The sequence below is a fragment of the Salvia hispanica genome, chromosome 6, assembly GCF_023119035.1.
Source record: "Salvia hispanica cultivar TCC Black 2014 chromosome 6, UniMelb_Shisp_WGS_1.0, whole genome shotgun sequence".
In the NCBI taxonomy this organism is placed as follows: Eukaryota; Viridiplantae; Streptophyta; class Magnoliopsida; order Lamiales; family Lamiaceae; genus Salvia; species Salvia hispanica.
Window position 1 is genome coordinate 1,122,745 of NC_062970.1, and position 68,457 is coordinate 1,191,201.

The 68,457-nt window shown below is 35.3% G+C and overlaps 7 protein-coding genes and 1 long non-coding RNA gene across 9 annotated transcripts; 5 read left to right on the top strand and 3 right to left on the bottom strand.

Moving 5' to 3' along the window:
- Window positions 1–999: 999 nt before the first annotated feature.
- Window positions 1,000–3,277, bottom strand: LOC125192020. The gene is made up of 3 exons (XM_048089472.1): window positions 3,142–3,277; window positions 1,857–2,055; window positions 1,000–1,454 (listed from the first exon to the last, which is right to left on the bottom strand). Exons 2-3 carry the CDS (start codon window positions 2,036–2,038, stop codon window positions 1,268–1,270), a joined length of 369 nt encoding a protein of 122 aa, XP_047945429.1. The 5' UTR covers window positions 2,039–2,055; window positions 3,142–3,277; the 3' UTR covers window positions 1,000–1,267.
- A 3,618-nt stretch (window positions 3,278–6,895) lies between these two features.
- Window positions 6,896–8,956, bottom strand: LOC125196753 (1-aminocyclopropane-1-carboxylate synthase 7-like). The gene is made up of 4 exons (XM_048095366.1): window positions 8,727–8,956; window positions 8,506–8,634; window positions 8,122–8,282; window positions 6,896–7,892 (listed from the first exon to the last, which is right to left on the bottom strand). Exons 1-4 carry the CDS (start codon window positions 8,916–8,918, stop codon window positions 7,034–7,036), a joined length of 1,341 nt encoding a protein of 446 aa, XP_047951323.1. The 5' UTR covers window positions 8,919–8,956; the 3' UTR covers window positions 6,896–7,033.
- Window positions 8,957–14,817: 5,861 nt separating this feature from the next.
- Window positions 14,818–22,735, top strand: LOC125197324 (xaa-Pro dipeptidase). The gene is made up of 16 exons (XM_048096058.1): window positions 14,818–15,016; window positions 15,095–15,144; window positions 16,330–16,390; window positions 16,859–16,954; window positions 17,043–17,192; window positions 17,644–17,775; window positions 18,865–18,992; window positions 19,127–19,169; window positions 19,388–19,471; window positions 20,349–20,390; window positions 20,839–20,909; window positions 21,683–21,736; window positions 21,823–21,928; window positions 22,041–22,109; window positions 22,233–22,376; window positions 22,456–22,735. The coding sequence occupies exons 1-16, from the start codon at window positions 14,879–14,881 to the stop codon at window positions 22,585–22,587; spliced, it is 1,500 nt and encodes a 499-aa protein (XP_047952015.1). The 5' UTR covers window positions 14,818–14,878; the 3' UTR covers window positions 22,588–22,735.
- An 854-nt stretch (window positions 22,736–23,589) lies between these two features.
- Window positions 23,590–26,225, top strand: LOC125196425 (protein arginine N-methyltransferase 1.1). The gene is made up of 9 exons (XM_048094938.1): window positions 23,590–23,955; window positions 24,042–24,052; window positions 24,158–24,313; window positions 24,569–24,632; window positions 24,735–24,877; window positions 25,028–25,115; window positions 25,208–25,323; window positions 25,463–25,613; window positions 25,863–26,225. The coding sequence occupies exons 1-9, from the start codon at window positions 23,715–23,717 to the stop codon at window positions 26,066–26,068; spliced, it is 1,176 nt and encodes a 391-aa protein (XP_047950895.1). The 5' UTR covers window positions 23,590–23,714; the 3' UTR covers window positions 26,069–26,225.
- A 601-nt stretch (window positions 26,226–26,826) lies between these two features.
- On the bottom strand, window positions 26,827–27,475 carry LOC125192858. Its single transcript, XR_007171484.1, has 3 exons — window positions 27,366–27,475; window positions 27,119–27,285; window positions 26,827–26,908 (listed from the first exon to the last, which is right to left on the bottom strand). It is a non-coding gene; the product is annotated as an uncharacterized LOC125192858 (long non-coding RNA).
- A 7,825-nt stretch (window positions 27,476–35,300) lies between these two features.
- LOC125195905 (probable disease resistance protein RXW24L) lies at window positions 35,301–37,137 on the top strand. Its single transcript, XM_048094188.1, has 2 exons — window positions 35,301–36,681; window positions 36,778–37,137. The coding sequence occupies exon 1, from the start codon at window positions 35,619–35,621 to the stop codon at window positions 36,600–36,602; it is 984 nt and encodes a 327-aa protein (XP_047950145.1). The 5' UTR covers window positions 35,301–35,618; the 3' UTR covers window positions 36,603–36,681; window positions 36,778–37,137.
- Window positions 37,138–38,044: 907 nt separating this feature from the next.
- Window positions 38,045–40,603, top strand: LOC125195907 (protein CutA, chloroplastic-like). Of its 2 annotated transcripts, none has more exons than XM_048094189.1 (6): window positions 38,045–38,288; window positions 38,381–38,496; window positions 39,020–39,082; window positions 39,854–39,885; window positions 40,034–40,128; window positions 40,381–40,603. In XM_048094189.1, the coding sequence occupies exons 1-6, from the start codon at window positions 38,059–38,061 to the stop codon at window positions 40,460–40,462; spliced, it is 618 nt and encodes a 205-aa protein (XP_047950146.1). In that variant the 5' UTR covers window positions 38,045–38,058; the 3' UTR covers window positions 40,463–40,603. The 2 variants fall into 2 exon arrangements, with proteins under 2 accessions (XP_047950146.1, XP_047950147.1); XM_048094190.1 differs by having other exon boundaries at window positions 38,045–38,252.
- A 2,649-nt stretch (window positions 40,604–43,252) lies between these two features.
- LOC125193371 (putative disease resistance protein At1g50180) lies at window positions 43,253–44,263 on the top strand. Its single transcript, XM_048091144.1, has one exon. The coding sequence runs from the start codon at window positions 43,253–43,255 to the stop codon at window positions 44,261–44,263; it is 1,011 nt and encodes a 336-aa protein (XP_047947101.1).
- Window positions 44,264–68,457: the final 24,194 nt, after the last annotated feature.

Sequence of the window (68,457 nt, forward strand, 5' to 3'; positions counted from 1 at the left end):
TTGGAGGGTGTGCTTCAAGAAAAACTATCTTCAAATATTGAAAAACTTGAAACTTTCAAAATTGTTGTCGAGAAATTACGAAAAAAAATCAGTATCATAGTATTATTTGTGGGAATTTTTTCATTCGTGGGAAAAAACAAACACGTGGTAAAGTTCGTGATATTATTTGCCAATTTTAAAGTTAGTGGGAAAAACCCAACTTTTTGAAAGTTTCGTGATATTAGATGCCAATATCCCTTCACAAATGAAAAAATTCATATTATTTTAATAGATTGAAAAACAATTTTGGAGGTTGTGTTCGAAACAAACTATCTTCAAAGATCGAAAAACTTGAAACTCTCAAAATTGTTGTCGAGAAATTACGAAAAAAATCCATATCATAATATTATTTGTGGGAATTTTTTCATTCGTAGGAAAAAACAAACACGGGATAAAATTCGTGATATTATTTGCCAATTTTAAAGTTCGTGGAAAAACTTTTTAAAAGTTCCATGATATTTAAACTATGAAAACATACAAAGGGAACAATTATTGGAAAAAATATACTAGTAAAATTTTGATTATTCTTGCTACTTTAAAATCAGCCGAAAAAATTATTAAATCTATTATTTGTCGTTGTAGAATTTAGCATACACTTTGATTTGGGTTAAATGTGGGACTATGATGTGATGAACCGAAATGTGAGTTTATATATTCATTTCAACCTTCATATTTACATCAAATACTTTTACAGAAACATATTAAAATATGATGTGAACACTTTAAAAATTTTCAACATACTATCATTTTTTTCCAGGCTAGGAAGAAGCAAAGAACTACAGCATTTGAAGTAAGGACAAACTTCATCGTTAGTTTCTCCTCCAACCAATAGATCTGGGATTTAAGTCACTATTTCCACAAAGTAAATGGAAAACCATTATTAATCCACTTAACTTGAATGTCAAACCGAAAAAGAGGTAGGAATGGAACCATTATTGAGGCAAAGATAGAGATTGGTGGTAATTTATGAAGGCAACACCAAAACTTTTATAAGGAGCTACATTCATCACAGTAACAATATCTAAATGAAGATAAAAACAATGTGAAGTTCAAAACCACTCCACTAAGAGAAAATTCAAATACCGATGTACTGATTATTGAGGCCTTCAATTTTAACACTGATTTATCAGCTTGCCAAACTCTCTTTGAAATAAAAAAACTTGCATGATGACAATCTGCCCGACCATGAGTACGCGAATCATTCCCACAATTATTACCCAGTCCGTTTTCAGGGATAGTAGCCGGTAAATGTGAATCCCCTTCCGACAATTTCACCGGCACAGAACCATGCAAAGCATTCAAGCCCGAACAGAGCAGCGATTCCAAGATCCTCAACCTTCATTTCCTGCCTGTGCTTCCACATATTCTTCACGTAGTCGATTTCCTTCCAGAAGGTCTCAGTGCGACCAGGAATGCTGCAATTGGTGTAACAGAGTAAATTAGGAATCCTTCTAGAAATAAAGGATGGAGCTTGAAATTTTTATAGCAACTCTAGACACATCAGATTCAACGAATATCTAAACAACATGTTCACCCAGAACAGAAGAATCATGCAAATGAGGTGCCTGATAAGAGCGTAAATCAATCATATAAGCAATCCAGTGAAACCGTCACACAATGTCCATCATCAGTTAGCTTTGTGATCTGTCTCAAGTATTTAGCTTGTCAATGGCAGGGCTGCATATTAATATTACTGATATTTATCAATTGCATAATGCATTGATAACAAGCTCAAGCAGATAGACCTCAGTAGACTGCAAATATTAAAACCAATGCTGATAGAAACTCATGCGAAATATAGGGAGACAAAAAGTAACCTGGCAAGACGAGTGTAGAACAGCTGCTTGGATAATTCGCTACATGTTTCAACAGTTGCTGGTTCTTTTACATATTGTTTGTTCTGCTCCATTAACTGCTTATAGTAGGTGGTGCCATGCTTGGACACATATTGTGTGGCTTGGCAAGCCTTGCTTTGCAATTGCTGTAGTCTCGCTGCCATTACACCCAAAGTCAGTCCTGCACATCAAACCAAAAAACAGCAGTTAGATAAAGCAAATGGAACTATCACTGCCATTAAACTAAAAGCTTCACAAAACTTGTGAAGGTCACCTAGAGATAAGAAAACAGAGCAATCATCTCGACATGTACAAATAAATTTAAGTGGCACTTAATTCCCTTCTGCTTTTCTCCTAATTAAATCTAAAGTTCTAAGCTCAACTTCACACACACACTACTTCTCAATTCTTATCCTTATTAAGCTGATACTCAACCCAAAATAAAAAAGCACAGCTTTTCAAAAATTTGTTTGGGAATGTCCATACATAAGATGAAAATCAACACAGGCAAAAAAAAGGCACGGATCACTCACCATCCAAACCAATAGATAGGAAGGCATTTTACTATTTTTAGAATAAAAACATAGTAGGTATATCAGTATATGACTATTACAAACAGTAAAAATACCAACAAAAATTATAAATTAAATGAAACCAACCAACCCACGCAGCAAGTAGCACATGATTACCATTTTCACTATCTGCATACTACGAATAACTTATCCATAACAAGACAGACAATGAAGGTATATCATTCGAACAAAAAAATAATCACAGATTTGAAAAATGAAGGCAAATTCAGAATAAAAACAACAATGAACTCAAACTCCAAATTATGCTCGCTTCACTTATTAACAATACATCCTTCACAATAATGCACATGAAAATAAAAGCATAAAAAACTAGAAATTCAGCTCATCAAGCAAAAATACGCAACACAATTGAAATTAAAATAATTTTCATAAAAATACCATAAAAAGGCTTCTACAGGAAAATGAAAGGATCTCAGTACGCTTGCATATCTACATACATTTCACAAACTTCCTTCCTAAACAAATAATAAACAAAATCAAATTCACGGCATCTGAGCATGGATCAGAGCAAAATATCATCACTGCACACCCACACAGTCTTAAACCCTAAACCAGATGATGAAAATCACAGATCTGAAAAGTACACCTAAAACCCTAGAGAAGAAAAATGGCGGCGAAATAAAGACAAGACGATCAACAGCTGGATGCACAATCAAGAGATAGGAAATATATACCTTCCGATCGGAAACTGAAAGGCGAGCTCCGGTTTCACAGACTCGCCGATAAGCTCTTGGGTAGTGAGAGAAAGGGGAGGTGAGGTCTGAGGTTGTAAATCAAGAGAAAAGTCTTCTTAAATAAATTCACCTTATATTTTTAACTGCTTCAGTGAAACAGTACTTCACTTCGAGTAATTACTGATCCAGCTTTCGGTAAAAATCTTGCTTTTGGGCTTTCAGTTTGGGCTTGAATTTGGGCTTTTCAGCTTGTTGGAAAATAAATCTTGCTCTTTGGATTTAGTTTGGGCTTGTGTTTGGGCTTTTTTGGGGTTTTGTCAACAATTTAAACTTTTGTTTTTTATTGAGTATTAAAAAATCCATCATTTTCAACGTTTTTCATAAAATGTCATAAAATTCGGTTACGAAAAAATCATACTCCCTCTGTTCCGCAGTAGTAGAGGCGTTTCTTTTCGTCACGAGATTTGAGAAAAATTGTGTTAAGTGGGTTAAATAAAGGAAGAATAAAGTAAAAAAGTGAAAAAGGTAGAGAGATGAAGAAAGAATAAATTAAGAGAGAGTAAAGTAAGATATAAGAAATGTGTTGACTTTTGCTATAAAAGGAAATGACTCAACTACTATGGAACGTACCAAAATGGCAAAATGACTCAACTACCGCGGAACGGAGGGAGTATGCAACTAGTTTGGATTAGTTTTATCAACACATGTCTATAAGACGATGCCATGCTCGTATAATGCAGGGGCGGAGCCGAGAATTTGTTATTAGAGGGACATTGGGTTTTTATAGTGAAAATTAGATGGGCAATTAGATAATTAGTTGCTATGTTAAAACAAATAGGTTATAGATGTAAATAGGAAATTGTTGTATTGTATTAAACTGGTTTCTCGGTCGCGATTGTTGTGCGTATAGATAGTATAGATTGTTGTTGTCTCACGCTGATATTGCTTTGTTATAGTAATCTGGTTTCTCGATCACGATTTTTGTGCGTATAGATAATAGATTGATGTTGTCTCGTGCTGATATTGCTTTGTTATACTTAGAGTAGTAATTTAGCTAAATCAATTTTTAACTTTGCAACCATGTTCTTTATATGAAAATTCATGATTATATATTTGAAATAGAAAATTTTAAACATCATCGTCAATCAGAAGCATGTACATTTTCAAAGTAATATTTTAAATGCTTAAAGTCACTAATTAAATTTTAAATACTAAATCTTCCTGTCTCCTTAAAAAAAATAATTTGCAATCCCTGGATTGAAAATTCTATGCTACACAGAGATTGCCTGAGAAAGTCAAATATATTGTACAATCATAAAATATTGTAACATCAAAAAGTAAACTTATTAATGACATACGTTCTTTTTGGTTCTCAAAGAAAAATATCAATTGTTGTCAATTTGGTCATAGCCATGAAAGAAACTTACATCCGTTGCCTTTTCTTATACTCACATCATGTGATTCATATTTAATTAATTAACATAATTGAACAATATGCAAAAGGAATAAATAAAACTTATAAACTATATATATTTCGTGCTAGTGAATTTAAAGGCAGTGAAGCTTTTGATTTTAATCGATATATTCACTACCAAATGAAATATTGATATTTACATATAATGACACAATACCCGATTTTCAAAGAGCTTTAAAGGGGTTTACTTTTTATTTTATTTTTAAATTGATAGTTAGGTATTTGTAGATTATAAAATAATATTTGACTTTGTAAGTACGCATTAGTAATATTATTAAATGGGATCGGGCGCGACCCTCTACACCTATAGTATATTTCTAAATAATTTATTAATAAAGTCAAAATAGTTAGTACATTATTATAAGGTAATTATAAATTAGTAATAAAGGTCTAATTTTACAGGCCAAATATTGATTGCTTGAAAATTTCAAAAAACAGTTTGACATGAATACATTGTCACTCTCACAAGCATATGCAGTAGAGAAATTTAATTCATGCACATTGCTCTCATGCATGAGTCATGACGCAGACATACATATGTTATTCGTCAAAACGAGAATAACAAAAACTATAGCTAAAATCATAGGTTATCAACCCATTGAGCAAGCTAGTTCTATTAATAAAATACAAATATAATTAAATATTGCAAAAAGGGATAAAATTACCTACCACGAACTAAATTATTAAGAATTAGTTAAAAAAAACTTAATTTATTATACAGTGGCGGATCCAGTTGAGAACAAGAAGCTATATGCTTATTACCCAATATACTATCATTAAAGATAAACAAATAAAGCTTGGTTATTAATTATTCATATAAAAAAATGAAAAGAGTGAGAAAGATGTTAAAGGAGTCCTAGAATAAAGAGAAGACAAAAAAAGAAAACATCAAAGAAAAAAAAAAAAAAGGATGTTGCCTCATTTTATCAACAACTTCTCATACTTTGTTGCGGATGAGTAAGAAAAAAACTACTACTGAACTACATAAGATCATTAATTACCGGTGTCAAAATGCAATGATCGATGCATGAAACGAAACATGTGGAGTTAGATATAGTAAAAAAATTCGATCATCGGCGTCGAAATGCAAAAACAGTGCGTCAGTCATTGTTGGCAATGGATGACATACGAAGAACGAAAGTAAACTCTGAGCCCTAATGGTTGAGGCATTGCTTCCACACTTTGTGATCATGAATTTTCATAACCTAATGGGGTCAATCAATCTCGATCTCATCTGAATCCGACATTAAACTTGGACCCACTATGGCCCTATCCATAGCCTTAAAGGCCTTTCATATCTATACATGCTCACAAATGGACCCCCCAACTATAAGAAAAAATTGAATGGTCCACACAAGTGGAGTTTGGTAGAACAAAACACGGCATCGATATGTATACTATAATATGTACGGCAATCCCCCAATAGTCAAACCCATATATAATAGTAATAAAATATTTTATTGATAAATAAAAATATGGACTATATGAAATTGGTGATGTAAATGTATTAACTTGCCAACTTGATTGACTGCTTCGAAGGGGTCAATTAAATTGGATGAGGAATTCAATTGTACAATGTTGTCTCATCTTCCACGCTATTAGAGGTGGTTGAACATATTGGTTACAATAGTGATTTATTGATTATCAATCCGTGTTGTGCAAGCTAGGCCTACATTATTTTACCTTAAAAATAATAATTTCAGTAAATATTAATCAATTTGTATCATGGGTAGACACTTTCTTTATGAGAAAAATAACGAGCCATGTACTATTTTTGATAATAAATTTAAACATCATATCATAAATTTGTATTTGACCTATACATGCACTCCATATATTTAATATTTAAAGAATAGAGTCAAAGTGTAGAATAAAAATTAAACTAGCTAGTCCCTACAATTGTTAGCTAACTACACTTTCCATTTCTATGAAACATGACACCTCCAAATCACATTATGCTTAGATAAGTGTTAGTACATAGTTTGTTGCTAGCTGAACGGGGTCTTAATTGTCTTATTGGGCCTAACCCGTCGTTTGTGTGCCTATTTGTATAGAAATAGGGCACATAACTCTGTAATCTGAAAACAATCTGAATACAATCCGTTCTACGAGTGAACCACGTAAATTCTGTGTCTCTTTACGTTTTCTGTTTCTCTCGATTACACAATCGTTCTATTTTGTCACAACAATAACTCATTGCAATAGAAGAAGAAATAAGAAAAGGTTTGTTTACATGCAAATATGCAATCAATTAAATTATCTCATTCAATGAATATTACTAATACAATGTAATTTTAAACACAAACCCATTCTTTGAACGGGCAAAAACTATTTCCATCAAAACACCTACATATACATGGATAAACAAAATCAAAATCAAAAGCTAAAAATAATCAATAATGATTCCCCATCTATCATTTACTGATTCCCCCTTCTTCTCTCGACAAAATCATGTATCCTGGCGAGCGCGACTTGCAGCGTCTGCTCGCTCATATTCGCGAAGCAGACTCTAAACCACCCGGGCTCCGCGCAATGGCACGAAACCCCGGGTGAAATATTAAGTTTGACTTCCCTCAAAATACACTCCCACAAAGCCAACTCCTCCCCAACGGTCCCCTCCTTCAAAAACGGGCTCAAATTCATCCAACAAAACAAGCCCGCATTCCCCTTCAAGCACTCGATCCCGGCCCGGCCCAGCCCGTCCACGATCATCCGGTACCGCCTCCGCAGCCTCTCCCGGTTCGTCTCGATGTACCCCGCCGTGAACTCCTCGTCGGAGAGCATCGTCGCCAGCAGCTGCTGCGTCTGCGACGAGATCAGCGTGAAGCTCGACATCCGCCTCGCCGTCGTCACGACGGCGTCGTTGTAGGAGTAGATCGTCCCGACTCGGAACCCGGGGAGGCCGAGGTCCTTCGAGAGGCTGTACACGATGTGGCACCTCTCGGAGCCCCGGCCGCCCCGGGCCTCGAGGACCTCCGCGACGCTGACGAACTCAGCGTCGGAGAAGGCGGAGCCCGAGTAGATCTCGTCGGAGACGAGGTGGATGTTTTTTAAGGACGCGAAGTCGAGCACGTGCTCGAGCACGGCGCGCTTCACGGTCGCGCCCAGCGGGTTGGAGGGGTTGGTGATGAGGACGCCCCGCACGCGGAGGCCCCTCGACTCCGCGTCCGAGTACGCGGAGTCGAGGGCGGCCGGGGTGATCTCGAAGGCGTTGGAGCTGTCGCAGTGGATGGGGACGATGTGGACGCCGGTTCGCCATCGCAAGTCTCTATCGAAGCTGCGGAATTAATGAAAAGAATTATTGGTTAGTTTCGATGTCACACTTAACTATGCTTCTCGTGGAATATATTTTATAGATATTTTACTACTATTAAATATTAAATTCAACTCGTATTATATTTAAAAATTTAATAAAAATAGAACTTCGTATACGCAAATTTCTTAAAATTTGTGTCAGAGACATTTAATAGTGGACGAACAGAGTAAGAATTTATAAATATAATTACCCTGGATAGTATGGAGTTGGGACGAGCAAGGCATCGCCGGGATCGGCCAAAATGAAGGTGAGAAGTTCGTTAGCGGCGGTTGCTCCCGCCGTGATCACGATTCTTTCCGGGTCGAATTTTGCCCGCCCGCCTCTTATTTTCCCCATGAAGCTCGCCATTGCCTGAAATTGCAGCATACGTTGGTCAGTGGCTGACGCAGAAAAATAGAAAGTCTTAACAATTAAGAAGGCTCCTAATTTATACTTCATCCGTCCATAAAAAATTAATACTACGGAATATTTCATTTCTTACAAATGAAGATCATAATACTTAACAATACTTCAGGTCAATTTTTTATGGACGGATAGAGTAATAAGAGAGGAAGACTAAGAGGGTGTTTGTTACCTTTCTAAAAGAAAGTAGACCATGATAATCTTGAAACAAAGCATTCTCTCTAAAACTAGAAACTCTCCCGCTGCTGGTGGCGTCGGAGGAATTCTTCTCAAGGTATTTCTCAAGAAGATCAAATGAAACCTAAAAAAACACAATTTGTCAGCAACAAACATTCTAGATTGTTCTAGAAACTCTCCACGACATATATACAACGTTGGACGGATCAAACTCACCTGATTTTCCGCGAGCCCCATCTGTATAACCCCGGAAGGGTTGGAAGATTCGTCGTAAGGATTCTCATCGTATGCCTTCCACCCGGCGAAGTAGGGCGAGTCCTCGCCGTGCGTGTTGGAAACCGCGATTTTCGATAGACGAACGGCGGCTGAGGAGGCGGAAGAAGGCTGCTTTAATGGTTTGATGGCCATTTTGTTAAAATCTAGGAAGGGATGAGAAAGATGAGAGAGCAACTGTTTAATTGAATGAAGCTTATTGAAGCCGATGTTTCCCATTTATAGAGGAATTTTTATGCCTTTGCTTACGTGGAATTATGTATATTCTTGACAAAAAAAATAAAATGTGGAAAGGGAGGCAATGATTGATTGAGATCAAAATTTGCCTTTTTACAAAAAATAATGGTATGATATTGTGTGAAAGACTGGCGACAACTGGTTGCTGACGTCATCTTTTTTTGCCAAAGCTAGGTTTATTATATGTATAAGTTATGTATCTAAATCTTCTCCACGAGATTCACATCAAATATGGTAGTTGAAATGGGGGTGGCTGCTCATTTTCTAACTCCTATTTTATTTTTATTTTATGTTTTAGTGTTTGACTGTGTGGCCAATAATGTGTTTGTGGGGTGATTAGAGGATTTAATTGAGAATTATTATGTGTTAATGCTACTTTAGGCATGTAGCATGTGTGCACTTAACAAGTATCTCTTTTTTGGAAAGAGAACACAAATTATATATGAAGGATTCACTTATGTTGAGCCAATGATGATCTATAGTGTGGGGTCACACAAAGTAAATATAGTTGTCGCTGGCAATGGATGACAGACGAAGAATGAAAGTGCGCTTGAATCCCGAATGGTTGGGCGGACCATGAAATCGGCAAAGCTCCGGCAATCGAATTTAATGGAGTTTTCCTACTTTACGGGCCACGACAGTGGGATTGGACGACCCTCGAACCCATCTGAATCTTCTATTGCGTTGAGTACAATTATATACTCTATGTGACTCATATACTTCATGTGTCATGTCACACACACATTAGTATGATATAGTACTTCATGTGAACATATATTGCAATATTTGATCATGATTGGGTGCAATATGTACAATTCTGTTAAGCCAACCCTACGTAATTGTGACTTGTATTTTTCAATTTATAGTATTTTCAGTTGAGGAGAATAAGGTTGTGTAAATTGAAATCCATACACCACTCTTTGTCTTTAACTCTTTAAGTATCTTCTTAAGCATGAGCTACATAAACCCTTGACCTATTTTTGGGTTTGAAAATATATGTAAAGCTACGAAATTCTTATCCCTTGAGAATGCTTCGAGAAGGTTTACCCAAAATGCAGCTATTAATATATTTTAGTGCATTATGAATAAAATCTTTGTAACATTTTAGAAAATTAAATCTTTGAAACATGTAAAGAAAAAAATAGCGAACTAATTAATATTATACCATTTTCTTTTGGTGCAAAAATACTAAAACAATATACTATAGTTTTTGCAAATGCACCCCAAGAATTAATGGCGTTAGCATCGACCGAAGCGTCATGATTATCAAGATTTTATGTATTATTATAAAGTTTAAACTATATATGTGTGTTTGTGAATGTATATTTTTTAAAAGTTCTCTAAATAATTTATGAATCACATATCTCTTGTGAAATGACATGTCTTATCCCTTACAACTACTATCAAGATGAATATCTTCCCAATATCTATGTATATATACCCATCAACCTAAATGAAGGCCACCAATTGAATTCTAACTAACAAGATGAATAATTGCAAGACAAAAAACTATAAACAGATCATATTCGAGAAGATCTAATAGTGGTTAAGTTTTTCATTCTAAACTGACATAGATATTTTTCCAAGATCATCAAGATTCCGATACTGATCTTCCAAACAAACCCAAAAAATAAATAAAATTAGAAGGTACTAGAATATATCCTTTCTCCCACAGTCTTCATTAATCATATATCTAAAATATATTGCAACAGAGTTAATTAGTTCTAACATCCTTAAAACCTTTTCTAACTATAATTGAAACATCCTCTAATTATTGGTAATCACAAGTTTAGTCAAATCCTATGTAAACTAATTAAATGAGGCTTGTATTTGATTCAAGAATTATTATTTCAATGATGAGAGAATAATGTATATCATCGACAAAATCCCATGTGCAGAATTGTCGTGAAATATTTGCCATTAAAATAAATATAGTACTACTACTACTCAACTTTTTTTGGAGGGAAAATAAATGCAATAACATGCTTTAACTAGATTGAAATTAAGTGATAATAGGTGTACATCGCCATATAATTTTATAAGTGCAATTATTTTATAACCATATGACAACGTGGATTAATTATAAGCCACCATTTCAATCTACTAGTGCTAATTATAAGCCAATTTGCCAAAAACTAAAAAGAGTTGAACATGACAATAATATAGGAGTACTATATATTTTTTTCCGGTAATATTTGAAGAAAGCATAAAATAAAATAAATGCAAGAATATTGAAAGAAGAAACAACAGACAAGCATCAGTACTATTAGTACAAGTTGAGAAAAATTAAATTAAACGTGCAAAAGAACTCTAAAAAGCCAAAGCATATTATTGATTTGAGATATTAAAATGGTTACTAGCTAGTAGTCCTATGACTTTTTATTTCTTGAGTTTGCGTTAAATTAATTGATAAATTGGGGAGAACTTATCTTGTATCCATATTGCAAGGCACAAATCTTCTTTGAAGATGCAAAGCCAAAGAACCTTTGCCACGTCGGAGAAAATTTTCATTCGAATATTTCATGATAAGATCGTTTAAAGATACATGAATATTTGGTAGATTTTGTTCCCTTAATACGAGATTTTTGCATGTTTTTTTGGCTCACAATGTTTAACACTATTTCTTTTATTTATAATAATTTATACTACTCCTTATTGAGCATTTTGTGCGATCGGAGTCGAAAAACTCCATTAATTGGTTTGCCGATCGACAATAACTTTGTCTTTTAGTCTCACGGTAGCTCCACGTCCGCTACAACCCTCCTAGTTTCTATGAATATTTTTTTTGGGTAGGAGAACAATATTTCAACAACAATCTTGAGTTTATTAATGTGCGGTTTAGAATTATATTAACCCAAATTTGATTACTTGTATCTTTTCTTAGGATTCATGTTGCTCACATCACTGAATATATATCTAAAAAAATGTCTAATACAATTAAGGATGCTAATTTACGTTTCTAAATCTACCATTCATCCACTAAAATGAGCCTTTATTTACTTTGGTATGTGTTTTAACTAATAAGTTAGCTAGTTCTCATTTTCTCCTAATAATATTGCTATTATTGTTCTCTATATCTATTCTACTTTATTAAAATTCGTGTTATTAATATCAGGATACAATTATGTACATTTATCAATTAAAAATTTGGGTGGCATGCTACTTTTCAAATTTAGAAAAATCGATTTGCACAAAAATGAATATTTAATTAATTAGATGTAATGTAATCAAGTATCCTTTCTTTCTCTTTGTATTATGTTCTGATATCTTAATTAGCTGACCTTAAAATGTAATCAGCACACACACACGCTTAAGTTGTCTTAATTAATAATTAAAATCGGTGAATAAAACAATTAAAACTACGAAGATAAACATTGACTTGCTCTCTTCAAACTACACTTAAATATCTAAATATAAAGTTAGGTAGTTATTATATTATTACTTATATTATTATATATCCTTCTCTAAACACTTGAAGTTTCCTTAATCCTTTTCATTTGATCTTAAATGACCTTGTGAGCCCCAAATTAGTCGAGTGTGCATACCATCACTATCGATAAATCAATTAATTAAAAACCGAATACTAATTCTCTTACATAAGCATATTAATTAACAATATTAAACTTGATTAAAAATCGAAGTATTTTCACAATGGAAGAAGCTTCCTAGTAAATACTTTGGTATATGAAGATATATGTGGGTGACAGTGCATGAAAGTACTAATTATTAATGCCCAGAAAATATTCCCTCAAAAAATAAATGCCTATTATTAATAATAGTCATAAAACAAATCAGTGACTAAACATGCGATGCTAGTTCCTCCACAGTAGCTTTGACTACTCATTTGATTGAAGATCTTATCAATTTAAAAATAATTGTAATTATATAACAAGATAATGTTTTCAAAATTTTTTCTTTGCTGTATATATTTTTGATTGTCTAATTTTTGTGGGACAAAAAGTATTATTCACATGCCTTTTTATGCTGAGAGTTTTAATACTATTTTAGTCATATTCTTGCATGTCACATATGATAAGAGCATCAACAATGATGAAGAATGTATATATCCAGCGTGTGCACCGCAGTCATGTGGTATTATAGGGGGGAGTCACATGTCGTAATGGCACACCAATAATCGTAAAGAATTTATACGCAAAAATTCAAGTAAAAATGATTAATCCCACTTATTTTTATAAACACAACTTTTTTCTATCTAATTTTTCTTTATATTTTTTTAAAAAAAACGAGCTAAGTCAAGATAAAAATTTAATTGTGGACAAATGAAGTATTCCATATAAGAGAAGTGTAATTAGAATTTCAAAACATGTCATGAATACATAAAATCCCAATTTGTTGGCGATGGATGACAGACACTATTCCATTATATGATTAACACTAGATACTTTAATTTTTTTTTCAATTTATTTCAAATAATCATTTCACATACCAACTTGTGATTTTATACATAAATATAATACATAAAATATATAATGATATTTGGCCTTTTGGTACTCACCTGCGGTTTTAACACATCACACGTACACGGTTCAAATATTTAATTTCAAATTTGTGTTTACATATGTAAGTTTTAAGGTCAACAATTTATTTTAAAATAAAAATGCACCAATAATCATTAATCCAGCTAGCTTCATGCAGTTCATAATGTAGGAAATCTAGCAAATTTATAATGCTTTGGAACTCACAAAGAAGTTCATAGTTTAATATAGAAGAGCAAAAAGATGGGAGAAGACTATCTAATAAAAAAACTATTAAAAGGTACATAGATAATTTATTTAGTTTTTTTAAGGTGATCAATATAATTATGCATATATTGTCTGTCGAAAGGGAATCATTATTTATCTGCACTGCAATCCTACTTGCTTTGTTAGTGTTGTCTTCGTTTTGAAACTTTTGTTAGATTTGTTGTTTGATTTGATATTGCCAATTTTTTGTTAGGAGTCAGCTCAAAATATCTCATTTTGATTGATTGTTTCTTTTATTTCTGATATGTAGTCGAGGCTTGATGATTGTGTTACTGTCTATTACATTTTACAAAAGGATATCTAGAGTTATTGTGGAATTATCTAAATATTTATCAGAAGAATCATGAATGAGGAAAGATAAATGTATATAATTGTATAAGTACATAATATTCTTAAATTTAATTGAATTTAACTAAAAATTAATTTTATTATTTGTTGGATGATTATGTAGTAATAGAAAATAAATAATATAGAAATTGGTCAAATTATAACATTATTTCGAAGCTTGATTTGAATTAATTATACAGTATTTAATGAAAAAATGTACTTTTTTTTATTAAATATACAAATATATAAGCTAAAATAAATATACAAATATATAAGCTAAAATTTTAATTTTTTTTGAAGTGCTGCGAAATAATCAGTATTTATGAATACAATTATGTACGTTTATCACTACTCATAATATCTAGATACTCCGCATATAAAATAAAATATTGTTGCTGTTGTGGTAACATTTTATACAAGGTTATTTATATTACTCCATTATGGAATTATCTAAACGTCTATACAAATTTCTAAACGATATTGTTGCTGTTGTGGTAACATTTTATGGAATTATCTAAACGATACAAATTTGAATGCAAAAATCAAAATTGACTTAAAAAGGATACGATTAAACAACGAATATTGTCCGCAAGGTATTTTTCATCAATTAATTCATGCATAATTTCCATTAAAATCATAGATATTGCATAATCATAATTATTTTTTGAAGATATGGAATTACTAATAAAAAATTTGTCAAAAATAAACTGACTTAGAGAAGAATGTTGCATAGCTGCTAAGAAACACTGAAACAAAAGGGGATCTCCGATGGGTTCTCCGTCGTCTCTTTCGCCGCCGGAGGTGCCGATGCAGCTACACGTAGCAAACCGCAACAAGCTCCTAGACTCATTCCGCGATCATCTCTCCATCTCCTCTCGCAATCTCCACGGCTTCATCCTTCTCCAGGTACTGCGACGTCTTCCTTCCCTATTTTATTCAGACTGCTACTCGTATCAGCTGATGACCTAACTTTCAATTTGATAGGGCGGCGAAGAGCAGAATCGCTACTGCACCGATCATATCGAATTGTTCAGGTACTTCGTTGGATTCCGGTTTTTTGTTGTATGTTTCTTATCCCCCATATGCGTTGATGTGGTAGCTAGTATATTGTGGAGAAGAAGTCTAGAGAAAGAGATGAATTGGCAAGTAATTTTACTATATTAGTACTCCAGTTATGCTGCGGTTCGACTCTCTTTCATAATATGCTCTTACAAATAATTAAAGCAGCAATATAAATGTTATCTACACTAAGGAACTAATCCCCAAACGTAGTCATGGAATCATGTTCTCACTCAAAGTAAACACACCCTCGTCGAAAGGGTTCTCTCAAAAAAGGAAAAGAAAAAATCATATCAGTTGAAGCAAGACATTTCAGCTAAAGTTATCGATCAATCTGGAAAAAAGGAAGAAACAATCATTTTTAAGATTCGTCCTACTAGGTGTTTGAAGCAGGGTGTATGTGAAGCATCAAGCTGTAAGTTGGTTTGATGCAGTTCCACAAAATTTTCTTTTTTAATCGAGATAGAAAATCTTAGTTCCTCACAGTCAGAGCAGAGAAGCAAGTCCTCAAGGCATATTTCAACCATCTTATTCATCTCTGAGAAGAACAGCACTGATGCTCACAGCATCCCTAGTAGTAACTGAGCACCAATCATATATTCATAGATAGCTCTAGAATGGAGTCATTTGGAAACTCCAGCTTGTGTTATACGGTGCTACTACCACACCATGTAGAACCCCATATCCTCATGATTTTCGATCAAGGTAGAATTGATTGATTCTTAGTTCCCAAATTGACAAATTTTCGGAGAAACATGAAGATTATGAGGAGGTTATGATCCAGATTGCTTAGATTCTTTTAATCCAGCCCGATTGACTGCCATACTCCTCTAGGACTTGCTTCACAAAAATCTAAGTGTTCAGTTGGTGTGAGGATTCTTTAGACCCTAAATCACTAACAAACTAGGGTGAGAATTATCCAGATCATACCCGTGTTTTCTCCACTTCAAATGAAGAACAACTGATCTATTTTGCAGCTACTTGCACTAACAAGCTTCAAAATCCTTTATGTGCATGCATGATTAATCATAAAGCCAAGTATTATGTCTGGTGCTTTAGGTCAACCTTTCTTTGTTTTCAATTAAACTATTACAGCAGGTGGCCGTTTTATGTATATCACAAATTCCTAATTCATAACCCTTAATCTTATTGATCACCAGGCAGGAGAGCTATTTTGCTTACTTGTTTGGAGTGCAAGAACCCGGGTTCTATGGAGCTATTGTAAGTTCATTTAAGCTTATCTTTTCAATTAAATATGAAATATCAGAAGTAATGGGTACATGGATGTCAAAACCACTGACTGAATATAACTGTATTGTGGTATAATGCTGTAGTATTTTCATCTTACTCCCTGAGCTGGTAGATTTTGCTACCCTCATGGATCTAAAGCATGAGCAGTTACCCGGGGAGATTAGTGTTATGTGATTGAATTATATTTTTGAAGTTGAAGTTGAAGTTGCTGCTTGCTTTGTTGTATTGCATATGCATGCAACATCTTTGTCATTTTTTCTGGTTCCTCTGTTTTACTTTGCTGGAAAAGCTTGCAAAATTGAGCTACTTTCATCTCTTTTATAGTTTGAGATGTGCAAAACTACCTTTTTGTCATGAATTGACTTTCTCTACATTTATTTAATATTGAATAAATATCTTGTGAAAAGTAAGCTTACTGCTCTGTATTTTGAAACGAAGGATATAGCAAGTGGAGACTCAATACTCTTTGCTCCAAGATTGCCTGCTGATTATGCAGTTTGGTTGGGAGAAATTAAGCCAACTTCATATTTCAAGGTGATTATACTCTAAGTATGCTCTTAATTCGAATGGTGAATATAATGAGGACTATTGGGTCTATAGCATTTATATTCGTCCTTTGCAGGAAAGCTACATGGTTAGCTCTGTATATTACACTGATGAGATTGCAAAAGTTCTGAATCAGCAATACCGAGGACCAGGAAAACCGTTGCTTTATCTCCTGCATGGGCTCAACACTGATAGTAACAACTTTTCCAAGCCAGCACATTTTGAGGTATTATCATTTTCATTGAAATAATTTTATAAGAAGAGTTCACTAACCTACATTAGTTTGGAACAAACTTCATTGTATATAAAAATGCTGTATTGCCTACAAACATACTTAAATCTGTGTATGTATTTTAAAGTTAATAATACTGCATCCTCTTTAAGAACGTTCAATCTAGATTTGAATGACATTCTCAAACATTGTGGCTCCTCATGAAACATTACATGTTTTTAAAACCTATATAAATATATGGTCATACGTGGACAAACATATACATATATATATGCATTGGAGTAGTTTAATTTGCTAAAAATGTGAAAACTCAGTACTGTTTAGTGCTACTAGGTATAATCATTAAGCTGTGCAAAGTTTGTGGAGAATAAAAAAATGTTAACAACCTTGCATGGTCACTACTATCTACATAGCAATTATTGACTTTAAGCTTATCTTTTCTCAGGGGATTGACAATTTTGAGACAGACCTAAATGCTTTACATCCTATTCTGACTGAATGCCGTGTCTTAAAGTCAGCCTTTGAGCTTGCTGTGATCCAGTTTGCCAATGATATCAGCTCTGAAGCTCATGTTGAGGTTTACAATCTTGAACCTTACACTCTTAAGCTTATTTATTTATTTCTATTTTTGTTTTATTGACTCACTAAAATATTATGTATTCTTCAACCTTGCACATTATGATTTGCATTCCTAACTGAGATCATAGTGAAGGAAGGCCTAGTCAAGTATTGGTGGCAATTTCCGAAAGAAACTTCGGTGCATGATTATATGTAAAATGGTCATTTACTCTCGGTCATCTTTTCTGTTTTTTAATGGGATGAGATTTAGAATAGCCTCCTAAAAGTGTATCTTGAATACAGGTAGTGATTTGTTGGAAATTTCTTGTCTTAGAAAATCATCATCATTGCCTAAAGCTCAACCAGGGAGAGATATAGGAATTTGGATTATTTATTGCATTTGAAGAAGCATCATTTTAATCACTATTAATTTGCATTTGATATCATGATACTGAGGAGAAGCATTTAACACATCTACTTGGTACATCAAAAATTTTATGCACTTCAATACATACTATTACATAATTTTTAACTATTAAGGAAAATTCTATTTCCCATCTAATGGCTGTATTGGACCTTTGTCATATGTTATTATTGGAGACAGTTGATTCACCTTTAAATCATCAATCCAGATATTTCCTCTCGTTGTTCCTTTTGCAATGGTTATTGAACTGCTTATTGTTTTGTCTTAATGAAAACCCAAATTTTAGCCTCCATGGCATTTCTCATCTGGTTGGGTGTTTGAACAGCTATGGTTTTGGCATTCCTTAAATGAAGATGTCCAAGTTCTGAATCTGCTGTTTTGAACTCATGAGAACATAAGTAATTTTTTCGATATTTATTTCATTATCTACTATATATTCATCTACGAAAGTAACTAAAACAAAAGTCTATATCCAATTTGATTTTGTTCGACTAATGGGTTTGGTAGTTATTTGTGATCTGAAGTGGGAAATGTGCTCAACATATAGTGATATAGGTAAGATAACAAAAGAACTGTTTCCTATCTTGTTACGATATGTGAAACAATACATTTTCATGTTTTTATGTTTAAATTGGTTCCTAATGGAGGAAGGTATTTGACTTAGTTTTACGTCATTTTATGTAGGTTATGAGGAAAACAAAAGTAGGTATGAAAGAATATCAATTAGAAAGTATGTTTCTTCATCACACATACATGTATGGTGGATGTAGACACTGTTCGTACACTTGTATATGTGCAACTGGCAGCAACAGGTATGCTTTCCTTATTTTTTGTATGATATTTATGTATAACAAGGATTGGTTTATGGTTTTAAATAAAAGTACCTTTCTTACTCAGTAGTGTATTGCTTGCGTTGTTAGCTTACATTTAGTTTTTCTTATTACAGTTCTGTGCTACACTATGGACATGCAGCAGCTCCCAACGACAGGGTATGTTAAGCTGGATGTTTAATTATACATCTGAAGCATTATGCACTGGATAATGATTTTGTTTGCATGTCATTGGTGACAAATTTTCTTCTGTTTTGTTGGGAGTTTAGTGAAAAAACATGTGAATAACAATACACAACTGACATTACATGATTGTTTCCGTGGGAGGTTGATTCTCATTTCTAAGGCCATACTTTTTTTGTTGTTTTCTTATTAAGATCTTTGAAGATGGAGATATGGCACTGCTTGACATGGGAGCTGAATACCATTTTTATGGTTCTGATATAACTTGTTCTTTTCCGGTGAGCATTGGTAGCCATATACACTGCATGCTATTGCGGATGTTCTTATATATATGCAAGTTAAACATAAAACAATGTGTTGAGTTTTGTGTGTAAATGTTGGATACTATCTAACTAATAATAATATAATACTAAAACATGTCAAAGTGAATGTCTTGTTTTCTTACAAACAACTGGGTATTATTATCCCAATTCGGGCATCACACGAAGTTCACGAACACCGCTTTAGTTCAATCTTTAGAAGTAAGAAGTTATGCCATGAACAGAATGTCTTTAACACACATCAGAATTTCTTTCTGAAACTGTAATTTTATCCACAATCAAGCTCTATATACACTTCTCAGTGTAGTACACACTACACATGTGATATGGTGGTTAAATAAATAAATATGCACACCATTATGCAACTTTTCAATATAGATAGATTCTGGTCCAGGTGACCCACATATACATTTTTATCAGTGTTACGATGTGGCATAAATATTCAGGGCAGAGTCAAAATCAATCTTTTTTCTTGCACATACTTGCTAGAAATGTATTTATTCCAATACAATGCCAGTTTTTTGGTACTTATCTTCTTGAATGTTTTCATGTATATAAACCAGTGCCATGAAGATTCTTGGTTGAAGTTTTCCTGCAAATTTGATTTTGAATATAACTTTTAACAGCATGCTGTATTCTCAATTGAAGGATCCTACTCATCTTTCTTTCGTCTCTTTTGTATTGTTCTGTGTCTTCACTTGTTAGTAGTCTTCACTCTATTAAAGCTGAAAGATCTATTTTTTTTATTAATAATTGTCTTTGAGAACCTCTTGTTTTTCCACAAGCTTGTTTATTTCTTGTTTAGTGATTTTTACAAATCTGATTGCACATGCAGGTCAACGGAAAGTTTACTGATGATCAATCACTTATATATAATGTGAGTACTGTTACTTATCCGTAGATTTATGTACAAAAATGCATAGAGAGTTCATGAATTCCTACACCGTGGAGGCTTTTAAAATTTCTACTTTAAGCATTTAATTAATATTCAAATGGCTTTTGGAGTCCTAACAACATGCATAGGCATGCCAACTACAAGAGTACAAGCTTTTGGATTTGTCATCTGTTCCTATAATTCACAAAAAGAGAGCATAAAAGCTGAGTGAAGAAGAGAATGATATTCTGCAGAGTGCAGTATGCTCGTTTTTTCATTTAGTCAAATGCCAATGATGATTTATTGTGCTGGAAAAGATTACTAAACACTTTGTTGTCACTGTTGGATATGTTCTAAAAGTCCTGTATAAGAAGAATATAGTCATACATTTTCTTCCAGAAAAATATTTGGCTGAAGCATAATAATCTTTTGCTTATTTCTTCATTTGCAGGCTGTTCTTCTTGCACATGATGCTGTCATATCCAATATGCGACCAGGAGTAAGCTGGGTTGATATGCACATGTAAGAAACTCAAGTTAGGCTGTCAGAGAAAAACCAAATCAAATTAGGATGACCAATGGTTTAATATCATTTCTTCTAGATATAAGGTATCGTATTTGTAGTAAAATTGAAAGGAGGACTTTGATTGGCAAGAAGATAATGTCAGCGATATCCGAAATAAAGTTGGAGAAGGCCACAAAAAGAATTACTAATTGCGCATGCAATAACTTCATAAAAGTGATATAGCTATGGACTGTGTTTACATGCGCCAAAATAAGGAAATGATGAAAATTGTGTGACTTCCAAGGAAGTGGCTATCTGGTTACTCCTTTGAATTTCATGATTTATTTAATTCCCTTTTCAAATTTACTAAAAGTTAACTCAATCCAGATACCATTTCTAGGTTAGCCAGAATATCTTGATACACCGTCTCTTCACTAGGTTTAGCATAAGGCAGTTTAATAAAAGGTCGATAATAGCACTTGGAACAGGATTGTTCCTGCTGGTTTTCTCCAGTCTCTCTACCAAAATCTTTTGAGATTCCCACTACCTCATACTGCTCTATATTCTCTAGAGAAGCTCATGGGAAGATGAAGGGAACAGATAATTGTGGAATGAACTTGTCTCTGTGTTTATCACCTGGTTTTGTGTATTCCTGAAAGAGTACTAGTTAAAAATATAAGTCTAGTCTTTTGTTTCTATGCGCCGACAGAATTAGCCTTACTATATAATAAATGGAGTTATACTTCTGCATTTTCTTTCAAGTTTGCATCAAACGTTTTCTTCATCTCCAGATTGGCTGAAAGAACTATTCTTGAGTCGTTGAAGAAAGGAAACCTCTTGTTGGGGTATGCGTGTTGTTCAACTTTTCCTTCATATTTTCTCATGTTGCTGGACTTGATTATGATCTCATCAAAATTGCCCGACTTTAAAGGGATGTGGATGCTATGGTTCAAGAACGGATAGGGGCTGTCTTTATACCTCACGGTCTGGGCCACCTTCTAGGAATTGATACTCATGATCCTGGCGGTTATCTAAAGGTGATCATGTTCACTACACGGACATACTTTTTATTGCTTGCAGGTGTTGGCAATTTCGAAACAATGACATGTTTGCAAGATTATTTACTCTATAGTTATTCATTTGTTACAGGGAGCCGAAAGACCGAAAGAACCTGGGTTGAAGTCTTTGCGCACCAGTCGAGAACTCCTTGAGGGAATGGTATGTATTGCTTTGCAGATGGGAAAATTTGAGTTTCTGACACTCTCAGCATCATTTTTATTGAGATTAGTATGTAGAGTATATATATGGTATTGCTAATTGCTCGGACATAAATTACTGCAGGTGATAACAGTAGAACCTGGGTGTTACTTCATTGATGCCTTGCTACTTCCTGCAATGGAAAATGCACAAACGTCTAAGTTTTTCAACCGTCACGAGATCAGCAGATTCAGAGGCTTTGGTGGGGTTCGAATTGAAAGCGATGTGGTAAAGTTGCATAAAGTATCTTTTTCTACTCAACCATTACTTCACATGTGCTGATGTATCTGCGGGAATATTTTTGCAGTACGTTAGCTGCGATGGTTGCGTGAACATGACCAAGTGTCCGCGGACTATAAAAGACATCGAGGCTGTGATGGCTGGCGCTCCTTGGCCAATTAACACCACAACCATTCCTTCTATCAGTTCAAGTACTTAATTAGCTTACTCCACCTACTGTTAACTTTTATATTTTCTACATATATATTTAGTGACAGTATTTCATATAGATAAAGATTTGGAGCATTCATGTGAAATGGTGTGTAATTCTTGAATTTATCAGACTCTGATCATATTTTGTTCCTGCAGTTTCTTAATCCTGCCAAACACAACTCTTTTTGTTAACTTAGAAGGATACCAGGATGTTATTCTTTTTTTGGTTGGACAATTATTTTGAAATAAAGATTTCCTACAAAAAGTCAAAAACCACTATAACTAAAATTTTAAAAAGTGAAAAATGCATTAAAGTTTTTCCATAAGAGAATGTGGGGAAAGATCAGCCTCCATAGGAGGCCCCGCCCGCAGGGGGAAGGATTTGGGGGGGGGGGAGGTCCTAAGGGGGGGGAGCGCACGGGGGGCCGGGGGGTCGGCCGTTTTTCGCAACGCCAAGGGCCCCCGGGTCCCCCACTAGTGGGCGTAATGAGGGGGACCCCCGGGAGGATAGCCGAGAATGATTTCCCCCTTGCGGTGGAAGTATAAGGATTTAAACCCTTCTCGGGAGTGTTTTTTGTTGCCGGGGGACTCCGAGAATTTTCCGGGCGCGACCCGGGTGGCCGAAAAAGGGCGGGGCCGAACTTTTCCCCGGGACACAACGGGTAGCTAGCCAAGTGCCCCCCACGACCCCCCGGGATGATGAAAAAGTTTCCATCCCCTTCATTTGTCGGTCGCCCCCCCGGGCCCGGACAAGCGGCAACGGGTGCGAGGGGGGGCCCTTTAGGGCCCCGCGAGGTCCAATCCTCCGCCCCCCCCCCACCCCCCCCCCAATTTAAAACCTTCAATAAATTTTAGCCGAAATTCAAAAATTGGTAAGCATAAATTTTTGTGAAAATTCGAAATAGTCCATGCCAACTCGACACCCACTAAAGGAAAAAGAGAAAAAAAGGAAAAAAGAAAGAAAAAGAAAGCAGATATTTTGAGGCGAGAATTGATTAAATAGAAGAGCACCATAAACCCTAATTCTCCATCCACTGAATTCCTCTCCCCCACTCTAAAACCCTACATCCCAATCCTCCGAAATCCCCTCGCCTCAAATCTTCCCCAACTCACAATTTTCGGATTATCGGAGCCATGGATGTAGGAAACAACGCTGATTCCAATGCCAGCGGGAGCTTGGCCGCCGCAGCCAACCAGCCGACGAAGATTAAGTTCCAATACGACGAGGACGAAGAAGCCGAAACAATCGAAGAAGTAGCCGCCGAGAGCTCGAATCTCGATGAGGATTCCACCATGTGCGATCGGGAGGAATCCTTGGCTACCGGGGATGATAAGACCAGCGCTGATTACTACTTCGATTCCTACTCGCATTTTGGTAATTATTTTGATTTTTTTTTGAATTTGAGGTATCAATTGATAGTTAAAGGACTAATCTTTGGTTGTTTTTGTAATTGTTTGCAGGCATCCATGAAGTGAGTACCGAAATTTGGAAGCAGAGCTGGAAGGCTGTCTCTTTATGTGTTTAAGATGACTTTTTCGATCTTTCAATCTGATTTTTGTAACTTTTTGTAATGCAGGAAATGTTGAAGGACGTGATTAGAACGAAAACATACCAAAATGTTATTTATAAGAATTCCTTCCTTTTCAAAGACAAAGTAGTTCTTGATGTAGGTGCTGGTACTGGAATATTATCACTATTTTGTGCCAAAGCTGGTGCTAAACACGTTTATGCGGTAATGGAGCTAATTTTATTTTATACTACTATATTGCAAGTCGATGCCTTTTTTGTTTAGTTGTTAATATTGGCTTGTATATCTACTGTTTGTAATGAGTTAATTGCAATGAAGATGATGAATCTGGATTCTTACACCCCTGTTAGAAAAATTCAACCTAATTGGTTAGCAGAGAAAAATAGGATAAATCGATGAAAATATGCATTTTGAACTTGCTTGAAAGTGTATATCTGATTGTGTGCATTTGTGTTTAAGGTTGAATGCTCCAGCATGGCGAGTACAGCTGAGGAGATTGTAAAGCTAAATGGATATTCAAATGGTAATTCTCGTTTTGGTGTATATTTTGTGAAATCCGTGTTATTATTCAGTTATACCTTCTGATGTCTTGGATTTTTGACACCAATCTATTTTGTCATTTCAGTTGTAACTGTTCTTAAGGGGAAAATTGAGGAGATTGAGCTTCCTGTTGCTCAAGTGGATGTTATCATTTCTGAGTGGATGGGATATTTTCTAGTATATGAGAACATGTTGGACTCGGTGCTTTATGCTCGTGACAAGTGGCTGGTAAGTTGTGTTTTAGTTTGATTTAAACAGCCTAATGATGTTGATGGATATTTTCCTGACATACAAAATATATGGCACAAAGAATACCATATTTATGTATTCTCACAAGCTCTTTACAATGTTTTATGTTTTGCTGCATTCTATTTGCAGGCCAAAGATGGAATTGTATTGCCTGACAAAGCCTCCCTTCATCTGACTGCAATTGAAGATGCCGACTACAAGGAAGACAAGATTGAATGTGAGCTTTAATCGTGTGTAATGCATGGTCCTTTTTGGGTTTCATTCTGCATGTAGTTCTCAACATTCTTCTGCATGTTCACTCTTTCGCAGTTTGGAATAATGTATACGGGTTTAACATGAGCTGCATCAGAAAGCAAGCCATAGCAGAGCCCCTTGTAGACACTGTAGAACAGAATCAGATTGTTACCAACTGCCAAATGCTCAAGGTTGGAACTTACCTTCTGACTTCCCTCGGTTTAATAATTGTTTAGGTCATTCTGTATCCTTTTAATAATTGTCGATCATTTAGGTCATGCTGTACATTGAGAGCTGCTTTCTTATATCATTGTTATTTCATGATTTCAGACCATGGACATTTCAAAGATGGATTCAGTAGATGCTTCTTTCACAGCTCCCTTTAAGCTTGTGGCTGAACGGGATGACTACATCCATGCTCTGGTTGCTTACTTTGATGTTTCTTTTACCAAATGCCATAAATTGATGGGCTTCTCTACAGGTAGGTGTTGTTACAAATCTACATTTCTAAAGCTTTTTGTGAATCCTAGTTTGCCATATTCTTACTACATCTGCTGTTTTTCATAGCTGAACTAAAGCAGTAATTCTGTGTGCTACTAGATAGTATTGTGCAGACTGTATCGTGCACACTTTTTTGGCTGCATTGTAGTTGTTTTTGGTTCATACTCAGAGCATAGATTGTTATCATTTTCACTTCTGCATCTGATCACAACTGTACTCTATTATATAGGACCAAAGTCCCGCGCCACTCACTGGAAACAGACGGTGTTATACCTAGAAGATGTGCTTAGCATTTGTGAAGGGGAGACATTGACGGGGACCATGACTGTGGCGCCTAACAAGAAGAATCCTCGTGACGTGGATATAACTGTTAAGTATTCACTAAATGGGAAGCACTGCCAGGTCTCAAGAACTCAACATTATAGAATGCGCTGATTTACGCGTTCCTTATGCCGGTGGAGGGGATTCAAATAGACTTCTGCTTGGTGTTCTACCGTATCTACTGTCATAGACAGAGCTTTCCATTTCTGATCACTATGTTATTTGTGTCACCAGCATGTAACATTATAGCAGTCTCTATTGTTTTCTTGAATTTTGTTATTTTTATTCAATTTTATTACCTTTGTCTCCAAACATAATTTAGTTGAAAGTTGAGTTTGATGGGTATCAAGATTACCTCTTCATTATCAGGTGATTTTATATAATGGGAAAAAAAGCGAATACAAGAAATACCTAATCTATCACGAAGAAGCCAACCAACTAATCAATTTACTTTCAAACATTCAACTTCTCTTGTTTCTAAAAATCATCATATCGTCTTATTACATTGTAACGTGGCTTTTGAAATTGCTAAATATTACATCAAAGAACAAGCATTAGGATTCTCATCACTAAACAATTGAGGTGCAAACACAAGTTGATGAATATCATTCAAATTTGCATCATTTTTGTCATTCTTGTTTAAATCGGTTTCCTTCAAAATCTCAGCATGCCTCCCACCTCTCTTGCTGATGAACTCCACGAGCTTCTTCGGGTCCATCGTTCCCTTCACAGTCACCTCGTTCTTCGCTACATCCGGACTCACGGTTTGCACACCTGCATATATCGTCCACAAAAAATGATGTTGGACGAGAGTCACGAGACGAGTCAAAGTTTAAGAAAGAAAAGATCGTTGATCGATGCCTAACCTTCCATTTTTAGGATGCAATGCTTCACTTCATTTGCACACCCCTCGCAGTGTATGTAAACTTTCAACACTACCTCGGACACCGTTGGCTGCGAAACAAATCATCAACTATTTTTTGAAATTTTTAAGTACTATACATCATGTTAATTTTATAAATATATTAGAGTTAAATTGTAAGGATAGTAAAGTTTTGAAATATAATCATGTAATAAAAATGGTGAGGGGCTATAGTACTCCCTTGAATTTTCATGTAATGATTTGTTTAATTTTTGTCCTATTTCAATAGCTAAACTTATTACCTCAGGTTTCTTTTCCTCTTCCTTCTTGTCTTGTTTTTGAGGAGAAATCAATTCAACATGTTTCCCACTTTTTATCCTCAATCTCTCACTAACTTTGATGGGATCTGCATTTGCCCCCTTCACTCTAACTTTGTGATTCTTGGCATCAATTTCCACCCCCTCCACATCTGCAGTATTATCAAATTAGTACTACATGTTATTTAATCCAAATTCTAGCTATATTTGTAATTAATTTGTAGCAACAAACCTTGAAATCCACGAAGATGGTTGAGCACTTCATTTGCGCAGCCTTCACAATGAATATAAACACCCAAAACTATTACCCCTTCCTGATTATTGTTGGCATTCTGATTATTGGTTGCTACACAAGTCATTTTTTAGTTGTTATATTATATATGCAGATTAATAGTGTAGCATATGATAGTTTATATATATGTGAGCTATGAGGTGTTACATGGAAAATTGGGAGTTATGCAATTCGAGTTAAAAATCTCTGCAATAATGATTGTATTATTACTATAATTTTGCAGGGTGTAAAGTAGAAAGTGATAATTAATCTTCCATTTTAAACAATTTATTACTCATTTGTGTAGTAAAATTAGATTCTATAATTTGATATACCTTAAGCTGTAAATGGGATGGAGATTGATGTATTGATGTTTTTCTAAACTAAGGGATCTTTTTCCCTTAAACACTGGTTAAAATAGTAAGACCATATACTAATAAATTCATACTATATAACAGTAACGGAAGCAAAAATTGTAACCCTCTAACAAAAATAGAAATAAAATTATTAATATGAATACAGCTATCGTCTCATATAAATCATAGAAATAATCATAGATACAATTGTCATCACTCATCGCATGCATGGTGAATTAATAAGCTATTTCTAATTCGATGGAATTATACGTAGTTGAATAATTCTTTAGTCCTTATTGGCATAGAATTGAATGAAGAAGTGAAAGCGAGGTGTTTTGTGTAGGGCTGATAATTTTTGGCACAACACGATAACTTGACACAGACCCGCATGGAATTAATGGGTTTGGGTCAAAGCTTATTGAGCTTCATGTCCTTATCGGATCGACCCGTTAAGGACACGGAATATTCGTGTCGTGTTCGTGTCGGGTTTGGGTTACCCATTAAGAAATAATATTATAATATTATTAATTTTTATTATTTTACAAATGATGTCTTTTTTTGTTAGATTTGTTGTATTTTGTTGCTATGAATCTATTGATGTTATTGTTCATCAAATCAAATTGTATAATCAGACTTTAGATTTTGAATTTGATTTTTCAATGACCAGATTCAAGATTTTTGTAACTTTTGTTAATCATGAGCAGTTGTTAACGGATTCTTGCCGTGTTATCAGATCGGGTAGCTATAGTGTCATGTCATGTACGTGTTGTTATCGTGTCGTGCTGACCCAAGGTGGTTCGTGTCGTGTTCGGGTTTGAGGGAGCATGTCGTGTTCGTGTTCAGGTTGGAGTTTTCTTAACGGGTCGTATTCGTGTTTGTCCTTATTGAGTCGTGTCGTTCACATGTTGACCCGATAACGACTTGCACGTCCCCTAATTAAGAGCTTATTAGTCTTTTATTTGTTCAATAAGATACTTTATTAGATAATCCATTTAACTAACCAACTCACAAACAATGAATTTTAGAAATTTTGAATTGAGGGTGTGAATTTTATGATAAGGGGCGGTTAATCGCCGGTTGCGGGGAATATGTAGTCGTTCGGGTGGTTCCGGGTTGCGGCGTGGTAAAAAAAAGGTCGAAAAACCGGTTTGTGTGGAAAACCCCGGTTTGTGTAAAAAAAGGCTTTTTTTGGGGAAAAAAAACCCCCGGTTCCGTTATAAGTTGATAGCGGGGTTCGCGAAAAGTAAAAGGGCTGGGGAACCCCGGTTTGGAAGGCCTCACTAAAAAGTTTAAAAAAAAAACCGGAATTTACCGGGAAACCGTAAAGTTGGGGGGGAAAGGTAGGTATCAACCCCGTTACGATTCCCCATTCGGGAACGGCGGTTTCGAACGGCGGTTTTTGACCCGTGCCCGTCTATTTGAATCATTTCTTTTTCTAATATCAGTAAAATAATCAAAGCCATTTTTCTAAAGACGTGGTCGTCTTTGAATTTAATAAGCTGCCCCACTTCACGTGACTTGAACATGGTATATTAAATTAATATTAGTCTCATTCTATATTTTCTCCTTTTCCAATTAATTGATCCTATCATTTAATTATAAAATTTTTTAAAAATTTAAAAAAAAATTGATCCTATCATTTAACTTATCACAAATTTTAAGCAATTTAATAAAAAAATGAGTGAAATGAATTAGGGGAAATTTGATTTTAAAAAGAAAAAAATATAAGGATTCAAATTTGGGGGATTGAAAAAAAAAATTGTTTCTCTGTCTCAGTATACAATTTTTGGCGAGTTTTAATGGGTTTTTTAAAGTAAGAGAAAGATTGATAGAGAAAGTATTTTAAGTGTTAATGAAGAATGAGTCTCATCTATAAATCTTTGTAGATAGTTTTTCTAAAATTAGAATATTTATAAGGCACGAAAAAGAAATGTCATCTTTTTGGGGAGGAGGGTATTGATGTGGAGGGGGGATATCAAAAGCCACAAAAAGATTACCCTCACCGATCACATTGTGAATGTGTTCTCATTTTATATCAAAAAACTTTCCAGCGGGGAGACTTACACACAGCTAGACTCTCATTTCAAGTCAACATGTTTGGCTCTCTGCATTCATGTGGAACTCTCTTGCATACATAACACAATATGTAATCTATAAAAGGGTGCTAACAAAGAAAAAAACAAAAAAAAGTAGTAGAATTAATGGCTGATGCTTTTGCGAATGTGTTTCGGGAAACCCTTCGGGATTTGGTGGCTGAAGAAACTGTTTCTGGTTAGTGTGAGGGGGAGGAAAGTGAAAGCAGATCTGAAAGCTCCATGCTTTGCTGATGGGGGCTGAAGGGGGGCATAATTCCCCAAACTCTAAAGCTCTACATTTCACAACTCAAAGATCTCCTTTCAAAGCTGAGAACCTGTTTGAAACTATGCGGTCAAATTGAATCCAAAAGGGGGAAAAAGGGGGGGAGGAGCCTCAAGGGGTAAATTCAAAAGGTACATTTGCATCTGTGTGAGTGCATCAGTTCACGAGGTTGGGAAAAGAGGCTCGCCCAAAAATCTGCCCTGGCCGACCTCACTAAAAAATTAGAGTCAGAGTTGGATCATCAAGGCTCATCATCTCATTCGAAGCGGAAGCTGAGCAGCGCGTCTGTTGGACAGATTTTGCTCATGAGGGACCATGATTTTGTGGGCATGGAAAGACATCGAGCTTTTGGTCTCCCGGGTGAAGGATGAAATGGGAAAAAGACATAGTGAAGATATATGGGGTGGGTGGTCTCGGAAAAATACACTTGCGAAAAGGTCTACAACCATACAGACCTCAATCACCGAGCATGGGTTTATCCCCCAAAAGTTTGAACATAAAAGGGCCCTTTTTGGCAAAAATTTTTAAACAAGCAAAGACATAAACGTTGATGTCTTGGAAGTTGAATTTGTCACAAAATTCTTTTTTTAAGGGAGGGAAAAGTCTGGTGGTGATAGATGATATGTGGGGAAAATGTTCACTGGGAGATCATAAAGCAAGCTTTTCCCTGAATTTTGTATTCTCACAACTCGTAATAGGATATTGCTAATCAACAATCCCAACCTCATAGGCTGGAATTTCTGACAGACGCGAAGGTTGGGCTTTACTTAAAAATGCTGATTTTTAGGTCAGTTTTACCCTGTTTTTAGTGTATAATTTTGTTAAAATTTAGGGCTTTCCATCTGAATTTGCATTTTTTTAATATATTTGGCTGGTTGATGTTTCATACTTATTTTTTAGAAATTTAGAGGGTCTAAAGTATGGGTGAACATTCAGTTTTTTTTTAATTTTTTTTACCAAATCAAGCCGTATAAAAAAATCAATTTTTTATAAAATTTAGAACCGAATCGAATAATAAAAAAACTGATCCAAACAAATAAAAGAGTAACTTTTTAGGGTAGAGAAATATTTAAAATATCAATTAATAATGTAATAAAGAGTGATACTGATTTATTTGAATCAATAAAACGAGGAAGACAAATATAAAATGTAATGCACTATTTAAATCGGTTACTTTTACGATCAACTTAATTTTGATTTTAAAAAATATCTGCTCTTAAACATACATAGTTTGATACTTAGAATAATCAAACCTTAGACCCCGTTTATCGGAGAGGAGTGGTGGACTTCCACATCATTAAGGAATTAAAAAAATTTAAAAATTGAAACTCATGGTCTCTGTCCCTCTTCGAACATGGTCCCTTTGAGAGGCAACCACGGACCACTGGTCTTTCTCCCATTTATTACATCAGCCAATGAGGTTGTGCCGAATGGCACAATCTCATTGGTTGATAAATGTAGAACAGTAAATTATAGATATATGCGGAGAAGTATTTAGACATAGTAGAGAATAGTCGTAGGTGTAGGTGTATATCATTAGTCGACATAGGCCACATATATATAGTACAAGGAATGCTAGGCTATGTCACATCTCCGATGTGGGACAGAATACATAATATACTTAACGAGTACTAATATTCTTAACACTCCCCTCAAGTTGGAACATCTATATCAATCATGTCCAGCTTGGTACAAAGATTCTCATAAATGTTTTCCTCGACAATTTAATGTAGACATCGGCAACAATAGCAGTAGTAGTTGAAACTATGCGAAGTCACAACTATATGCGTGATGCAATTGTAGCAAAAGTAGAGTGCAGAGCGAGTAGAAATGTAGAGTAGCGACTATAGTAAGCGAATAGCGAGATGCACGTAGTAGTCGTTGTAGAGTAGCAAGCTGAAGCGATAGTAGCCCTGTAGCGAAGAATACGATGCATGGTAGTAGTAATGAGATGTAGCAAAGTAGCAGCGTAGAGCGCAATAGTGCCGTAAGTGCGGAATGCGGGTAGTAGTTACGGTTAGCGAGTAGCGGCTACGGGCAGTAGTAGTTGACATGATAAAATATCATGGAGCAAGCTCTAAACTAATCGATCGAGTTCGTAACCTAATTTGGCGGAGCGTCGGTTGGATAAAGTAAAGCGACGGTAGCGGAAACCACTAATTTTGGCGAGAGAGAGAAGCATTTGTCAATAAAGCGAGTCTGTGCAATAAGGCAGAGTAATAGTAGAAACCCAAATTTGGGCAGAGTAGAGCAGCAACACCGTAAACCCCAGTTTGGGCAGAGTAGCGCGGTAGAGCAGAACAAAAAATAATTCGGGTAGAGTGACGGAAGAGCAGAGTGGGGATAGTAGAGCGGGCAGCAGCAGAAACCCTAATTTCTTTAAACCCTAATTTTCTAGAGACGGATTCGAATCCGCTCTGATACCATGTAGAACAGTAAATTATAGATATATGCGGAGAAGTATATAGACATAGTAGAGAATAGTCGTAGGTGTAGGTGTATATCATTAGTCAACATAGGCCACATATATATAGTACAAGAGACTAAGCTAGGCTATGTCACATCTCCGATGTGGGACAGAATACATAATATACTTAACACTACTAATATTCTTAACACTCCCCCTCAAGCTTGAAACATCTATATCAATCATGTCCAGCTTGGTACAAAGTTATACCAAATTTTATAATTGTTAATCATCCACAAATAGAGACCACATTTGCTATAATTTTGAATAACAAAATATTATCTTTTCTCCTCCCATAATCCTTCTTTGATACAATTTCATGGAGTATTTTTTTTAGCTTTCTTTGCTAGTTTAGCACTAATTATGTATTTTAAATTTCATTTTTTAATTATTGTAGTTTATATTTTATATTTGTTTATTTTATAATTTATAATTTTTTATTTATTGTGTTTTTATATAAATTTTATTATGCAATAATAAATATTTTATATGTTAATATTATTATTATAAAATAATATAAAAATAATTATATATTGGTGTGGTTAGATGGTCATTGATAAACCATAAAAAAATGTGTGGTTGGGTTGGATGAATATTAATGATGTGAATATGGAGATTAAAATTATTTAAATATTAAAAAAGTGGATGGTTGAATTGGGTTGAATGGTTGTTGATAAACATGGTCTTAGGTACTATGAGGAGTGAGCAAATTATTATAATTGAAATAAGCCTAATTAAACTAAATATAATATCATCAAAAGTGTATCCTAAAATTTGTCTCACTTTTGATTTCGACATGCGGATTTTAAGAAATATAATGGAAAGTGAGTTGAAAAAGTTAGTAAATTGTGGGTCGTACTTTTTTATATATTAGTTTTATAATAAAGTGTGAGTATGAATAATTCGTGGAATATGTGAGGTCCACTACAAAAAACGTTAAAAGTGAAATGAGACAAATTTTGGGGGACGGACGGAAATGGAAAAATGGGACAAAATTTAAAGTTGGCCGGAGGTAGTACAGATTAAAGGGAATATATAAATTAATAAAGATCTAATGAAACAAAATATATATTAAAGGGTAAATTATTATGATTGAAATATCTTAATTAAATTATTTATATAATTCAATAAAGTAATGGAGAGTGATACAGATTTATAATGACTCAAATAAAATGAGGAAAATATAAATAAAATCTAATGCACTACTTTTACATTTTATTCTTATTGTTATTTTGTTTCCTTCTAACATATATAATTATCTAAAGTGGCAGTTGTGGAGATATTAACAAAAATGCCACTGAAAGCAGTTTGGGCGGGAAAACAAGAGCCCATTAATTAGGAGTAAAATATTCTTATCATTTTGACAAATGCGGGATAGTGTAGGTGCAGGCCTATTACAGATGCGAGAATAAAAAATAAAATCAAAATTATATTTGCTTCAGAGAGTACATATCACAATAAAATTGACATATGCTCTCCATTTTCTTCTCCAGATTTATTCAAATATTCATTTAAGTAAATATTTTGAAATTACTTATAAACTTATATTTATAGTCCAGATATACAATGTTGAAATAACTTATAAACATATATTTATAGTCCAGATATACAATTTATAAATATATTTATACTAAAAAGATATAAAATTTGTTTTCTAATTTTTTTTTGTTTTTATCCATATTTTCCATTCTATAAATACACCATATTTTATATTCATTTCTCACGCCTTCCAATCTCTTTCCCCAACTCACTTCCTATCGAAGAAATTTTGTCATGTAACCATTGAAATTGTATTTTTTTAATATTGCGTATTGTATCTTTTCGGCTTTTTAATAAACGAAGTTTTCCATATTGTGGTCTTAAATTTATATCTAAGTTGTGTGAGTAATTTTTGTTTCTTCTCACAAATTACAAATGTACTTAAATTTTGTTTCGAATATGATATTTTTTTGGATTAGGACTAGAGAATCATTCTTCTTCTTTTTTTATAAAGTATATATAATGATAATTATTTTTCCGGCTTATGTACAATTTGTATTCATTAGCCAAAAATTCTTTAGTCTGTGCGTAACGCGTGTCCTACTAAGATTAACTTAAATATATGTCTCATCTTATTTTGTATATTGTGGCAGATGACCCGAAATTTAAAATCATTTGAAGATATTGGAAGAAAAATTGTATCAAAGTGTGAAGGATTACCACTATCAATTTGTGTTATTGGAGGGATTTTGCGCAATAAATTACACACCGAATGGATAGAGGTAAATCTGAACATGGAATCACATTTGAAGCATGGAAAAGGTGTTGGAAAATACGAAAGAGTAAATCAGGTGTTGGAGTTGAGCTACGATGCCTTACCTTATTACCTGAAACCATGCTTCCTCTATTTAGCATGTTTTCCTGAGGATCACAAGATTGATACAGAGAGACTGTATTTATTGTGGATGGCGGAAGGCTTCATTTCCTACCAAGATAAAGAAGCTAATGAGACTCTAAGAGATGTGGCTCAAAGATATCTAATAGAACTTGGAATGAGAATGGAGATTGGAATGGAATGAAGATAGGAATGAAATGCCAATTTCCTTGGATTTCCTTTGCATTTTCATCCATTCCCTCATTCATTCCATCACACCAAGCAAATGAATAGAATGGAAGTAGGAATCACATTCCATTCCACCATTCCATTCCATCATACCAAGCATGCCCTAAGAGATGTGGCTCAAAGATATCTAATAGAACTTGGTATGAGGTGTATGGTTCAACTGCATGAAGCTGACACCTACACTCCACTTAAGAAATTTGATTCGTGTGGGCTTCATGATTTAATGCATGATCTCTGTTCTTCTAAAGCTGAAAAGGAAGAGTTTCTGATGCGCATTGATGCTTCCAAATATCTGACCGACATTCTTTTACCAACTCGAATAGCCATCAGTTATGACCCCAGTAGTAACCCAAGTATAGATGGGTTAAAGGAAGTTAGAGGTCTTAGATCTTTTATTGTTCTCCAAAAACACTATTTATCCTTTACCAACCATGGGCTTCAAAGAGAGTATGGTTAACTTTAAGATGTCGCAATACTTGAGGATATTTGTGGTAGAAGGTTGTAAGTTTGAAGGGGGGAAATTACCAAGCAAGGTGGGTGAACTAATTCATTTGAGATACTTGAGTTTGAGGTATTCTAATGTGAGAGAACTACCAAAGTCTATATGCAGCCTGCCATACTTGCAGACCTTAGATTTGCGAGTATCAGTTGATATTAAATTGCCAAATGTGATATGGAAGATGAAAAGACTAAAGCATCTATTTCTCAATACTGAAATAGAAGTGATTGGAGGGGAGAAACTAAAACTAGGTGGGCTACAAGAGTTGGAGACGTTAGATGAGATCAGCAGTGAGACAACTTGCATTGCAGATATCCCTACATTGATTAGTCTACAGAAGATGCGTGTTGAAGTTCGTGATGTGGATGTGGATAACATGTCAATTGTATTGAAAAACAAAAACAGCCAATTACGTGAGAGTTACCTTTCAGTTGACTCATGTGATTTCAGTTCGGAGAATGGTAGAGAGGTTTTGAATCACTGGTTGATGTCTCCTTCGTTGGTTAGTTTGGTGATGCAGAAATGCATTATGAGTAGCAGTGTTCCATACTACAAACCAGAGATGTGTCAGAATTTAGAAATGTTGCACCTTATAAAATGCAAGGGTAAGGTAGATGTGAAGGACTTTGGCAAGTATCCCATGTTGCAACAGCTATACTTAGATGAAGTCGAGATGGAAGAAACATTAACTTGCTACTCAGATTCATTTCCACGACTCCGGAATCTTAGTTTATGTGAATTTGCACGATTTAAAGGTATGGGAAGCAGAAGAAGGAGCAATGCCAAAACTTACTTTCTTGGATATTCAGGAATGCCCCAATTTGGAGAAGCTTCCAGATGGTTTGAGATCCATCTCCACTCTTCGAGCCATGTCTATCTGGAATATGCCAAGAGAATTCATGGAGAGAGTAAATGAAGAAGATTATGGGCCATTTGTCAAGAAGGACATTGATATGGAGGATATCTACGAAGAATAAGCAGTGGTTGAAGCAAAGGTAATCAATTTGTGAGCATACATTCTATACATCATATACTATATAACTAAATGCTACTCCATATACGATCTTCACCTTGTGCTATTTCTTTTTCAGATGATAACAAAAGTTTGATTCCTAGTGAAGGCTCTCTACACTTGCTTATTCGCATTTATTGCATCAATTGATACTCCATAAAACTTTCTTGATTTTGTTTATGTACTCTCATATTAATAATAAGGCTCTCCAGCGCACCTCCCGACTCACCACGAGCCACCTACATCAGCTCCAACACATCCGCTCTATTTTGTGTCTTGTTATCGAGTCGGTTATTTATTTCCATCCGGGTTTTCTTTGTGGTTCTTTCCCGGATCAGATTACGAGAGTCGAACCACATAGGATTAGGTTTGTATTTCCATTATAAAAGAGTCTTGTTGTTTCCATGATTTCAATTGAGCAATAACAGCTTATCTTTTTAAAACTCTAAACTCTCTCTTATTCCTCCATGTGGTTTGTTTTGTTGTTGGTTGGATGTGTTTTTTTTAACCCACAAATACTGCCATTATGATCATATATACATTTTGTGGATGGATGAAGTAATATTTATTGACTTTTTGTTCTTTCAAGATAGATGTAAAACTGGGATCTGAAATAACCAAGAACGTATGATTCCTTGATGATTGTAGTTCATATGTGCATTATTTGTGCAATTTATTTTGCTTTTTCTATATAACATTGATGCATACATAATGAAAGTCCTAAGACTTTTGCTTTTATAGGCTCAATTATTAATAGTAGTAACATTTTGTGGAATTTGTTTATGTACTCATAATTTCCTGATGGTATTCCATGAATTATTTTTCTTGTACATTTTCCCAAATTTTACAAAAATATCATAAAAATACTTAAAATATGAAATAAAACCAATAAAAAGGGATTTGTTACATAAACTTATTTGTAAAGGGAACGAAACGGTTGTCATCTTCACAACCCCCAAAATGCCAAAATTATGGTCCCAAAACCAAAATCAAAGAAAAAAATATAAATAAACAGTTTTTAAGAAGAAAGAACCAGATTAGTCAAAAGAAAAGGCAAGGATTAATACAAATTTAAATGCAAAGGTAGAGCTGCTTCTATTTTATTTTTTTATTGGACTTATTAATTTGGGTCATATAAAACCAAAAACCCAAATCATACTATTTGGGAAAAACTTTGTCTTTAGCTAGGTAAAAAATTTGAGCCCAAATCCTACTAACCCAGCCCAACTTGTTTTTATTAATTTATGTAACTCATAATCTAAGGCTAATGCATATCATCTCCATCATAAAGATAATTACAGTTGAGTAAAATTATTTTTTCCAAACGAAATTATAGTAGGGGTCTAAATTGTGGGGGTAAATGGTTGTGGTATCAGGCAAAACTGAACTCCATAAAGACAAACCAAAATTGCAAATACTCATCATGGCTCTAAGACTCTCCTCCGTTGTCTCCTCCACAGTGGTCCGTAGGCGACTCCCTCTGGTGGGTGCCTTTTGTGTTCTTAGTTTCGGCCTTTCCAATCTCTGCGCCGTTTCTCTATCTTCCAGAACAGGGTGTGCTCAGTCTCTCCCGTTTGCCCCTCTATTCCGGTACTTGGATGATTGGATATTTGCATTACTTGTTCAATGGATTGTTTTTATCCAATCTAATGATTGACGTCCGTGTTACTTAATAATAACAGGACGAAATTCGGTAGTCAGTCTGAGAGTAAGAAATATCATAGTGTAAGGATGGAAGCAAGTAAGACGACTGTACCCAGCATTGTTGTCTATGTTACAGTTCCAAACAAGGAAGCAGGTTTGTTTCTGTTTCATAGTCTATTATGTTTAGTTTGTGCCTTTGTAGAACTTCAATTTGGTTATATATGTTGAGTTTATAGCTCTCTCACAGTTTTCTAGTGTTTTTCATTGCTTCTGTTGGTCAAGTTTAGAGTGATACATCTCGGGGAAACTAATGAATAATTTTTAAGTGATAGAAACTAAATGTTCATTTTGGAGAGTTCTACTTATCATAAATCCATAAAATATATATATTCAAGTGGAGTTTTATTAAATACACCCTATGTTACAGATAAAGGATAAGGATTTGTTTCCCTTAGGATAACACGAGGTTGTAAAGTGAGACAGTGGTAGTATAGGAGCAAAGTGCTTAAAACTATCTTTTTTCTTAAACTTGGAGGAAATATTTGTATTTAGTTAATGTATAAAGCTATTGACATCTAAAAAAGCTTACTACTATTTCATATCTTTGTGATGTAAAATCTGTATTGAGCCATCATAACTTTTAAAGGGAAACTTATAGGGTATTCATCTGTTTGCAGGGAAAAAATTGGCTGAAAGCATAGTCAAAGAGCGGCTCGCAGCGTGTGTTAACCGAATACCAGGTCAGATTTCTGCAATTTAGGAAATATGTAATACGGGGATACAGATGAAAGTGCACTCTCATTGTATTGAAGAATAGGTAGTCTCTCAAGGATTCTAATCTTGAGTTTAGATCTTAGCTTGCAGTAGATCATTAGTAGCTAAGCTGTTATGAGCATTTGATATTATAACTCTCAACTCCTACTTGTTGATTTGATAAACTATGACAGTCTTTACATGTTAAACTAGTCTTGGAATTGTTGCATTTTGGGGTAAATAGTTTTCAATACTTATCATTGCTTGATCTTCCAATAAAGACGAAAAAAGTGCTTCTCTCTTTTCTTATCTTTGATATGGTGTTCTAAAATCTGCTACCTATGCAATTTATTGTGTTTTCAAAGTTGTGTTTCTGAACCCCTTGTTAATTGAACAATCAATTTCATTAGGGATCTTCATAATTAGAGATGGTTCTTCGATATTTACCTATGGATGTTCATGTTCCCATTCGACATGCAATGCCTTCTCTTACGTGATACTTGGAGTCGGCAATTTCTGGCCCAACCCAAATATTTTACTCTTTTTTCGGGGAAAATAGTTTACATGGATAGGGCACCAAAATTGTGAGTCCCGAAAAGGACTCGGCATATCTGGCAGGCGCAGCCCCTTACTTGCAGTCGTTCCCGTGCACATTTAGTAAATGCATGGGCTGGTTTGGCCTTTGAAACACATAGCTGGATCTTTGGCTTGAACGTTTTCTGCCTCTACCAAAAAATAACCTTTTTTCCTCGATGCAGGTGTTGAATCAGTTTATGAGTGGAAAGGAGAGGTAAATGTGGTCATATTTCTATGTGTGTGTGTGTGTCTCAAGGATGGGTGGTTTGAGTGTACTATAAAGCCACTGGTACTGACTTTATGCAAAAGTTTGTTGTTGTTTTAGAGAATTTACGTCTTGGTTCTATTTGACATGCAAACAGATACAAACTGATTCTGAAGAGCTGCTTATAATCAAGACGAGGGAATCTCTTCTAGAGGCTTTAACTGAGCATGTCAAGGCAAATCATGAATATGAGTGAGTTGTTTACCTTGTGTTGCTTCTCAGATGATTTGGTCATTCAATTATTTAAACTGCTTGCAGTTTTACTTTTTATCTTTTATATGGATCTCGAAGATTTGTCTCTTAAAAGTGCAGTGATTTACCTGGCAGTACATGTTAGCTATTTGATAGAAATGACACTAGTTGAGACTTTAGCATAATTTTCATAAGCCACATCCCTATTTATAATTAGTATTCTTAATTTTTGTTTCCTTTGTTCTTCCACAGCGTGCCTGAGGTGATTTCCTTACCCATAACCGGTGGCAATCTCCAGTATTTGGAGTGGATTAAGAACAGTACTCGGGACTAAGATGACAGGCAGTCGCTCATACCGGTTTGGACTGCATTAAATAAGTCTTGCTTTGCATACTTAGCCTCAGATTACGCCTGTGCATGCTCTAAAACATGGATAAACTCGTATATGTGATGAACATGGTTAATATTAGTCCTATACATATAGTCGGAATATGAATTTAGTCCAAAACATTCACTTTTTGAAAATTGGGCCCTAAACGTTTGAAATCGTTATCGAAGTGGCGTGGGGTAGAAGTGTCTTGTTTAGTAGCCGACTAGCCGTTTGCAATTAAGCCAAAAATTCCGACACGAGGCTACATTGCTTAACAACCATTGGAATCATATCGGGGATGATTAAATGACTCGAAAAAAAAGTTTTGGTATCTAATTTAACTATGGTACCAGAAAATGAGGTCAGCACTTTTTTGATATCCGATAGAAAAATCGCATTTTAGGTACTTGTACAATGAAAAATCACAATTTGGATGCTTCTATCGACCACTTTGCTCTTATAGCCATTAAGAGCATATAAGTCTTTTACCTGGTCAATTTGGTCAATTTTTTATAACTTTTGTTAATCATGAGCAGTTGTTAACAGGTTCTTACCGTGTTATTAGGTCGTGTTGCTATAGTGTCGTGTCATGTACGTGTTGTTATTGTGTCATGTTGACCCAATGAGGTTCGTGTCATTAATGGGTTCGTGCCGTGTTTGGGTTTGAGGGTAGCAGGTTGTGTTCGTGTTCGGGTTGGGGTTTTTTTATCGGGTCGTATTCGTGTTTATCCTTATTGGGTCGTGTCGTTAATAGGTTGATCGGATAATGACCCAACACACACGATTTGCCACCCCTAAATAAGAGCTTATTAGTCTTTTATTTGTTCAATAAGATACTTTATTAGATAATCCATTTAACTAACCAACTCACAAACAATGAATTTTAGAATTTTTGAATAGAGGGCGTGAATTTTATGATATGCACTCGTTCATTTTTAGTCCGTCCCACAAGAATATACACTTTTCAATTTAGAAACTCTTTTTCTCTCAAATGAGGCTGGATTCATTCTCCACTAACAAAACTTTAATTTAAACAATGAATTTTAGAATTCTTGAATTGAGGAATCGAATTTTATGATAATATATACACAACACATTAAAAATATACTGTATAATATTCAAAATAGTAAAATAATTCATTATCAAACACAACTATATAACAAAACAAAAAAAAAATGCACAAATACTTCGGATTTTTTTTCCGGAAACGCATATTTAAGCTGTCGAGAACCCCCAAAAACAAAATGTAAAATAATGAAATTGCAACTTTTTTCCCACATAATAAAATCTCTTTTTTAAGCCCTTGAAATGAGAACGAAATTACAATCATACTGTAAAATATTTCGATCATAAGTCACCTGATCGAATTCTAAATCTGATACCAATGGATATGATCCTCGTTCTCAATTTGAGATGTGCACAAATATTTTAAATCACATGCATAGGAGTGAATTAATTTAAGAGAGTTCCGCGTTTTGTTCTACTCCATTTAAATAGAATATTCGCTTACAAGATCAGCGCAATTAATTGCGGAGGAATAAATTTGCAAAAATGAGTAGAATTTTCTTATATCAATATAACAATCAAAGCATCTTTCTAAAGACGTGGTCGTCGGTACATAAATATAATTGAAACAGCCATCGGCAAAGTACCTATCACTTCAATTTAATAAGCTGTCCCACTTCACGTGACTTGAACGTGGTATATCAAATTCATATTCTGTCTCATTCTATATTTTCTCCGTCCTCAATTAATTGACATCGTTTAACTTGGCACAAATTTTAAACAATTTAATAAAAAGGGAGTAAAATGAATTAGTGGAACATATAGTCCATTACAGAATTAATACTCTCTCCTAGAGATATCAATATAGCCCGCAACCCGTGGGCCGGCCCATATAGCCCGCCAAATTTGCAGGGTTAGGGCCGAAAATTTCTAGCCCGATAAAATTAAATATAATAATAGATATATAAATTAGAAACTTCAAATTCACTAAAAATATATATTTAAATTTCTAAAACATGCTTTAAAATTTCTTGATGTTTATGTTTTATTTTGCATAAATCTCAAATATTAGTATTTAATCATGTTTATGTTTGAGTTTAAGCATATATCTCAAATTTATCATAGTTAAATATTTTACTTTTTATAAATTTAACTAATTTTCACCGAATTATTTATTGATTGAAATTTATTTAATTTTATCTACAACTGACAGTCGGGCCGGCTAGCCCGAAACATGAGCTTTTAGGATTGAACTTTTATAACTCAAAAAATCACAAACATTAAATTAAGACCAATGGGACCCGCTAACCGAATAAGGGGCTCCAACCCGGTGGGCTATCAGCTCCACCGACATCCATACTCCCTCCATCTCATAGTAGATGTCACACTTTGTTTTAGTTTGTTTTTAAGTGTCAGTGTAGAATGAGCCTCGTCTACAAATCTTTGTAGGAAAAAGGAAATAGTGCATACTCTTCAGGGACGGATGGAGTATTGATGTGGACGGGGGAGTATCAATAAAGCCACAAAAAGATTATCCTCACCGATCACATTGTGAATGCTGCTATCCTCTCATTTTATATCAACAAACTTTCCAGCTTGGGGAGACTTACACACAGCTATACTCTCATTTCAAGTCAACATGTTTGGCTCTCTGCATTCATGTGGAACTCTCTTGCATAGATAACACAATATGTAATCTATCAAAAGAAGTGCTAACAAAGAAAGAAACAGAAAAAAGTAGTAGAATTAATGGCAGATGCTGTTGCGAATGTGTTTCTGGAAACCCTTCGTGATTTGGTGGCTGAAGAAACCAAGTTTTTGCTTGGTGTGGGCGGTGATGTTGACAAAGTCAAAGCAGATCTGAGAAGCATCCATGCCTTGTTGATGAGAGCTGACAGAGAGAGACGCGATTCTCCAACTCTAAAGCTTTACATTTCCCAACTCAAAGATCTTGCTTTCAAAGCTGAGAATCTGCTTGAAAAGTATGCCGTTGAAGTTCAATCCAAAAGAGGGTTGAGGAGCCTCAAGGACAAATTTCAAAGGTACATTTGCATCATGTGTGAGTGTTACAGTGTCCACGAAGTTGGGAAGGAGGCTTGCGACATTATACCTGCCCTCGACCAACTCGCTAAAGAGTTAAAGTCGGAGTTGGATCAACAAGGCTCATCATCTCATTCCAAGCAGGAAGCTGAGCAGCAGCGTCTGTTGAGACAGACGTATGCTCATGAGGTTGAGCATGATTTCGTGGGCATGGAGAAAGACATCAAGCTTTTGGTATCCAAGGTGAAGGATGAAACCAGAAGGAGACGAGTAGTGAAGATATATGGGATGGGTGGTCTCGGAAAAACTACTCTCGCCAGAAAGGTGTACAACCACACAGACCTCCAATCTTATGCTCGAGCATGGGTTTGCATCACCCAACAGTTTCAACCGAAGGCCGTTTTCGCTGATATTTTGAAACAACTTGATAGCAGCGTCAAACAGACTGATGGTATGGAAGATCGCGAGTTGGTGACAAGAATTCAAAGTTTATTGAAGGAGAGGAAATGTCTGGTGGTGATAGATGATATATGGGAAGATGTTCATTGGGAGATCATAAAGCAAGCTTTTCCGGTGAATTGTGATGTCATTCTCACAACTCGTAATGAGGATATTGCTAATCAACAATCCGAACCTCACAGGCTGGAATTTCTGACAAAGGACGAAGGTTGGACTTTACTTCAAAAAGTAGCAGATATTTCTCCAGGTCAGAAGTTTTAACTATCTGAATATTGCATTTTTGAATATGTTTGGCTGGTCGGTGTTTCATGCGTTATTTTGTTAGAAATTTAGAGGATAATTAGAAGTAGGGGTGAACATTCGGTTTTTGATTAAATTTTTTTTACCAAATCAAGACATATCAAAAAATTAATTTTTTATAAAATTTCTAATCGAATCAAAATTGATTGAATTCGTTGACTGACGTCATTGATTCCCTTGTTGATGTTGAAATTTGTGTTGAAATGGCGTTGAATCTTTGTTGATGTTGAATTTAAGTGCTGATTTATAATGACTCAAATAAAATGAAAGAAAATATAAACAAATCTAATGAACTATTTTGACATTTTTGTTAAAAATGTCAAATAAGACTGGAGTAGGACTAGAAATTTCTCTGGAAACTCTTAAATTTATTCTTATTGTTATTTTGTATCTTACTAAGATTAAATAAATATATATCCCATCTTATTTTTTATATTGTGGCAGATGACGGATTTAAAATCATTTAGAGATATTTGGAAGAAAAATTGTATCAAGTGGCGAAGGGTTACCACTATCACTTTGTGTTATTGGAGGATTTGCATGGCAAATTACACGAATGGATAGAGGTAAATCTGAACATGGAATCACATTTGAAGCATGGAAAAGGTGTTGGAAAATGGCAAGAAGAGTAAATCCAAGTGTGGAGTTGAGCTACGATGCTCTACCTTATTTACTTGAAACCATGCTTCCTCTATTTAGCATGTTTTCCGAGGATCTAAGATTAACACGAGAGAGATTGTATTTATTGTGGATGGCGTGAGGAGGAAGCTGTTCCACCACCAAGATAAAGCTAATGAGACTCTAAGAGATGTGGCTCAAGAATATCTAATAGAACTTGGTATGAGTTGTATGGTTCAGCACTAAACTGACACCTACCTCCACTCTGGCGGTTCGTGTGGGCTTCATGATTTAATGCATGATCTCTTTGTTCTTCTAAAACTTAGAAAATGAACAGTTTCACAGTCTTGATGATCAGCACAAATATCTAGCAACATTACTTTACCAACTTTCGAATAGCCATCCATCATAACCCTATATAGTAAATCAAGTATAGATAAGTTTAAAGGAAGCTAAAGGTCTCTAGAGAACTTTTTATTGTTCTTCAAAAAAGCTATCATTATAAACCAGCTGTTGGCTTAAGGAGGAAGTATATGGTTAACTTTAAGATGGCGCAATGAGATATTTGTGGCAGAAGGTTGTGAGTTTGAAAGAGAGGAATTACCAAACAAGGTAGAATCAGATAGTGTTTTAAGATACTTGAGTTTGAGGAGTTGTAATGTGAGAAGAGCTGCAAAGTCTATATGCAGTCTGCCATGCGCAAGACAACACTTGGGTTCTGAAGTATTATCTGAAGTTGCTATTAGATTACGCCAAATGTAGGTCAGGAAGATGAAAAGACTAAAGCATATATCTCAATAATAAAATAGAAGTGATTGGAGGGAGAAACTAAAACTAGGTGAGCTACAGAAGTTGGAGACGTTAGATGGAATCCAACAGTGAGACAACTTTTTGGTACAGATATCCCTACATTGATTAGTCTACGGAAGATAGATGTTTACAGTTTTTGATGTGGATAGCCTGTTCCACTCTCATTGAACAGCAAAAACAACAATTAATTTGAAGTTGGATTTCAATTTACTCATGTGATTTCAGTTCGGAGAAAGGTAGAGGTTTGAATCACGGGTTGATGTCTCCTTCGTTAGTTAGTTTGTATATACAGCATTTGCGTCTATGAGTAGCAGTTTCCATCTACAAACCAGAGATGTGTCAAAATTTAGTAAAGGATTTGCTTGAAGCATATGTGCAAGGGTAAGGTAGATGTGAAGGACTTTAGCAAGAAGTATCCTTTATGTTGCCAAGAGCTATGGTTAGATGAAGTGAGATGGAAAGCTGTTAACTTTCCTCAGATCATTTCACGACTCAGGACACTTTCTTTATGGAGATTTTGCACGATTTAAAGGTATGGGAAGTAGAAGAAGGAGCAATGCCAAAACTTACTGTCTTGACAATCTCTGCGTGCCCCAATTTAAAGGAATGGGAAGCAGAAGAAGGAGCAATGCCAAAACTACTTCTTGAATATCTCACAGGTGCCCCAATTTGGAGAAGCTTCCAGATGGTTTGAGATCCATCTCCACTTTTCGATACATGAGTATCAGTCATATGCCAAGAGAATTCATGGAGAGAGTAAGTGAAGAAGATTATGGGCCATTTGTCCATAAGGAAATTGATATGGATAAGGTCTCCAAAGAAATAAGCAGTGGTCGATAAAAGAGGGTTGAAGCAAAGGTAATCAATTTGTTAGCATATAACTAAATGCTACTCCATATATATACGATATTGACCTTGTGCTAATTCTTTTTCAGATGACAACAAAAGTTTGTTCCTGGTGAAGGCTCTCTACATTTGCTTATTCAATTCGCATTTATCGACTCAATTGATACTCCATAAAATTTTTTCTTGATTTTTTTTATGTACTCTCATTTTAATAATAAGGCTCTCCAGCGCACCTCCCGACTCACCACGACAACACCTGAGATCGGCTCCAACGCATCCAGTCTGTTTTATGTCTTGTTATAAAGTCGGTTATTTATTTCCACCCGGGGTTTTTTTAAAAAGAGTATTGTTGAACCACATAGGATTAGGTTTGTTTTTTCCATTATAAAAGAGTATTGTTGCTTCCATTATTATTTCAATTGAGCAATAACAACTTATTTTTTTCAAACTCGAAACTCTCACTTACTTATTCCTACATGTGTCCAGACTTGTATCTTATATCCTATTGATATACTACCAATTTGTTTTCTTGTTGGTTGGATAGTATACTTTTTGTGGATTGGTGAAGTTAATGTTTATTTGACTTTTGTTTTTTCAATATAGATGTTAAACAGATATCTGAAATATTGTAATTCATATGTGCATTACTTGTGCAATTTCTTGTGTATTTTCTGTATAACTTTAATGCATACATAATGAAATCTCTAGACTTTTGCTTTTATTGGCTCAATTATTAATAGTAACATTTTGTGGAATTTGTTAGTTGTTTATGGAGTAATGTTATGCTCAGCGTCCCAATTTAAGCGCCGTGTGGCGCCCCTCCTGGTCATATACTGATTATATTTGTTGAATTATTTTTCTGTACATTCATTGACATGAGTTTTTACTTTATTCACATTAAAAAATGCAATTTATTCAAGTGAGTTTATTACTTCATTCAGAAACGTTATTACTTCATTGGATAAGGTCTTTACTTCATTCCATTAGGACTTCAAATGCTTCTACACATACTTCATTCATATAATTTATTATATTATTCCATGTGTTTATCAGAGCCGTGGCGGTGGTGATAGATATTGTAGAGAGAAAGAACGGCACGCGACGGCGAAACCGCATTTACGTACTAGAATGAAGTAATAATCCTATTAGAATGAAGTAAAACCTCCTGGAATGAAGTAATATATTGCGGAATGAAGTTAAATCTTAGTAACGTGTTAGTATGACTTATTTACCTTCGGATGAATTAAAATAGACCGGTGATGAAGGAGAAAATAATTTATAAATTTGTGAATTTTATCCATAAAAAACTAGATCCAAAAGCCCTAATTTGGTATGGTTCGGTGGTTCGGTCTTTAAGAGTGAGTTTGTGGATAATGGGACTCTATCGAATCATATTGAAATTCAATACATATTGAAGTTTAAAACTATAAATATATACAAATCCATTTAATTCATTCATATATTTAGAAAATATATATATGAAACCCTAATAAGAACACTATTTATTTTATTGTGTCGAAGTTTTATTAATTTTTGTGTTATTTTTCAGTTTTGAAATTATATTTTTCGATATACAGGTATTCGATACGATAACGATATTTCGATATATCGTATCGATCTTACGATATATCAAAATATCGATACGATAACGATATTGATATTATCCATATCGAAAGTTCGATATATCGAAACTTTCGATACGATAACGATATGAAATTCTTTCATATCGATATTTTCGATACGAAACATGATACAGCATTTTTTGTTCCCGATATATCGTGTCGACCCACCTCTAGTCGAAACTATGTTCACATATAGAACTTGTGATCATTTACGTCAACTCTCATCTAGTACAATTATAATTATTACTCCCTTAGTCCTATAAAAACATACTGTATTTTTTATTTTCGCTCATTCTATAAAAATATACTAATACTACTTTAAATATCATTCTTCTCCTCTTTTTTATTTTACTAATTTTATTTTAATTCACTTACGCATCAATTATTCATATATTTTGTGAAATGGTGGGAGTATCATTTTCCCTACTAACATTAGAAGGTTGTGTCCATATGTATATATTCCCTTCTCTACGCTCTTTTGCTAAACTGCGACAAATCTAAATTCTTTGACGAAAATAAGGTACTGGCATTTTCGGATCATTCTCTCTTTCCGCTGTTTCTCCCTTATTTGGGCTATATTTCACCAGCAATTTCGTTTTGTTTGGGAATAATTGTTACTTGCAACTTGCACATCCCATTCTAGTTTCTACAGCAGTTTGTCTTCGATTTGCTCAAAAATAGCCTTTTGAATCATTCCCGATTAAGTTTGAGCTGATGATGCTGTTTTACATTCATTTCGATTATGATGAACCTCACATGATGTAGAAATTAAGCTTGGAATCTACTCCAATTTTCGAAGTGCTACTCCAATTTTCTGTTATTCTGTTGAGGCTAATCGTTTAGGGAGAGGAAGTAATTTGCAGTGGAATATACTATATGTATAGATGAGGATTAATCAAACATGAAGATCATCATGATTTGAGATCAAAGAAAACCAAAATACCTAATTGAAGATAGAACAGATAGAGAGAGTATTTGGGAAAATGAGATAATATTTTAAATTCCCAAAAACTGTGTTGTGCGTACAAAAGAGGCACTATTTAAAGTGAAGTTCAGGTGCACACTAACTAAGCAAACCTGATTATTCCCTTTGACAAACTAATCACTAAGCTATCAATTAATTACTTAAGTTTTTTTCACAAAACATGACAATCTATCTCTATGTGCTTGTGGTTCAGGGAAAAACCCGGGTTTAAACAGATGTCTTTTTGCTTGGTTTTAGGGTAAAAAGGGGAAAAAGTTTTTTTAAGCCCCGGGAAAATTTAAAAACCCAAACCCTTGAAAAAGGGAATTAATTGTTTTTGACGGGGGAAAATTGAAAAATCTTTAATTTCTGAGATGATTACATGTTGAAAGTTTGAAAAGTCAAAAATTGATTTGATGATTTTTAAAATGAATTATTTATTGATTATGGGGCCCAAATTAATTTTTTAAAGGAAATTAATTGGGAATGTTAGAGGAAAATTTCCCATAAATTTAGCCCCTAATTTTTTAAATTTTTTGAACCCTCCCCCTTTTTTGTAGGGATTTTTTTTTAGGATTTAAATTTAATCCTTGGGATATTTATTTGAATTAAGTTCTAAGAGAATTTTTTCCCTTGTTTAGTGATATAAAAATAAACCCCCTTTTTTCTAAGTGATTTTGAAAATCACTATTTTTGGGAAAAAAGGAAGGAATTTATTTTTTTTTTATTTGATCCCTTACTTGTTTTCCTTATCCTAAATTCATTTATTCTACCAAATTTTTCCACCTTTTTTGGGAATGTCTTAACCCTTACTTTATTCAGTTAATATTCCAAAAATAAACTTATTTATAAAGGCTAAAAATCCCCTACCTTATTTTATGGAGGTTTTTCCTTTTTTTTTTATTTTGCCCCAATAATATTTTTATTCATTGGAAAATTACTAAAACAAAACCATGGCTAATTACCTGGTTTTTTGAAAATTAGGAGATATTGCCATCTTCATTTTTTTAATTTTTTTCCCTACTTCAAATATTATATTATTTTATTTAGGGAAATGAGATCTTACCAAATTTCTATTTTTTACCAAAAAATCTTGTTTTTTATAAATAAAAAAACCCCCAAGCTTAGCCTAATTTTTGTCCCCCACCATTCCCCTCTCTCTCAAATTTTTTTTTCTCTTTTTCCAAATTTTTTTGCTATCTTTTGGAGAAGAAATTGAAGTTTTTATCAAGAATTCTTGAAGGCCAAGTCTCTTTTTTTTACCATTGTTTTTTTAAAAAGGTATTTTGTTTTATATAAGTTTTCTTGTTTTTTTAACTTTTCCCTTTTCTTTCTAACCGGAATGGTCTCCTTGAACCCCAAAAGCATCTTATTTTGAGTGGGAAAAGGGATAAAAGGGATGTGTAACTAGGGATCTGTGTGTGTGTAGATCGGGTGTGTGTGTGTGGCGTGGTTGTTTGTTGGAAAACTCTTGTGTAAACTGTTGATGATAGATCTAGAGTTGAGGTACTAAAGGGAAAAAATATATATGATAAGCATGACTTGAATTTTAAAGATTTATGATGATTAAGATAAAATCGATGGAAGAGGGGGAAATATTGAGACATCGGGGTTAAAGTCGTGATTGAATCGATTTGTGAATATGTGCATTTATTTAATGAAAAATTAAAAACCCCGGTTAAAATAAGGGAAAACGAAAAAAACGAAAACTAAACGGTCCAATTTCTTTTTTCTTAAACTCTTTTTTTTCTTGCAAAATATTGATTGGTGTTATAAGGGTGGTTTAAGCTGTTTCTTTTACATATTTGTTTTATTGTGATATTGTGCCCATTACCCAGTTTTTTGAGTTGCTCCATTGGGGGTAAAGGGTTTTGGATATGTTATACGGGTCCCGGGGGGTCGGGGGCAAACCTCCCAAATTTTTGTACCCCAAAGGGGGTCTTAGGTCCAAACTTAAAAAGGCCCTTGTGGGGAAAAATGTGGCCCTTTGTCGCACCATGGATATGATTGTGATTGTGGGGGAAAATGAGAGAAAATGGGAGATATTTGATTATTGGTTTTGAAAAATGTTTTGTGATACTTTGATAAATAGCTTTCCATGAAATGAGGGAACTTCCAAGAAATAAACAATATCCCGTCATGGATCGCCTGGTATCTGGACATGCTGCCCAATCTGCATCTGCAAAGATGCTCAAAGTCTGCTCTGAGTCCTTATTGCACATTAAGCCATGACCAGGACATCCCTTAAGATACCTCAACACTTTCAAGGCTGCCTTCCAATGATCCTCACACGGTTTTGATAGGAATTGACTGAGCTTGTGCACAGCAAAGGTGATGTCCGGCCTTGTTATACACAAGTACAAGAGTCTGCCAATCAACTTTCTATATTTTGAAGAGTCTTCCATAGGATTTCCAGCTTCTTGTCCCAATTTTTGGAGTGGATCCATCGGCACTGAGGATGGTTTGCATCCAAGTAATCCTATGTCCCTTAATAAATCCATAACATATTTCCTTTGTGAAACAAGAATCCCCTTTTGCTTCTTGCAATTTCCAGTCCAAGGAAGTATTTTGGGACTCCAAGATCTTTGAAACTGAAGTGGAGTGTCAGAAATTTCTTGAAACTTTCTGTCTTCTTTTCATCACTTGTTGCAACGAGGATGTCATCAACATATACCACAATACCAAAGAAGCTTGAGGAAGTCCTTTCAAAGAAGAAGGAATGGTCCGAGGCTGATTGTTGAAGCCCAAAGCCACTTAGAACTTGAGATAATTTCAGATACCACTGTCTTGATGCCTGTTTGAGGCCATAAAGAGACTTATTTAGCTTGCACACCAGTTTGACTCCAGGAATGCCCCCCTCAACAATAAGCCCAGGTGGTATATTCATGTATATTTCCTCTTCCAAGTCCCCATAGAGGAATGCGTTGTTAATGTCAAAATGTGACAGAAACCAGCCATTGATGGCAGCCAAAGCAAGTAAGAGTTTGACAGTAGAAAGTTTTGCAACGGGTGAGAATGTGTCAAGAAAATCCACACCTTCTAACTGTGTAAAGCCCTTGGCAACGAGCCTAGCTTTGTACCTCTCCACTGTTGCATCTGCAAGAAACTTTACTCTGAATATCCATTTGCAATCAATAGGAACCTTGCCCGGAGGAAGGGCAGTGATCAGCCATGTATTGCGCTTGATGAGAGTAGCTAGTTCTTCCTGAATAGCCAGTTGCCACTCAGGATAATTTGTGGCTTGAGAGAAAGATGTTGGTTCAGGTATAGCAGACATTAAGACAATGAATTTCAGATAGGTGGGGCAGAGATTTGATAGGGAGAAGTAAGTGGATATGGGGTATTTGGAAGTAGAGGAAACAGAGTTGCATATATAATCAGTGAGGTAAGTGGGTGGAGCTACTGTTCTGCCAGATCTGGTTGTGACAGTATTAGGAAGAGTAGAAAGATTATTATCTGTGGTGGCTGAAGGAATTGTATCTGCAGAGATGACAAGGATTGGTTGAGGGGAGGGTGGGGAGTCAGAGATGGAGGGTAAGTGAGGAGAAATAGGGAAGACAGAGGAAGTTAAATGAGAGAAGGGGAAGATATCTTCATGAAAAATGACATTTCTGGTGATGATTTCTTGCATACTGTCAATTTCAAGCACTTTGTAACCTTTGTAACCAGAGGGATATCCAAGAAAAATGCACTTGGATGCCCTCGGGGAAAATTTGTCCCTACCTCGGTTGAGAGTGGAGGCATAACACAAACAACCAAAAGCCCTTAGGTGAGAATAGGAAGGTGATTTGTTGAAGAGAATATGAAAAGGAGTAGTGTTGTTAGGAAGAACAGAGGATGAAGTTCGATTGATTAGGTAAGCTGCAGTAAGGATGCATTCCCCCCAAAAAGTGACAGGAAGATGAGACTGAAACAAGAGACTTCTAGCAACATTTAGCAAATGCTGATGTTTCCTCTCTACCCGAGCATTTTGTTGTGGAGTTTCTACACACGAATGTTGTGTAATTGTCCCAAAAGAAGTGAAGAGAGAGGGTAAATTTAGTTCAGGAGCATTGTCTGTGCGGATGGCTTTGATTTTGGTGGAAAATTGTGTGAGAACAGTGTTAAAGAACTGTGTGAGAATGGTTTTGACATCTGATTTTTGTTGCAGTAAGAAAGTCCAAACAAACCTAGACTTATCATCCACAATGGTCAAGAAATACTTGTACCCCTGTGATGTGCATGGAGAGAATGCCCCCAGACATCACAGTGTATGATATCAAATATGCTATCTGCTTGAGAGTCAGAATTAGGAAAAGACAAGTGTCTTTGTTTGGCAAGTGGACAAATATCACAATGAGATGGAGAAACATTAGATAAATGTAAAACATTAGAGATGGATTTCAATTTGTTAAGAGAAGGATGGCCAAGCCTTTTGTGCCACAAATCCACACTAACAACAGAATTAACAGAAACAAGGGACGAGGTAATGGGAGAAACAGAAATACCAGAATCCATATCAATGGAGTAAAGATTCCCAAGTCGGCTACCCTTCCCAATCAAAGTCCCCAGTGAAGGACTTTGGCAAGTATCCCATGTTGCAAGAGCTATACTTAGATAAAGTCGAGATGGAAGAAACATTAACTTTCCACTCAAATTCATTTCCACAACTCCAGACACTTTATTTAAGGAATTTGCACGATTTAAAGGTATGGGAGGTAGAAGAAGGAGCAATGCCAAAACTTACTTCCTTGAATATGTGTGGGTGCCCCGATTTAAAGAAGGTTCCAGATGGTTTGAGATTCTCCTCCTCTCTTCGAGCATCTCTATCTGGAATATGCCAAGAGAATTCATGGAGAGAGTAAATGAAGAAGATTATGGGCCATTTGTCGAGAAGGACATTGATATGGATCGTGTCTACAAAGAATAAGCAGTGGTCGATAAAAGAGGGTTGAAGCAAAGGTAATCAATTTGTGAGCATACATTCTATACATCATATGATAAAAGTTTGATTCCTAGTGAAGGCTCTCTACACTTGCTTATTCGCATTTATTGACTCAATTGATACTCCATAAAACTTTCTTGATTTTGTTTATGTACTTCATACATTAATAATAAGGCTCTCCAGCGCACCTCCCGACTCACCACGACCCACCTACATCAGCTCCAACACATCCGCTCTATGTTGTGTCTTGTTATCGAGTCGGTTATTTATTTCCATCCGGGTTTTCTTTGTGGTTCTTTCCCGGATCAGATTACGAGAGTCGAACCACATAGGATTAGGTTTGTTTTTCCATTATAAAAGACTCTTGTTGTTTCCGTTATTTCAATTGAGCAATAACAGCTTATCTTTTTAAAACTCTAAACTCTCTCTTATTCCTCCATGTGGTTTGTTTTGTTGTTGGTTGGATGTGTTTTTTGTGACAACAAATACTGCCATTGGTATATATACTTTTTGTGGATGGATGAAGTAATGTTTATTGACTTTTTTGTTCTTTCAAGATAGATGTTAAACAGGGATCAGAAATAACCAAGGGCGTATGATTCCTTGATTGTAGTTCTTATGTGCATTAATTGTGCAATATCTTTTGTTTTTTCAATATAGCTTTGATGCATACATAATGAAAGTCATAAGACTTTTGCTTTTATTGGCTCAATTAACATTTGTGGAATTTGTTTATGTACTCATAATATCCAGATGATATTCTCTGAATTATTTTTTCTTGCACATTATTCTCTGAATTATTTTTCTTGTACTGAATATAATTGGCTATTGATACATATACTTTTGGTTATGGATATAATAGTGTTGATTGATCTTTTTCTGATTTTATTGTTCTTGATTTTTTGTTGTAGTAATAATTGATTATTAGAGTATGAAGAATCGAACGGAAAGTCACGGCTATTGCAAACGAAGCTTTTCGGCTTGAACAATCCACGAACAACGAACCCAGACCCATAATATTTAATTGGATTGCGGATGATGCTACAAATGGAGATGGATATCCACTTATCCGTACATACTTCAAATCTCCAATTTGACAAAAATATCCTAAAAATACTTCTAAATATGAAATATCATATGAATAAGGACATTTGTTACGTAAGCTTATTTGTAATGAACACGATTGCACTAATTACCGAGACCTCTTTGTTCTTGTACAAGAGAGCTCAGCCAAACTCTCACCCACGCGGCTGATATGTCTATAGATTACAAGACAAAACCCTTACAACTATTACAATTACAGTAACTAGTTCTAGCTAGGGTTCTTGAGTAATCTTGACCTCTTGGTACACCTGCACACTCAAGTAGATTGTTAGACTAACAAAACAAGATCCCTAAGGATCTAATAGCAATCAACACAGAGAATCAAAGAAGAAACAGAATAGATCACATAATATGGCTCAGAGCCCGCCACATAGCCCAGATCTATTCAACTAGAACCAAAATCCAAGGGAGCAACGATGAATCGACTGGAGTCTACCCTCCCACCGTCACACCTTCACCAAACCGCCCCTCTTCACCGGATTAGGTCACTGGAACCACCTCAAGACAGAAACCCTAGTTCTCACACTACAAGCAACCGAAGCAGTTGCCTTTCCAAACAACCCAGAGATCAAGTATCCACACAAGAGCAGTGAATCATCTCTAGAACAACCGGAGAGGCAATCGGAAAGTAGAGAGAAGGAAGAGAGTCTCAGAGAGTAGAGAGAGAGAGTGTATCGAAGAATGAAGAGAGCAGAACCGGTTAGGCTCTCACATAAACAAACACACATCACAAACCCTTAATCCAACGGCTGTAGTGCACAATCCAGGTGAAGAGACACGTGGCAGCATCTGGAGTGAGAGGGAGATGCAGCTGGGCTTCTGGGTCAAGTCCACAAAGGATAAAGGCCCAGACACCAATTAAATCAGGCCCAAGCAATAATAGTCCACAAATATTCAACATACTCCACCTTGGACTCTTATTCTAGGAAACCAATCATGGGCTAAAGGCTTAGGCATTTTCATCATAGCCCACAAGGTTAGATCCTGACACCAGAGAGCATTAATGCTCATTAGTCAAGGAAATAACCAAAGCATTGCCTAACAAGATCACAAGTAGATCACCAGAGGTAAACCAACTAGTCTTGTAGGTCTTTCATGCCTAGTGATCTCAAAGAACCAAGGCTCACAGAGTCATCTAGGACTTATCCCCGGGACATGCACATGCTAACCACAATCAAAATGCAAAATCCTAATGCAAGTGAGTAATTTATCAACAGGTAAGCATTTAGTCCCCATATCAGCAGGGTTTTTGTCAGTGTGCACCTTTTGAAGAAAAACTTCACCTTTTTCAACTATATCTCTAATGTAATGAAATCTCACATCAATATGTTTTGTCCTATCATGGAAAACAGGGTTTTTACACAACTGGATAGCAGATTGAGAATCAGAAAACACAGTAGGAGATTCATTCACAAACTTAAGTTCAGAGAGAACTCCCTTTAACCAAATAGCTTCTTTCATTGCCTCAGTAATGGCAATATATTCTGACTCAGTAGTAGACAAGGCCACAATATGCTGCAGCTGTGATTTCCAACTAATACATGACCTGCAAACAGTAAACACATAGGAGGTAGTTGACTTCCTCTTATCTCTGTCATTAGCATAGTTGGAATCCACAAAACCAGTTAGTAAAACACCATCATCACATTTAGAGTAGCACAACCCATACTTGGCAGTGTGCTTAAGATATCTCAGAAGCCACTTCAAAGCCTCCCAATGATCAGAACCAGGATTTGCCATATATCTACTAAGGCAAGACACAGCATAGGCAATATCAGGCCTAGTGCTAACCATTAAGTACATCACTGATCCAATAGCATTAGCATAAGGGACTTTCTTCATGGCATCAATATCAAATTGAGACTTAGGGCACAAATCTTTACTCAACATAAAATGAGCAGCAAGGGGAACAGAAGCAGGCTTGGCATCAAACATGTTAAATTTCTTCAACACTTTATTCACATAAGGCTCCTGATGCAAAATAAGAGAATGATTCTTCCTATCTCTATCAATGCATATGCCAAGAATTTTCTGAGCATCCCCTAGATCTTTCATGTCAAAATTTTCACTCAAGGAAGATTGCACAGCCTTAATAGTTTTCAAACAAGGACCCATAATGAGCATATCATCCACATATAACAACAGAAACACAGGAACAGAGTCAAGATCTTTAATATACAAGCATGCATCAAAAGTACTTCTCACAAAACCTAACTTATGCATACAATTGTTGAACTTGATGTTCCACTGTCTAGGAGATTGCTTCAACCCATACAAGGCCTTTTTTAATAAACACACATGATTAGGGAACTTGGGATCAACAAAGCCTTCAGGCTGCTTCATGTAAATAGGTTTATCTAAGTCACCATGCAAGAAGGCAGTTTTAACATCCATCTGTTTTAATTCCCAGTTAAAGTGAGCACATAAGGCAAGCATTAATCTCACAGTAGTAAATTTAACAACAGGGGCAAAAATCTCTGTATAATCTACCCCCTCTTGTTGGGTAAAGCCTTTTGCCACTAGTCTAGCCTTGTACCTAAGGCCCTCCACTTCATTTTTCAATTTGTAAAGCCACCTGCAATCAACCACAGATATACCAGGAGGCAAAGGTACAAGAATCCAAGTATGATTAATAAGCAGAGAATACATTTCCTCCTTCATGGCTTTATGCCATTGTTCCCAAAACTTAGATTTGATAGCTTGCTTGAAAGATTGGGGTTCATCCCCATCAGATTCATGAACATTGAAAGCCAGACTAACAAGAGCAACCAGGCCTATATGGCCATCATACCTTACAGGTTTATTCACATTAGTTCTCCTAGTTCTATCTCTAGCAAGAACATAATTTTGCAAGTCAGGCACATCAATGGCATTCTGAATGCCAGCAGGGCTATTAATCACATTCTGCACAGGAGCAGGGGAAATGTTTCTGACAGGAGTAGCATGCACATTAACACCAGTATTATTGACATTTTGGGGAGGCATCTCATCAATCACATTTAGGTTTCCCTCATTGGGTGTATCATCAGGAGTGAAGACAGGGTAAGAGTTCCAGAAAGGTTGCTCCACCTCACTTGGAGTATCACTAGGATGCTCCACACCAGTGAGAGATTCTGTGGACTCCACCTCCATAAGAGGCTCATTGTCCACAGTAGCTGGAGTTGGGTTATCAGGTAACTTCAAGCAAGGGAACTCAATTTCATTAAACACAACATCCCTGCTAATTACCACTTTAAATCCAGGTTGATCTCTTAGCCAGATCCTATATCCTTTAACACCCTCAGGATACCCTAGAAAAACACCCTTTCTTGATCTAGGGTCAAGTTTATCAGTTTTTGTATGCACAAAAGCAGAACACCCAAACACTCTAAGATGAGAAATATCAAAAGTTTTTCCAGAGAAAACATATTCAGGGCATTTTCCAAATAGAGGAACAGAGGGAGACCTATTAATCAGATAAGTAGCAGTCAACAGACATTCACCCCAAAATTTTTTGGACAAACCAGATTTGGCAAGCATGCATCTCACTTTTTCAAGTAAAGTTCTGTTCATTCTTTCAGCAACCCCATTTTGCTGGGGAGTATAAGGCACAGTTTTATGTCTCTTAATCCCAAAAGCAGCACACAATTCATCAACATGTTTATTGCAGAATTCTAAACCATTATCTGTTCTGATAGCCTTAAGTTTCTTTCCAGTCTGAGTTTCAATAAAGGTTTTCCAAGAAACAATTTTAGTAAACACCTCATCCTTATGTCTCATAAGAAAACACCACACTTTCCTTGAAAAATCATCAATTATGGATAAGAAATACACAGCACCAGAATGAGTAGACACAGAAGCAGGTCCCCACACATCCATATGCACATATTCAAGGATATTCTTACTGACATTAGCAGGAACAGGGGTAGGGAAAGAAACTTTGTGCTGTTTTCCCAGCACACAGGTATCACAAAAAGGTAAATCACTATGCACCTCAGAATCAGATAAGATAGCATGCTTTTTTAGGAGATTAAGACCTTTTGCACTCATGTGGCCTAGCCTATTGTGCCAAAGCACAGTTTTATCAGTTTTTACAACATTAGCATAGGCTTTATCACAGGTTACAGGCACAGCATTGCAGACATATAACCCACATTTCTTTTTAGCTTTGAACAGACACATGGATCCTTTGCAAATTTTCATGCAGCCTTCCCCCCATTTTCCCCCCATACCCTCATTTTCAAGAGCAGTGCATGACATCAAGTTATAGCATAGATCAGGAACATATCTGACATCCTTCAAGTTGAGCACAAAACCATTATCTAACTTTAAACATACAGTGCCAATGCCAACAATCTCACATTTTTTGTCATCAGCCATGGACACAAAAGTATTAGTCACAGGTCTTAGCTCAGAGAAAATCTCTTTAAAAGGACTAACATGATAAGTACATCCAGAATCACAGAGCCAGTCATTTGAAGTAAAAGGGCAGGCAGGAGAGGCATTAATAAATTGCAGATCATGAACCATGAAGACAGAATCATTTACATTGTCATAAGTGGCCACATTCACAAGAGTTTCAACCTGGGAATTATTGTTGGTAAACTTGTTCTTCTTAGGCTTAGTGCATTCTTTCTTATAGTGACCAACATCCCCACAGTTAAAACACTTCCTATAGGTCCTAGGGTCTTTACTTCTTGACCTAGACCTATACTTCTTCTTCCCATTATTACCAGAACTAGAGCCACCACTAGATTCATTCCCCCCTCTAGATTTGGACCTACCTCTAACATTAAGAACTTTGTTATAGGCATTCTTATCAGCAGCTCTTTCCCTAAGTTCAAGTTCCTTAGATTTTAGGGAGCTAATAATCAATTCCAGAGGAGCAGAGTCCCTGCCATACTTAATGGCAGCTTTAACATCACTATAGGAGTCAGGAATGGCATTCATTAGGGCTATACTGGTATAAGCATCTATTGTGGTGTCACCAGATCTCTTAATGTCTTGAACAAGCTTCTGAAATCTATCTACATTATCATCTATATCCTTAGCAAGGTCAAGCTTAAACTTAAACAATTTTTCAAGCAAATACATCCTTGAGGACATAGAAGTTTCAGTAAACAGAGTATCAAGCAATTTCCACATTTCAGAAGCAGATTCAACATGATCAACCTTTCTTATCACAGAATCAGACAAGTTTAGCACAATAGTGGCCCTAGCTAACTCATTCATTTCATCCTTTTTATCCTGATCAGTATCCTCAGGTAAAGAGCCATCAACAACCTTGAAAACTTTTTGTTGAATCAAAATACACTTCATTTTCTGTTTCCAAATAGCAAAATCATTTTTACCATTATAAGGAACCAAACCAACAGGCTGAGACATTTTTGCAACAATTTTTACAAGAACACAGGAGGCAAGACTGAAACACACAAACTTACACACCTGAAAACACACAGACATTCACCAGCAAACACAAGAACAGGTACAGAGGCTTTCACACACAACAGAGAGGACCTCAAATCCTTGACTGTCACGAGCAACACTGGCCAAGGCTATCCCAGCTCGCAATCACTCACTTGTGGAGGGCGCAGGGGGTCACTTGGGCAGTATAGGTGCTTGGTGGTCAAGTAAAATGAGATCACACGATCACAGAGCACAAGAACCAGCGGAAGCAACACAGAAGAGACACAGAAAGCACAAAGAGACCTAAGTCTTTGCCAGAGACTATCTACCAGAAAACAAGATCCCAAGCCTATAGTGGCACTAAACAGAAAGTTAAAAGGAGAACAGGAGATCAAGCCAATTTACCAGAGCGAATCCCCTCTCGAAGGAGGATTCCACTTGCCCACCTCCTTAAGCGACTCGGCGTGCTAGACTAATCCCCCCGTGGCTCTGATACCACTGTAGGGATCAGATTAGTCTAGATTCACTAATTACCGAGACCTCTTTGTTCTTGTACAAGAGAGCTCAGCCAAACTCTCACCCACGCGGCTGATATGTCTATAGATTACAAGACAAAACCCTTACAACTATTACAATTACAGTAACTAGTTCTAGCTAGGGTTCTTGAGTAATCTTGACCTCTTGGTACACCTGCACACTCAAGTAGATTGTTAGACTAACAAAACAAGATCCCTAAGGATCTAATAGCAATCAACACAGAGAATCAAAGAAGAAACAGAATAGATCACATAATATGGCTCAGAGCCCGCCACATAGCCCAGATCTATTCAACTAGAACCAAAATCCAAGGGAGCAACGATGAATCGACTGGAGTCTACCCTCCCACCGTCACACCTTCACCAAACAGCCCCTCTTCACCGGATTAGGTCACTAGGACCACTTCAAGACTGAAACCCTAGTTCTCACTCTACAAGCAACCAAAGCAGTTGCCTTCCCAAACAACTTAGAGATCAGATATCCACACAAGAGCAGTGAATCATCTCTAGAACAACCGGAGAGGCAATCGGAAAGTAGAGAGAAGGAGGAGAGTCTCAGAGAGTAGAGAGAGAGAGAGTGTATCGAATGAATGAGAGAGCAGAACCGGTTAGGCTCTCACATAAACAAACACACATCACAAGCCCTTAATCCAACGGCTGTAGTGCATAATCCGGGTGAAGAGACACGTGGCAGCATCTGGAGAACGAGGGAGATGCAGCTGGGCTTCTGGGTCTAGACCACATAAGGATAAAGGCCCAGACACCAAATAAATCAGGCCCAAAGCAATAATAGTCCACAAATATTCAACGTAAGCTTATTTGTAATGAACACGATTGCATTTTCATAGCGATCAAATGCCAAAATTATGGTCCAAATCCAAAATCAAGTAGCTAACAAATCTAAATAGGCAGCATTATTATGAAGAAAGAAACAAAAAACAGATTAGTCAAAGGAATAGGCAATGCTTAATACAAATTTGAAATTTGAATGCAAAGATAGAGCTGCTTCTATTTTATTTTGATTGAGCTTATTATTTTGGACCATATAAGTTATAAGCCCAAATCCTACTAACCCAGCCCACCTTGTGTTATTAATTTATGTAATTAATCTAAAGCGGTCTGCTTTTCCTCTCATAATCTAAGGCTAATGCATTTCATCTCCATCATAATTATAAGATATAAAAATAATCACAGTTGAATAAATTATTTTTTCAAACGAAATCATAGATTTTTCTATCCAACTTTCACTTTAATTATTAAAAAAAATCACATAATTAAAATAAAATATTAACGGGAGTACATTATTATAAGTTCAAATTTTAGTAGATGAAAATTGGAAAGCAACCTACGGCTAGCACTAGTACTGTAGTAACTTTTTTTATTTAATCTTCAAATAGTTAAATAGAAAAAAATAATGGAAAAATTGTTTCTATGAAATTGGACTCCTAACCTAAGGTAACTTTTCTCTATGGTGGCATTTTACGATCATTCTCTCTCTATCATTCTATTATCTAAGTCATTCTCATTGATAGAAATGACACTAATTTGATATCATCCCATATCTGTATGATCAAATCAGACTATTTTATTTTGGAAATCCTCATTATCTTACGTACGTTCATTTACTATGTTTCATGTTTCCAACAACACTTTGCGTGTGAAATAGTACTAATAATAATATGAATACATTTAAAATGATATGGAAAAATAGCACTGGCGACAAACTTGATTTTGTTACTATGCAGGCGGCTAAAGAACCAGTCTTATTCGTTATTATTGTTGTACCTAAATATTTATATTTAAATTATAGTAATAAATAGATGTAGAAAATATCAACCACGCTCTGAGAAGATAATATTAAAAAAGATGGCTATTTTTTTATGCACATATGAACGTACCTGCTCTGCTGAATACCTAATCTTAGTTAGTATTAAAATCGACACATTCCTTTCAAGCATAAAATAATCATCGATTCATTTTGAATACAGCTATGCTCTCATTTTAAATCAGTGAGGATCTTTGTATTGGTTTGAAGCACTTGAATAGATGACACAATCAAATTTGTGCAAAATGTGTTTTGGTGGTTGAAGAAAGCCAGTTTTTGATTAGTGTGTGCGGTGATGTTGACAAAGTGAAAAGAGATTTGAGACATTCATGCATTTGCTTAGTTCAATACGTTTATAACTAAAATCTAATTTACTTTTTCTTCATTTTGGATAAGCAGGTGCCACATTTTAATACATTATTATGCCCATATTTTTTTACTACTATAAAATTAACATAGTATAAAAGTGATACACTTGTTTTACTAATTTTTTTCACTCATATTTTTTAAAACTCGCATCGAATCGAAACAAGACTATTAATCAAGGATGGAGGTAGTACTCCCTCCATCCTTGATTAAATTGAGAATTGAGAACTATTCTTTTATGTTCTATTCTGAGGTTGTTGAGCCGTTTTTTTTTTTAATAATCATAAGATTGTTGAGTCCTGTTTACCTTGCTCATTTTTTCTTCACTTTTAACTTTTTAACATTAAATTTTTAAATCTTGTATTCAAAAGAAATGCCCAAATGCCTTTGGGATGAGGAGGGAGTACTATTTTTGCAATTTAGAACATACATAGGCCCGAGTAATCCAAAACTAGTCTTGTTCGCTATTGTTGGTTTGCTGCTGAATATTTCAAAACAATACAAACACAATGTAAAAATGTTATGAGGAGGTGAAATTATCAACCATGATATATAATTAAGAACATGCTAAAAGGATGCCTAGTTTTGTTTATGTACATACTACACCTCATGAACGTACCTGTAAAGTATAAGTATATAACCGGTAGCTATAAAGTAACTACTATGAAATACCTAATCTTAATCGATAACATTTTCAAGAAGTGGTTGGTTATAGTAGTAAAAATAATCGTGCATATATAAAAGGTGAAACTTTGGTTGGGCCCATAAGAAAAAGAAAAAACTACTTAAAACTAAGCAATCGAAAGGGGCTTTATTCTTAAAATTTTTTATTTTCGCAAAAATATTGATTGGTGTTATAGGGGTGGTTTAACCGTTTTTGCCATACCTATGTTTTTTTTATTGTGATATTGGCCCCCCAATTTTTGTGAGTTCACCCATCCTGTGGCCGGGTTATGATTATCCAAGGGGCCCTGGTAGGGGAAAAGAAACCCTCCCAAAAGGCCTTTACACGAGGGGACGGGCCCCCCTTTGCTAGTCGGCTCCCGGGGGAGTGGCCACACTTTCGTCGAAACCATGGAATGATTGTGATTGTGGAATATGTTGAGGAAAAGGGGGGAGTTTTTTTGATCGCGCCTATGGAAAATATATTTTTCGTGATACTTTGATATTCTTTTAAACCCTTTTTTAAAAACTCGAGTTCATAAGGTGACATAACTTATAAAATGTTTTGGCAAGGGGCCCAAACCGGGGTTTTTTCAAAATACTCAACCCCGCATGTTTTTCCTTATGGGGAAAATTTAATGTTTAAGGGGGTGTATGGGGGTTTGAGCCTTTTAATTTAATTAAAAAGGGAGATGTTGAACTCTAAGTGAAATTGTAAACCATACATAGTTTTTTTTTGGTCGTTTTCCGCCGGTTTTTTGGACACCCTTTAGAATTTTTTTTAATATTTGCATTTTATTTTGGGGGCCTTTAAAATTTTTTTTGTGTTTTCCCTTTTCGGATATTTGGCCGTACCCGGGTTTTGATCCCCGTTTATGATATCTATCTTCCTTCAACTTCAAAAGTTAAGTTGTTGCATTAAATACCCCATATTCCTTCCAATTCTTTTGGTCAAGACTTTTTAAATAAACCCTAGCCTAGGTTTATTTTCTTTGAGTGGGTTTTGGGGGGAAATTTTCCCGATTTTTGTCCCCTTAAAGGGGGCAAGTTGTTAAATTCAGAGCCTTAGTTTCTTTCCCCCTGCCCCAAGAGTCTTTTCAAAATTTGGGTTTCGTCTCGTAATTTTTGTTAAGAACGGGAATATGGAAGGTTTTAACACCGCAACCCGCCTCGTTTCAACCGCAAAGGAAAAAGGGGAATTTGTATTTTTGGGGACTTGGTTGAAACTTGATGCTTTTGGAAAAAGGGAAGGAATGACGTTTCTCGAATGAAAGATTTGTTGAATACGGAACCCTTTGGGAAAAACATGCTTTATATGCTACAAATATTATGAATGCAAAGCGATGCTTCTTGGGAAAGATTTGTTGAATGTTGTATGAGAAATTTTTGAAAATTGGAGAAGGAAAAAGTGATTACTTTGGGTGCTACGGCAACTCCTATGTGAAATTGGAATAAAAGGGGTTTTTGGGAAAAAAAAATGGTGAAGTTATGAAATGGGGGGCATAAATGCAAATGTATGATTGCTTTTTTTTAATAATGACAAGGAAACACATATTTTAGGGTTTATTTGGGAAAACGTTTTCCCTTTAATGTTGAGACTTTATTACATTTTCAAAAACCCCAAATTTAACTTCGGACGAATGTTGATTACTTGGAAGACGAAAATTTTAATGCATATTTGGTTTAAAATATATGATTTTTATATTTTGAAGGGGGAAGTATGACACATGAAAGGAATTATGTGATTGTGGGAAAAAGATGGACATGAACCGAAGTTTGGGAAAAGCGATTTTGTGAAGGCGCCTTTTTCGTTGTTGTAACGTTTTATGAGTTCAAAAGATGAAAGACCCGTTGTTAAGGACCTAAATCCCTAACGATCCGATAAAACAAATTAATAAGATAAAGATAATCCCCCGGGGGTCGGGGGGAGACAAGGATCTCCATGGCCCCGGGGTGGTTCCAAAACCCCCTCCGGGAATGGCTAAGATCGGGGAAAAAGCTCCAAAGGGGACCTTCCGGGGAAATTTGGTTTGGGAAAGAACCCAAAACATTTCGGAAGGCATTTGGGGCCCAAAAAAATATATTTCAAAATTCATTGTTGGGTGATTAAATATGATAACAATCTCTCCTATTTATAATACTAGAATACTCCCTAACTTATTGAATAAAAACTAAGATATAGAAAAGATATGATGAAACAAAAGATAACTTTCCCTAAGATAATTGGGCCCCCCTCCTTCCCCGGACAGAACCAAAATGTAAAATTTTTTGTTCCCCCTTTTTTAGGTATTTTATTTTTATTAATAATTAAAATTGTTTTTTTCCTGTTTTTCTTGCTCTTTTTTTCAATTTTTTAAATTTTTTAAAATCAATTTTTTAAATCTTGTATTAAAAAAAAATGCCGAACTTCCTTTTGGATGAGGAGGGGGGTTTTTTTTTGCAATTTAGAACATAGGCCCGAGTAATCCAAAAAATGTCTTGTTCGCTATTGTTGGTTTGTTTCCTATTTTTGTTTATGCACATACTGCACATCATGAACGTACCTGTAAAGTATAAGTGTATAAAAGGTAGCTATGAAATACCTAATCTTAGTTAAAAAATCAAAACATTTAAAGGGTGGTTGGATAGTAAAAATAATCGTGCATATATAAATCTTAGAATCATCTTTGTATTATTTATAATCAATAAGCTTTCACACTTCACGAGACTTAGAAGGATACAATATTCCTCTCATTTTTTTTTATCAATATGCCACCAACATGATTCTAATTTATACAAATATAGCTATCCCTCTCATTTTAAATTAACAACCTTTCCCACTTGGGGAGACTTACAACGTGGATACAGCTATTTTCTCATTTTAAATCAATTTTTATGGATCAAAATATGTAATTTATCAAAAGTAAAAAAAAAAAATAGAAAAAAGAAAAAAAAAAGTAGAAGGGAATCTTTGGAATGTTTTTTAAAACCCTTTCGGATTTGCTTGTTGAAAAACTAAGTTTCTGCTTAGTGTTGCGCTGATGTTGACAAAGTGAAAGCAGATCTGAGAAGCATACATGCGTTGTTGATGAAAGCAGACAGAAGAAAGCAATTCTCCAACTCTAAAGTTTTACATACCCCAAACTAAAAGCCCGCTTTCAAAGCTGAAAACCTCTTGGTATCCCTTTTGAAGTTTCCAAAAGGGGAAGAAGGGCGGGGGAGCCTAAAGGATAAATTCAAAAGATACACATAATTTGTGAGTGTAACAGTATCCAGAAGGGAAATGAGGCTCCGCATAATATTGCCTGGCCATCTCACTAAAAAATTAGAGTCAGTTGGGTCTCGGCTCATCATCTCATTCCAAGCAGGAAGCCGAGCAGCGGCTGTTGAGACAGACGATGGTCATGAGGTTTAGCCCTTTCGTGGGCAGGAGAGAGACATCGAGATTTTGGTCTCCAAGGTGAAGGATGAAAAAGGCAGCAGCGGAGGAAGAAAAATATGGGATGGGTGGTCTCGGAAAAAATACACTTGGGAAAGGTCTACAACCAAAGACCTCCCAAACTTATGCTTTTGAGCATGGGTTTCATCACCCAACAGTTTGAAAATAAGGGGGTTTTCAGAAAGATTTTGAAACAACTTGACAAAAGGACGTTGATGGCTTGGAAGTTGGGGTTTGGTGACAAGAATTCATAGTGTTTTGGGGGAAAGGGAAATTTTTGGGGGGATAGATGATATAGGGAAGATGTTCACTGGGAGATCATCCAAACTTTTTCCCCTGAATTGTGATGTCATTCTCACCACTGAATAGGGTATTGCAATCAACAATCCGAACCCCCAAAACTAGAATTTCCGAGATGCGAGGGTTGGACTTTTTTCCAAAAAAAAGGATTTTCTCCGGCAAAAATTTTTATCTTGTCTAAATATTGCATTTTTTTAATATGTTTTGGGTGGGCAATGTTTATTTTTTTTTGTTAGAAATTTAGAGGGGAATTAAAATTTTTAACATTGGTTTTTTATTAACTTTTTTTTACCAAATCGCGTATCAAGAAACCCAATTTTAATAAAATTTGAAACCGAATAAATAAATTATCAAAAAACTGAAATCTGAACATAAAAAACTGATCCAAACAAATAAAAGAGTAACTTATTAGGATAGAAAATAAGTAAAACTTTTAAATTTATAATTAATAAAGTGATATTGATTTATATGAATCAATAAAAAGAGGGGATAAATAAAAATCTAATACTATTTAAATTGGTTGTTTTTACTATCAACAAAATTTTGGAAAATGGCCGTAAAATTTGTGATTTTAAAAATATTCCCTTTTAAAAATCATAGTTTGATACTTATTAAATTTGTTAATCCAAGCCTTATCATAGGTGGAAAAAATTTTTATAATTAAAAAGCCCAATGAAACTAAAAATAAGTGTTAAAGGGTACTAAATATTATAATTGAAATAGCCTTTAAAAAACTAAATATAAATAAGGGTAAATTATTTTTAAAAAATTGAA

Bases quoted from the DNA above. Each gene is read 5' to 3' on its own strand.
- LOC125192020 (XM_048089472.1), bottom strand. From the start codon at position 2,038: ATGGCAGCGAGACTACAGCAATTGCAAAGCAAGGCTTGCCAAGCCACA. The intron at 1,455-1,856 runs GTTACTTTTTGT...CACCAATTGCAG, and splicing joins TTCTACACTCGTCTTGCCAG to CATTCCTGGTCGCACTGAGA.
- LOC125196753 (XM_048095366.1), bottom strand. From the start codon at position 8,918: ATGGCCATCAAACCATTAAAGCAGCCTTCTTCCGCCTCCTCAGCCGCC. The intron at 8,635-8,726 runs GTGAGTTTGATC...GTGTTTTTTTAG, and splicing joins TGGGGCTCGCGGAAAATCAG to GTTTCATTTGATCTTCTTGA. The intron at 7,893-8,121 runs GTAATTATATTT...TTAATTCCGCAG, and splicing joins CCAACTCCATACTATCCAGG to CTTCGATAGAGACTTGCGAT.
- LOC125197324 (XM_048096058.1), top strand. From the start codon at position 14,879: ATGGGTTCTCCGTCGTCTCTTTCGCCGCCGGAGGTGCCGATGCAGCTA. The intron at 17,193-17,643 runs GTATTATCATTT...ATCTTTTCTCAG, and splicing joins CCAAGCCAGCACATTTTGAG to GGGATTGACAATTTTGAGAC. The intron at 21,929-22,040 runs GTGATCATGTTC...CATTTGTTACAG, and splicing joins ATCCTGGCGGTTATCTAAAG to GGAGCCGAAAGACCGAAAGA.
- LOC125196425 (XM_048094938.1), top strand. From the start codon at position 23,715: ATGGATGTAGGAAACAACGCTGATTCCAATGCCAGCGGGAGCTTGGCC. The intron at 24,633-24,734 runs GTAATTCTCGTT...TTGTCATTTCAG, and splicing joins GCTAAATGGATATTCAAATG to TTGTAACTGTTCTTAAGGGG. The intron at 25,614-25,862 runs GTAGGTGTTGTT...TCTATTATATAG, and splicing joins ATTGATGGGCTTCTCTACAG to GACCAAAGTCCCGCGCCACT.
- LOC125195905 (XM_048094188.1), top strand. From the start codon at position 35,619: ATGGGCTTCAAAGAGAGTATGGTTAACTTTAAGATGTCGCAATACTTG.
- LOC125195907 (XM_048094189.1), top strand. From the start codon at position 38,059: ATGGTTGTGGTATCAGGCAAAACTGAACTCCATAAAGACAAACCAAAA. The intron at 38,497-39,019 runs GTTTGTTTCTGT...ATCTGTTTGCAG, and splicing joins AGTTCCAAACAAGGAAGCAG to GGAAAAAATTGGCTGAAAGC. The intron at 39,083-39,853 runs GTCAGATTTCTG...TCCTCGATGCAG, and splicing joins GTGTGTTAACCGAATACCAG to GTGTTGAATCAGTTTATGAG.
- LOC125193371 (XM_048091144.1), top strand. From the start codon at position 43,253: ATGGCAGATGCTGTTGCGAATGTGTTTCTGGAAACCCTTCGTGATTTG.